The sequence below is a fragment of the Taudactylus pleione genome, unplaced genomic scaffold, assembly GCF_031769625.1.
Source record: "Taudactylus pleione unplaced genomic scaffold, aTauple2 ptg000265l, whole genome shotgun sequence".
Lineage (NCBI taxonomy): Eukaryota > Metazoa > Chordata > Amphibia > Anura > Myobatrachidae > Taudactylus > Taudactylus pleione.
The window spans coordinates 1,366,361-1,438,449 of NW_028284667.1; positions in this window are offsets into that span (position 1 = coordinate 1,366,361).

Genomic DNA, 72,089 nt, shown 5'->3' on the forward strand with positions numbered 1-72,089 from the left:
CAGTCAAATTTCCATTATATTGAGTCAAATGCCTATTTGTTAGTGGGATTAATAGCAGCTGTACTTTTGTTTGTTTGTTTGGGATTAGTAACAGTTTATGTTAACATAATGGTGTAGTCTCATAACATAGTTTCTCTCCTGGTACCACTGTCCCCCCTTCTACCAGAGTGTACCTGTATGGTAGTAGCATGGAGTCTCCAACTTTTAGTGGCTGCCTAGGTTGTATCAATCTGAGCAGAAACTTGGTATTTAAACAAGCAATTGACATGAAAAGGGATGTCCCAGTGTGATGGCCTGACACATTCTTTCTCCAATTTCCTGGTTTATCAGAGGAAGTTACTGCATCAGACTTGGTCATCAGTAGTCCTGGCCGGGACTGAAAGAGGCATCCTTCATTTTTTTTTGTGGACTCAGCAGCACCCTCCAGTAGCCGGAGTCCTTAGGCAGCTGACTAAAGCTGCATAATGGTAATACTGACCCTGAATGATGGAACTACATCTTCTTTCAAACTCACTATGTAATTACATATCTATGTAAAATAATGGGTGCTGTCTTTATTGGTAGAATTGTGCAGCAGTATGTAAATTTCACAAAATATGTTATATTTGTCTTTAAACATTGTTTTAAACATGGTTGTTTTATAGCCAACTCCATAAACTCTTCAGACAATGTGCAAACCCATTGATTGCCCTACACTGAGCTTGCCCAATAGCAAATGCTGATAACCATTGAATGTGAAACATGAATGACATGCTGTATTGCTGGTATTTAATGCAATGTGGGTAATCGGCCTTAAAGGTGTTTTTATTAAAAACTTAAATTATTAAAATATTTTTTTGTTTACTGTAATTCCACTTTTGAGAAATAATTTTTGTTTTAAACAGAGATAAGGTATTATGTACGCCCAAGCACTTGAATATATACACCACTATTCAGTTATTAAGACAAATAGCAAAAATAAAAACTTACTGATTTACAGCTAAACTCACTTTGCATAATATAAAGAATATGTGTCTGCGCCTGGGACCACTAAATAAATACAATTACTGTAAACATTCAGCTATAAGCTGTTTTAATTCAAAATTCAAAGAACAACAATATATAAAAATTTATAAAATACACAGAACTGCAGTTCCTGCAATAAATACCAAATTGGTTACATAGCATGCATAATGTAGCACAAATTAAAAGCAACAATATGGACCTGATGTTAATCTCATAGAGGAAAATGCTGATGAAAAATATATATATCAGTGCAAAAAAGTCCCATAAGAATATTGTAAACGATGATAAAAATTATCCTTATACGATAATGAACACAGCGTCTAAATCCTGAATATAGGATTGCTGTGGTCTCTCAATAGTGAAAGGGTCACTCACTTCTCCAATTGGGACAGCTTGGTGATGGATAACAAGATCCCAAATGATGTATTGAAGCGTGGTGACCTAGCGTCAGTAATCCTGTAATGGTCCCAGGAAAACTGACCGGGCACAGTGAGAGCCTGGGGGGAATGCCACAGCAGCTTTAACCATGTGGAACAACCACAATGTCAGTGTGGAAGTCTGCGGGTGGCATAGGGTCCAGCCGCCATCAGGCTGCTGAAGAGTGGAAACAACAGCCACCAGGACGTGATGAGAGTAAACACAGTAATCCGTGCTCCACACGCCGTGCTCTTGGATGGTCACATCAAACAGAGGCAGCAGGATATTGTGGTAGAAACTGGTTCTTTCAGAAACATAGGCAGTACAACAAAGACCTTGACGCGTTTCTCCCCTTTAGCAGGGTTTTTTTCAAAAGGCAAGATGTATCCCTCCTCCTTTGGATGGGATAATATACCCAAGGCTGCCTATCACAAAGTTCCTTACACAGCAGGATACAATCAGCAATTAGCAGCATTTCTAGCAGCCTGACATATTTAAGAGCAGCTGATGAAGTATAGGTTATCACATAACCTTTGGGGATAAAAAAAAAAATAAATAAAAATAAAAATAACAATTGTTATAATTGTGTGCTCAGAGTAATAATAAAATCAAAACAATATGCAAAAAGAGAAGAATGGAGAAATATTGATACATAGATTGTTTGACATTGATATTAATAATGGTACTTATAATCAAAAATATTGATAAATATCAATGAAAATGATTTAATCTCACAGATAAACCTAAAAAAATCTAAAAAATACTTGTATAAAAAAAATATACATATACCATTAGAGATTCAAGGGTTAGGGGAAAACTTTGCATAAATGACCAGACTACTCCTACACCCCAAATGGGATGGACATGGTTAAACAGATCTTAAAAAACATGAACCAGAGGATCTACTCAAAGACCCGAGAGAGACTAGTGGTGGAGACCGACCCTAGAAATCAATATCCACCGTTTCACTTAATCCCTCTGGGACCAATGTATGTAGTGAATGAATCCAGAATGCCTCCCGGATACATAATCTACTGTACCTGTCCCCCCCTTTCTGTAGGAAAAACATGTTCAATACCTAGTAATGTGTCCCTTGGGGTTCCTAGAATGTTTAAGTGCAAAATGTCTAGAGACACTATGTAAACTGTATCCATTCAGGATATTCCTGCGGTGTTCTAAAAACCTGATTTTGAGCGATCTAGTGGCTCTCCCTATATAATTGAGCTTGCATGGACACTGCAGCAAATAGATCACATAGGTGCTTCTGCAATTAATAAAAAACTTGATGGGGAATTGAGTAGCTGAACATGAAGGCTCAAAGGAGCTAACTTTATGATTTATGAACCCACAGGTGATGCACCATGTATTGGCACATTAAAAACAACCTACATCTTTGGATAGCCAACTAGAAGACTGAGATGTAGATCTCAAGCCAGTTGCCTTGCTCTTAAAAAAACTAGGAGCTAACATGTTTTTTAGATTGTCCGCTCTCTTGAAAACTATGGTTGGTTTCGTATCAAGTTCATTTTTAAGCAAGGGATCTCAACGTAACATACTATAATTCTTGACAAAGATCTTACGTATCTGGTGGGAACAACTGTTATACTTAGAAATAAAGATGCTAGATTTATCAGTAGTAAAATCAGACCTCTGTTTCTTGGAGGGATTCAGGAGAGTAGTATGATCTAATTCCTCAATGGATCTTAAGGAATCTAATAATAGAGGTTCAGGGTAAAGTCTCTCCTTGAAAACCTCCAAAAGACTGGAAGCTTGCTGTACAAATACATCTTTTGAAGAACAGTTGTGACGTATCTGCCTGAACTGACCTGATGGAATATTATCTAGTCAGTTCTTTTTGTGATTACTCGTATAATCTATATAATTACTAGTATCACCCTCCATATGAAAGGTACTAGTTTGAATAGTTCCATCAACAATAGTATGCCTGATATCCAAAAAAGTGATAGTGGAAGAATGAAAGGTGCTCGTAAAAGTAAGATTATAGTCATTCTGATTTAAGTATTTAAAAAAATCTGTGATAGATTCCTCATCCCCATCCCATATAAAAATAAATAATCTATAAACTGCTTGAAAAGGACCAGGTTTGCGCCGACTCACCCCTGCAAATGAGCCGCTCCTCTAAGTGGCCCATATAGAGGTTCACGAAACTCGGCGCGAACCTGGTCTCCATCGCCTTGCCAGTGCATTGAAAATAGTGGGTGTGGTCAAAAACAAAATGATTGTGAGTCAATATAAAGTGAATACTGGACAGAATGAAATCACATTGTGCATTATCCAACTTATCTTAAAGTAAATAAGATTCTACCACTTGAATTCCTTTTTCATGGGGAATATTCATATAGAGTGCACTTATATCACATGTCAAAATTTTTTAGCATTGTAACCAATTAATAGCGGAAATACAATGAAAAAAATCAGTAGTGTCTTTTAGGTGTGATCTAAGAAAAGAAACTCGTGGTTGTAAAAAGTGATCAACATAAAAAGAGAACCAACACCAGAAATTATAGGACGGCCCGGTGGATTGTGTAGAGATAAATGAATCTTTGGTAAGTGTAAGATGTTACAGGGTGTGCAGGAAACAAAAAATCTAATTCTTTTTTGGAAATGATCCCTCCCTCAAAAGCTTCAGCTAGGAGTGATGTCAATTCCTTTTGAAAGGACACAGTAGGATCTGATTTAAGGGTTGTATAAAAAAATGTATCTGTGAGTTGCCGCATAGCTTCCTTCAGATAATCATCAGTGTTTTGTATTACCACTTCTCCCCCTTTGTCTGCCATTTTATTTATGACCTCAAGGTCAGTAGTTAATTCTTTAATAGCCTTTCTTTCATTGTTAGAGAGATTACTTTTATATCTGAAGACTTGTTCTTTTTCACACATCACTCTAAAAACATCAAGTGTCTGTTTATAAAATGTCTCAATACACAAATTTTTGTATTGTATAGGAAAAAATCGGGACTTCTTGGTGAATTTAGAGTAACCACTTAAATGGTTAACATCATAAATTTTTACAGAATCATCACTATGTGTCTCTTCATTCAGTGAAGACTCTAAGATAGATAGAGCAGGTTCATCACTGCTATCCAAAAAGATAGGAGAAGCCACCACCTTCGACTCCTTCAGTTTTTTTCATAGCAAAATACATCTTGCAGCACAGCTATAAACTGTTAAAATTCAAAATTCAAAGAACAACAATATATAAAAATGTATAAAATACACAGAACTGCAGTTCCTGAAATAAATACCAAATTGGTTACATAGCATGCATAATGTAGCACAAATTATAAGCAACAATATGGACCTGATGTTAATCTCATAGAGGAATATGCTGATGAAAAATATATATATCAGCGCAAAAAAGTCCCATAAGAATATCGTTAACGATGATAAAAATTATCCTTATATGATAATGAACACAGAGTCTAAATCCTGAATATGGGATTGCTGTGGTCTCTCAATAGTGAAAGGGTCACTCACTTCTCCAATTGGGACAGCTTGGTGATGGATAACAAGATCCCAAATGATGTATTGAAGCGTGGTGACCTAGCGTCAGTAATCCTGTAATGGATCCAGGAAAACCGACCGGGCACAGTGAGAGCTTGGGGGGAATGCCACAGCAGCTTTAATACTTTTACATAATACTTTTGTATTCTATATTGGTAATTCCATATATAATATAAAGAAAATATACAGCAGAGATGTTGTCAGGATCCCGGTGGTGACCACCCCGACGGTAACAATACCGGTAGCAGAATCCCGATGGGTCAAAATACTGAAAAATCATGATGTTGAGTATTAGGGTTAGGGTTAAGGTTAGGCTGTGGTAGGGGACAGCTAGGGTTAGGCTGCAGTAGGGGACAGTTAGGATTAGACTGTCAAAGGGGACAGTTAGGGATAGTCTGCGGGAGGGGTGGGTTGGGGTTAGAATACTCTCCAAAATTTGTCTGGATTTTGACTGTCGCGATTCTGCTGACAATATTGTGACTGTCGAGATAGTCACCGCCGGTATATTGTACCTAAACTATATATATTTTTTATTGAGGTAACATCCTGAAGATTGATCTACTTGGACTATATTTTATTAAAGTTGAGTCTGATGGAAAGATGGCAAATAAAAGTCAGCTTTATTTAAATAATCAGCATAAAACCTAGCTACTGTACAGTAAATCCCATTTATATAAAAGCAAAAGTTCATAGGAAAGGAAGATATTGTTCAAGTGAAATATCACAAGCTCCATTGTAAGTAACTGTTTCTTGTGAAACTAAGTAAGCATAGTTTTTTAGTTACATTTTTTCAGTGTACTTTTAACAGAAATAATAATTTAACAAAATCATAAATATTTTTGTACATCATGTGCTTTCCCAGTGAAAAAGTGTTAAAAAATGATTTCTTAAATAGTGTAATAGTCCCAATTTTTTAATTAAGGAAATGTATTGAAAATATTACTGGTGAAAAAAAACATTTACAAATTCCCATGCCATAGCTTGATAAGCCTGGCATTGAATCCCAGGGATAATTTTAGCTTCAGTTTTAAAATTACTTTTGATATTTGAATATGAGCATCTTAAAAATTTTAATGTTTATAAATGAAGGGTTCAGAAAAAAGTCACATTATTAAAACTTAGTTTTTTTTCACTTTTAATCAAATAATTTTGTGAATTGTCCTAAATGCCCTGCGTGGTGAAATGTTTCTACTTGTAAAGAAATTACTTGTCTAGCGCAGAAAAAAAGGATTGATGAAAACATAAAATGTTGTCCAATTGGAAAAATGGTATTACAAATAAAAAACAATACACATCACTCCTGATGAATTAATAACTACAATCTATCACTTTCTTGATTAGGTACATGCATAATTGGGAATGTGCAACCATTTATCAATCTGTTTTCTTGTTTTGTTGTCATTTTGATAATATTTTCAAGCTAATTTCTTTATGTATACTAAAGGGGAACAAGCCCTATTACTAGTGTTATAATTTCAAAGAAGTTTAATTTTCAAAAGCCCTGTACAAAACACTGCACAGTACTGTATGAGTTAGGACAAATAAAGCTACCACACAAAAAAACAAAGGATGTGTTATTATTTTAATGGAGCCCTTGTCTGGCACCAATGTGGCATTTTTTTGCTGAAAATACTTGACTCATCTTACTTACACTTTTAAAACACACAGCCGAGCCTTTAATCCATCAAACCAGCCCCCTAATGTGCCACGGTCATTTCAGAAGACTTCTCTTTTGTCACCAGTAAAAATGGTCCTGTTCCATGACAGGTGGACCTAAAGATGTTCCTTCGCTTCGCTTCCTACATGTTATGTAAGGCTTAACTTGTGTTTGCTCATTGTAGGTCCCAACACTGGTTACAGAGAGTATAATGTCTGCAGAACTGAACAAAATAAAAGTCTTAAGGGAGCATTTGTGGAGGTGTCTTTCCATGTGTTCACATTTTAGACTGCATTTTGTTAAGAAGATATAATAATTATAATTGTATTGCCTAAAGTTTTAGCAGCCCTGACCATAAGGTGCACTTAGGGCCTGATTCAGACCCACTCGCGAGCCGCTGTCCGCTCGCAAGTGGGTCGATGGTGCGCATGCGCGAGATGCGACGAGCGAAGGACTTTCCTTCGCTCGTTGTGTCTGATCAAAGGGGGCGTGCTGTCGATGTTGATTGACAGCACGCCCCCTTTGGTGGGCGTGCCGGGGGCGTGCCTCCCAGACGGAGGCGTTCCCAAGGGAACGCCTACCGTCAGAAGCCGGCCCCACTGACATCACTAGTGATATCAGTGGGAGTGATTTTGGCTCTGATAGAGCCAAAATCACTCCGGGCCTTGCGGTTGAGAAACTCAACCGCAGGCTTCGGCTCGCAGTGGCGATGGTCGCGATGGTCAAGACCATCGCGACCATCATTCTGCACGCTCGTATATGCTGTGGGTGGTGACCCACAGCTATACGAGCGTCCAGGAGGATGCTCCATAATTATGGTGGTGGGCCCTGATTCAGAGCGAGCGCTCTGGTCAGAGCGTCCGGCTCTGAATCAGGGCCCTAATCTTTTCTTGTTCTGGAGATTTTTGTAGAGAAAGAGTTAAAAAGTGCACCTAATTGTCTGCCAAGAGCATTGCAGACAATTTGCCCTCTGCCCCTTTATGGGCTTTAAAAAACAACCACTCCCTCTCCATTAAAATCAGTTTCCATCTTATTTTGTTGGTGGATACTCCCGAAAATACGCAAAGGGATACAGTGAAAATACCACAATAAAGTCAACATCACTACCCTTTTTAGTACCATTAATTTGTATTTTTTTCCTTATAATACTGCTCAGGTAGGCCTCATTTATGGCTTAAAACATGTACATTGGGATTGTTTTTGTTACTTGTGTCACTTTTGTGTGTTTTAAACTGTCAGATTGGTTTAAATTTGCCTAGAAATGTAACTAGAAGCATCCAGACATTATGCATAATACATATAAGGACAAATTCTGATCTCTGGGACCTACAGTAAGTGGTTGTAGTATCTATATAGATAGTCTATATGCATTGTCATGTAACAGTGGTAAAGGAAAAATTAATTACATTTGTGAGGGTGAAGACCTCTGTAGATGCACCCATTACTTGTCTTTATCTCTTGCAAAGATTCCAGTCCCAAAAAATTGTGTTTTGTTTTACTATATTAGCCGAAGTTCTTCCACCGACCAGGGCATCCCACTGACACCTGCTTCTAGGGTTCAGCATGGCACCCATAGTATAAAAGCCCTTTATGGGTAGGTTTTCATGTGTTCTGGCTTATACCAGTTAAACTACAGTCGATTTAAAAATCAGTCTTTCTTTTTACATTTTCCTGATCTATCTAAAATTATATTTCCAGCCAAGCAAAATGGCAGCTACCTACAGCGCTGTCTCCAATTTAATAAATAAGTCTCAGAAAAATGCAATTACATGTAAATGTAAGACATACAGCAGGACAAACTATGTTGTTTTGAAAATTCTCTGCTCATCATGCAAGCCACAATAACTAGAATAATGGATTATTTTATAATGTAGGTGCATATATTCTCTGTGCATATACAATGACAAAGGAATCATGTGGAGTGATGTAGCATTTCAGCCACTGCTCACCATGATTAAAATGATTCCATTCCTGTTCACTGTTATCATAAACACAATATTTTTGTATGTGGCATATTTTTATACAATATTACAAGACTATTTCATCTTTACTTTAAATGAATATTGCATGTTACATTATTATTAACACTTATTTTACAGAACAGAGATTTTAAACTTATCTGAAAAGAACACACACTAATAGATAATTAACATTATTTATTTATTAACAGTTTCTTATATAGCGCAGCATATTCCGTTGCTCATTACAATTTGAAACAACATTAATAGAACAAAACTGGGTTGTAAGTGACAGACATAAAGGTAAGAGGGCCCTGCTCGCAAGCTTACAATCTATAAGGAAATAGGTGTTGATACACAAGGATAGGGGCTACATTATTAGTATAATTGCAACAGTACCTGAAAACCTGAGACCTCCCACTAGCTTGCTTACTAAGAAAGCATATATAAATATTAATTGTCTGTAGCAGATTGAACAGCATGTGTTTTATTACTGTACCAATGACAAATTTATTATAAGATAATTTTTTTCTAACCTCATGAAAACCACCCTCTCTGCTATTAAAATACAAGTTAATAAAACAGTGGGGTAAATTTACTAAGCAGTGTATAAAATACTGTAGTATTGCCATTTTAAATTTCCTACTTTAACACTTCCTTGCAAGCCACCACTTAGTAAACTTACCCCAATAATATTTTGGATTCTATTGGAATGTTCCTAAATTAAAGTAAATTAAACTCTCATTTGTTATCCCAGTACTTTTCCTGCATCATAAACCATTAGCAGCAAGGATCCAAAACAATCCAAACATAATGGAAGTGCGAGCTGGCTTCTGAGAGCATACATTTTCCCAATCTGCAGATGATGTTCTGCTGACACTTCATAAATATAGGAAGATCGCCCATTTCAAAATATATATTGGCAAAACTGATGCTTCCACTAAATTTAACACCCAATATGCTCCAATTCCCTATGCAAAGCTACAACTTTTGGTGACAATATCATAGAAATACTTGGGTTTCATCCAAGCCAGATAGTGTGACCAGTGTTTAGTAGAGATGAGCGAGTTCGGATTTCAGAGATCCGAACCCACCCAAATTTAGCAGATCCGAGTCGGATCCAAGCAGGCTCAATTTTTCCCCGCCTGACTCAGATCTCAAACCGAGGCAAAACTATAGAGTCTGAAATCTCATGGTTTGTGAGCTTTCGTTTAAAGGACCACGCGACAGACGCCTTTTCACTCCGGCTGTGGAAACTGAACAGGGAGGGTGGGTAGTGTAGGGCTGGGTGAGGTGCTGGTGCTGTCTGCTGTATCCTGGGCTGGTACTGATCCAATCTGGGTTGGTGCTGTGACTGTGCTGTCTGCTGTGTCCATCTGGGCTGTTGCTAATCCATCTGGGCTGTCTGTGCTGTCTGCTGTGTCCTGGGCTGGTGCCGCTGATCCATTCTGGGCTGGTGCTTTGCTGTCTGCTGTGTCCATCTGGGCTGGTGCAGAACTGCAGATACATATGGGCTGGTGCTGTATCCATCTGACCCAAGTTCTGGACTAAAAAAAAAAAAATATATAGCAAAAAAAAAAAATCAATCAAAGTGTCTTTTATACTTTTCTGTGTGTGTGTGTGTGTGTGTGCATGCATGTTAGGCTTAACCACAGTACCACACAAGATCCAGCCAGCAACACAAGTTGCAACCTAGTGCTGCCAGACTCCAGTCATGCTAAAAAAAAAAAAATCAATAAAAGTGTCTTTTATATTTTTCTGTGTGTGTGTGCGTGCATGTTAGGCTTGACCGCAGTACCACACAAGATCCAGCCAGCAAGGCAAGTTGCAACCTAGTGCTGCCCGACTCCAGTCATGCTAAAAAAAAAAAATCAATAAAAGTGTCTTTTATATTTTTCTGTGTGTGTGTGCATGCATATTAGGCTTAACCGCAGTACCACACAAGATCCAACCAGCAACGCAAGTTGCAACCGAGTGCTGCCCAACTCCAGTTGTGCTACAAAATAAAAATCAATAAAAGTGTCTTTTATATTTTTCTGTGTGAGTGTGCGTGCGTGTTTGGCTTAACCGCAGTACCGCACAAGATCCAGCCAGCAATGCAAGTTGCAACCTAGTGCTGCCCGACTCCAGTCATGATTAATCTATGTTCTGGGCCCAAGTTCTGGAGCTGAAAAAAATAAAAATGTATTGTCTTTTTTTGTCAATTTTTTTGTGCATGTCAGCCACACCTGGCTGTCACTGTCATCGGCGAAGGTGCGCAGGGGTGCTGTGCTGCTGTCTGTCAAGGGCCTGCTGCCCAAAATAATAAATAAACAATTTTTATTGTGTGCATGTCAGCCACACCTGGCTGTCACTGTCATTGGCATAGGTGAGCAGGAGTGCTGTGCTGCTGTCTATCAAGGGGCTGCATGAATATTGCAATTAAAACTTTTTATTTTAAATTATTGGGTTTCAAAAAGTTTTTTTTTTAATTGTAAACATAGCAGAAATGTTATACTAACAGCTTATAAAGTTATATGCTCTAAAAAAACTAAAGCCTATATTTATTTACAAACCTATATAGAGTAGACATACTAAATTCTAAAACTGTTCTATTCAAAAATGTAAACAAAAGTCAGGAGAGGCCTCAGAGAACATGAGAAAAGATGCTCTAGGTGCTGAACTTCAAGGGATTTCTCAATCATGTTCTGCAGTGTGGAAAGGTTTCATTCACATGTTTTCTATAAAGCAGTTCAAAGTTACAGCCTTCAAAGTGTCTGGCTATAACACACACCTTTACCAGGAATGATCAAAGATTATTACAAGCAAAGGATTCATATGTCCGGAATCTGTCTGGGAATTCATGGATCGTATTTGGCCTGAATGCACTAAGACATCCAGTGATTCTGTCACTGTGTTCTGTAGCCAACTTTATTCCTACCTGAATCACAAACTGAAATATGGAATAGTAAGTACAGACAACATGGAGGCCTTTGTTATTCCACTGCCTGCATGCCAACCAATACCTCCCAGACTGCACTGACTGGGGGGACCAGGTCTTGATAATGACCATCCCCATCTGTTGCTAGGTCTTCTTCTTCCAAACCATCCATCCTGGACTTCCTGTCCAAAAAGGGTGAGCAGGGTACAGATATAGGAGCTAGATGTCCCCGATGATATTTTTTTTCTTCTATAATAGATAATATGGAGAGATAATAGCTTCATATGTTGGAACAGGGGCTCCCACCTATTTGACTTCCCTCCAGAGAACAGAGCTCTGTTCCTCAGGAAGTGTCTATGTCTTAGCTGATAGGTAGGTAGTCTCTGTCTGTTGGTAAACACCCTTCAGGAGATGGCAACCCAAAATAACAACTATAATGATGTGTCCCATGATAATCAGCCTGATCCCTTAGATCCTTTATCAGTAACATACCCCATATGGCCAACTCATAACATGACACCCAGTTTGCAGCCTCCTCTTCCTTATGACCATAATCCAGTGGCCATGGTTGGTCGATCAATCAGCCATGTGTGGTCCACCCAATTTTTGGCCTTCTACATTCTAACATATTCACATATCTAAGAAGTGGACAGTGGGAACAATGGCAATTTGAAGGCCACTAACTAACTCTGTTTTTTTAATGTCCCTGTACAGGTTGGAAAATTCTGTTACAGAACAGAAGGTTTGCAAAGGATTACTTAAGTCAATTGTTTATTTATTCTTGGACAGCACACTTCCTGGTCCCCTTCTGGGATAAAAAAAATCCACTCCAAGCAAGCAGGCATGGCGCTCAAGAAAGAATTCCCAAGAAATACACAATGTAAGACTTAAACCTTAAATCTGAAATGTTGCATTTGCTGCCCTGTTCCGCTTGTTCATATATGTTATACTCCTGACTCCTCCCACGTAGCTTATGCCATTGCAAATATAATTAATATTAGAACATACAAGTGTACATAGTGTTCACTCTAGGTCTGGCGACAGTCAGGGAGCAAGGAAAACATCAACTGTGTTGGGTCCTGAGTACCAAGTTTGAGAGCCACTGGTGTAAGTCACACAAACACAAGGGAATGCATTTTCCAAATTGACCAAGCCCCATTTTAGCAGTTGTTGAGGATTAGATGGTTATCACTGTATGAATTGTTTAGAAAGGAATGCTGAACACAGAGGAGGACACATCTGTACACACCAAAGCAGAACCGTAACTCCACATTCTGGTGCTTTGTGTACATAAAGAGCATAGGTGTCCCTATTCACAATTTAAGTAGGGAGAGAAAGCAGCGCATGGAAAGTGCACGCCGTAGGCGCGCGCCAAAAAAAGCTGGTGTGGTCTCATTGCGAAGGGACCTGATCACACAATAGTACCCCCAATTCAAATTATTCCACACAGTAGTGCCCCTTCATCACATTACCCCCATACTTGTCAGCTCTCCTTCATTGTCATGGAGACTCCCTGAAGCAGTAGAAATCTCCCTGATTGCACCTTACCCCAATTATGTAGCGGTTATGTAAAAAAAATAAAATAAATCAGATATATAAATTCAAATGGGATTATCTCTGCCATTTCCCTGCATTGGGTACAAGGCACAATGTTCCCTATGGGATGTAGTTGGCATCCTGGCGTGTGGGATGCCGCCAGTCTAAATACCGGCGCCTTAATCCCAACAGCAGTATCCCCACCGCTAGCATCAAGAAGGTAAGTATTGCAAGTTAGGGGAGGGTTAGGGTGAGGAGTTAGGGTTAGGCTCTAGGCGTAGGGTTAGGCCCCGGGGAGAGTTAGGATTAGGGTGCGAGGAGGGGGAGGTCATGTTTAGGCACTAGAGGGGGGAGGTAGTTAGGTTTAGGCTTCTCTGGGGGGGTTAGGTACTAATGGGGGAGGGTTAGGTTTAGGCAAGAAAGGGGGGAAACTTAGGTTTAGGCACTAACGGGGACTGTTAGGGTGTGGGGTGGAGAGGGTTAGGGTACAAGAAGGGAGGTTTAGGGGGAGAAGGGTAAGTATACTTACCCGACCCCTGTTGGGATACCAACCATCGGGATGCCGCTGTCGGTATTTTGACAGGAGGCATCCCGACAGCTGGCATTACATACACATTCTTTCCTATAGATTGTAAGCTTGTGAGCAGGGCCCTCTTACCCTTATGTATGTATGTATGTATGTATGTCTTTTACAATGCAGTATAATGTTAATGTTGATTCAAATTGTAAAGCGCAATGGAATTTGCTGCGCTATATAAGAAACTGTTAATAAATAAAATAAAATAAATAATCTTGCATTGCCAAGATAATGCATATTTGTATGCCCAGCCAGCAGCAACCAGAAACAACCCCTACCCTCCCAGCTTCTCTCATAGAAGATGAGAACATATTGCACCCCTGCAGAGACCACCCTCTTGGCCAGCAAATCTATATTCATTATAAAAATTGGTTAATTTATATAAATATGAGTTCAGGTATATCTGCTTCAAATGTACATGAGAGAAGAGAGAAATAAGAGCAAGGATCTAAAACAAGTGAATTTAAATAATAACACAATCATGTATAATGAGCAAATATAAATGAACAAGTTCCAGTGTTGTTAAGACATAAGACCAGATTTGGTTAATATTTTCAAATTACTGGTACATTACATGTTCTGTACGGCGTCGGCGTGTGCAGATAGCATCCAACAGGTGTCCATCCATCAGGTGTCTCTGAATTAGGCTTTGCTCAAAATCCACCCCCGCCCGCAGTAGGCTTTTCATCTTCATAATCACATGAGCTGTTAGAATGGCGTCCAGCCAGATTACCCAAGGGACCCCACCCCCGCCGCGCGTCCTTATACCTGGCTGCATCATGACATCATTACGCGGCCGTGTAAAGACGTCACTACGTCATGACGTGGCCGCACATAACACCGGGTGGCCCAGCATTTTCCCAGCTCACAGGAGCTGGCTGAATAGCATGCTGCCGCCCGCTCGCCCGCCCAGATTGCAAAATGCCCCAATGTGATACTCACACACAGCCACCGGCCACGTGATGACGTCATGACGCGGCCGCGTCATGACATCTTTACGGCCACGGCACATAGTAAACACACATGGCACCACCCAGGAGGCGGTGCTGCAGTGCCGGGTAAGCGTGTGCTGGGCCGGACCGACCCATTTGACCATCGGCCCTTCTGGCATTTGCCAGAAGTGCCCGATGGCCAGTCCGGCCCTCATAAAGATGAACGCCCTGACAAGGATTTTAGATTTCTTTTGAGCACTGCCAGTGACCATCCTATCTCAGATAATGAAAACATTGGCCCTGATTCAGAGCCGGACGCTCTGACCAGAGCGCTCGCTCTGAATCAGGGCCCACCTCCATTAATATGGAACGTCCTCCTGGACGCTCGTATAGCCATGGGTCACCACACACAGCATATACGAGCGTGCAAAATGATGGTCGTGATGGTCTTGACCATCGCGACTATCGAAATTGCAAGCAAAAGCCTGCGGTTGGGTTTTTCAACTGCAAGGCCAGGAGTGATTTTGGCTCTATCAGAGCCAAAATCACTCCCACTGACATCACTAGTGATGTCAGTGGGGCCGGCTTCAGACGGTAGGCGTTCCCTTGGGAACGCCTCCGTCTGGCAGGCACGCCCCCGGCACATCCACTAAAGGGGGAGTGCTGTCAGTCACCATCGACAGCACGTCCCCTTTGATGAGACACTCCGAGCAAAGGAAAGTCCTTCGCTCGTCGGGTCTCGCGCATGCGCACGACGGAGCTCCCTCCGTCGTGCGCATGCGCAGTGGGGACCATCGACCCACTTGCGAGCGGACAGCCGCTCGCGAGTGGGTCTGAATGAGGGCCATTGATAGAATAATTTGGATGCATAAGAGAACCAGAAAAAAGCTTGTACTGTAAACTGGGCTTGGGCCTTCCTCTTATATCAATATTTACTGCAGCTTAACTGGCACAATCAGTCTTGTGCCATGCAGGATGATGAATATAAAGGTTCCTAGTATACAGTGTGTGATTTTCGTTTGGGATTGCTCCACTGATGCTGATTGGTGATTTTGTCATCGCATAGGCATATATTATGCTGTTGTGTGTGTTTAAGTACATTTTTATTTAAAATTTATACTTGAGATGGAGTTGTTTTTGTGGTTTTAGAAAAGCTTTAGCAGTATTTATTTTTGCCTACAGTCAAAGGTTTTAATAAATAAATGATTTAAAACTTACCGTAAGTACAACTGGGATGTAAGTGTAGATTTGCCACAAACCAGGTACATATGTTACTGTTGGCGGCTGGCATGCATCTTAAAATAGTTGTCGCTTTGCATTATAGCTTTTCAAAATGATGCCTGCGAATTGAGGTGCAACTGCGAGCGCCATAGTCCCTATGTGATTTTATAGTTCTGTGTAACACACCTGATCATAATTACTCTGACAAAATAAATGAGATGCCCATTTTAAAAGCATTACAGTCAGCAATATAATAAGCAAATGGTGCCTTTGTATGTTTTTAAAATGCTCTTCTTTGATTGCAAATTAAGTATGTAATCTTTGTCAGCACTTTAGATGCATAAACTAATTAAAGCTTCTGGCAGAGCTTAATGAACGCTTCCTATATTTTTACATTTGAAATGTTATTAACATTTATAGGCAATTAAAAATATTAGCTTAATATGTATATGATATTAGACATTTAAACAATAATTAAGAAATTTGTAGCTTCTAAGCAACGCGCTAAATACATGTGTTTTACTTTTAATATAAAGTTTCATACATAGTAATGATGCTTAAAAAAAAATCATAATTATCAATGAATTATTCAATAGACATGGAAAGGTTTAACCATAAAGGTAACAATCTAAAGGTTTCCTTTATTGCTTGGGAGTATTTGTTATATAAATGGTTACTTCGAATTGAAATTATCAGTACCCACAGTATGTTAAGATTCATTGCATTTGCTGTACCATCTTCTGTGTTTCATCAGAGCACTGCTCAGTAGATTTTGAAGCAAAACTTCAGAATTTTCAGCAGAATTATTATTTAATGAGAAAGCCCAGTATCTGATTAATCACAAAAAGGACAAGGGTCTTGCAATGTTTGATTAACAAAACTGTCTAGTATGAAGGCAATTTATTTTATCCAAGGTACGGTGTCATCATTTCATGTGAAATAATGAGCCTGGTAAGACTTTTAGACCATGTAAAAATTATGGAGTGCAGGAGTTTTTATAGCACTAAGTAAAATTGTAAAGATATGCAGCCACCCTCCTATACGCAAGGGGCATTACACTTCATATACTCCACATCAAATGTTCCATGCCTTGAGAACAAAGAGAAATAGAAAAATGGACTAGCATGGGTTCAAATTCATCAGATGTTAGTGTGTGGTATACTAATAATGACATTTCAGAAATATTGAAGCAGATAGCAAGAAAGACATACGTGAAGTAGATTTTACTAAACTCCTTCAGCCAGCTCTGAAATGTCATGGATATATATTTCAAAGATGCCCCTCTCACATTTTGCATCTGTTGTGGATGCTTGTGAGAAATTTGTGTCAGATGACACGTGAGAGTGACACTTTTTAAATATATATATCCACTGAGTGAAATTTTTCAATTTACTCCATCTGCAAGTGAACAGGATCAAAATCATCACATCCAGAGTAGAGATGTGCGCTGATCCCCATGTTTTGGTTTTGGATCTGGATCTCCCCTGGTTTTGGATCCGGATAGTTTTGCCAAAATCTCACCTACGTGTTTTGTTTTTCGGTTTTGGTTTTGGATCTGGATATTTTCTTAAAAAATCATAAAAACAGCTAAAATCTCATAAAATGGGCCTGTTTTTGTTCATACAGTATTATTAACCTCAATAACATTTATTTCCACTCGTTTCCAGTCAATTTTGACCACCTTACAGCTCATTATATTGTTTCCATCCAGTTTAGGCTCAAAATTTGCACCAAGCTAGTTGGCTGACTAAGCTAAGCGGCAGCAGTGGGCGGCATAAACACATGGCAGTTCAACTTCAAACATGGCACATCAGGAAACACTTTTATTATTCAAGAGAGGCCTGAGTGAGTTGGAGTATGTATGTAGTTGAAGGCAGGGCAGGGACAGGATTGGTAGTAAATTTAATTATATTGTTTGATTCCGAAGAAAATTTATGAGGGAGAAGGGGGGGGAAGAGACATTTACAAAACTCTTTTTAGATATTCACATCAGTCCTTGCTACAGAATAATCCTTCATCATGGCTACTGCTGCTGTTGCTGCTGCTGGGAGTGGAATTTCTCATCCCAGAAAGGGACCAGGAAGACTTCTAGTAGTGCTTTACACATGAAAAAGCATTTCTCAACCTGTACAGGGACATTAAAAAAAACATAGTTAGTTAGTGGCCTCAAGCTTAAGATCTGTGATTTGAGGCAGGGTTAGCCAACCCTGGTCCTCGAAAGCCACCAACAGTGCATGTTTTTCAGGTCAACAGCTGTAATAATTAACTCCACCTGTGGATCTTTCCAAATGTATTGGTGAGTAATGAATACACCTGTGTACCAGCTAGGTGGTCTGGAAAACAAGAGCTGTTAGTAGCTAACGAGGTTGGCTACCTCTGATTTAGGCATTACATTGTGTCATTTTGAGAATCCTGCACCTGCTTCTGTGGCTAGGAGTGGATTTTCATCCCAGAAGGGGACCAGGAAGAGTGCTTCCAAAAACAAATGACTTAAATAAACCTTTGCAAACCTTCTGTAAAGGCATTTCCAACCTGTTCAGGGACATTAAAAAAAACAGAGTTAGTTAGTGGCCTTCAAACTGCCGTTGTTTCCACTGTCCACTTAACCATATTCCTATGGTTAGATATGTGAACAAGCGGAACAGATCATTAAATGCAACATTTCAGTTTAAGGTTTAAGTTTTATGTTGTGTCTTTTTTGAGAATTCTTGAGTGCCATGCCTGCTTGCTGGGAGTGGATTTTCATCCCAGATGGGATGAAGACATTGTTTTTTCTTCCCAATGGACACAGATCTGAAGAGAAAGAGATACATGTGATGACATGGCTAGCACACACACACACACACAGAAAAAAACCCAAATTGATTGAGTGAATTAATTTTTGTTGGGCACTTGCGAGGGAGAGCACCCGAACAAGGCAGCAGCCTCTTGATAAACAACACAGGCAGCACCCCTACGCACCTATGTTGCTGATAAGTGTGACTAACAGGCGCGCACACACAGAGAAAAGTTGGTTTTATTTTTTTAACACTGGTGGTGTGGCAGGCTAACACGCACACATCAAAAATTGTTTTCATTTTCACACTGGGGGTGAACCCCTGAAAGAGGCAGGAGCCCCTTGACAGACAGCAACACAGCACTCCTGCGCACCTATGCTGATAACAAGTGTAGCTAACACGCACACAATTTTTTTTTTCACTGGTGGTGTGGCTAACACACACAAAAAATTGTTTATATTTTTTCACTGTTGGTGTGGCTAACACGCACACAAAATATTGTTTCTATTTTTTCACTGGTGGTGTGGCTAACATGCACACAAAAAATTGTTTTTATTTTTTTCACTGGTGGTGTGGCTAACATGCACACAAAAAATTGTTTTTATTTTTTCACTGGTGGTGTACACACAATTTTTTTTTCACTGGTGGTGTGGCAGGCTAATACACACACACCAAAAATTGTTTTTTTTTTTCACTGGTGGTGTGGCAGGCTAACACGCACACAGCAAAAAATTGTTTGTTTTTTCACACTGGGGGTGAGCCCCTGAAAGAGGAAGCAGCCCCTTAAAAGACAGCAGCACAGCACCCTTGTGTACCTACACTGATGACAGGTGTGGTTAACATGCACACAAAAAAAATTGGGGGTGGGTGAAGAGCACCCTTGAAGGACATAGCACCCCCTGGACAACACAGCAGAACAGCCAGCCTCTATGGACAACAGCCAGCCCCTATGGACTACAGCCAGCCAGCCAGGCCCTATGGAAGGGCAACAGCCAGCCCCTATGGACAGAACAACAGCCTGCCAGCCAGCTCCTATGGACAGGACAACAGCCAGCCAGCCCTTATGGACAGGACAACAGCCAGCCAGCCCCTCTATAGACAACAGTCAGCCAGCCTTTATGGACAGGACAACAGCCAGCCCCTAGATGGACATTAAGCAGCCAGCCCCAGAGTGACAACAGTAGCCAGCCCCTATGCACAGCATCAGCAACAGCACAGCACAGGTCCCAGCTCCCTCCCTCTTCACTCTCCACAGCCGGAATGAAAAATGGCAGCGATCGTGGGACATTAATAGAATCCAAAACCCATGAGAATCCAACAGCGGGATGATGATGTTTTGCCTCGTTTTCAGATCCGAGCCAGGCGGGAAAACCTGAGTTGACTTGGATTCTGACTCGGATCCCCTTAGTTCGGGTAGGTTCAGATCCAGAGACTTTCCTGCAACAAGTTCACCTCCGACTATACAGTAGGACTGTATTATGACCCTTATTTGATCCCAAAAATACTAAATTCTACTAAGCAAAATACCACAGAACATCACTATATATATATATATATATATATATATATATAAGTTCAAGATAACCGGCACTCCTAAATAGCCTGCAACCACTCCGGTGCCTTTCCAAAAAAATTATTTACATGCAGATATATACGGGCGGCACTCATGAGGTTAAACAACTTCAAATAAAGACCATGACACTGGTCGTAATGGAAATCGACGTTTCAGGGACAACTCCCTTTTATCAAGTCTTGATAAAAGGGAGTTGTCCCTGAAACGTCAATTTCCATTACAACCAGTGTCATGGTCTTTATTTGAAGTTGTTTAACCTCATGAGCGGCGCCCGTATATATCTGTATGTGTATATATATATATATATATATATATAGCACAAAAGTCCTGCACTCTCAACAATATGAAGACATCTTCGGGGTGCTTCCAAGGACCCATGGGCCCCAAAATAGCAATAGATATCCTGAAGAGGAAGGGTGCACTCGCCGCTTTAAAACAACATTACAATTTATTAATTTTTGGACATCTTGGTAGAATAAATTACATTTAGATCATGGTCGATGTTTCGGTTCCATTCTGAACCTTTCTCAAAACCTCAGTTCAACAGGATCATACATATATCATAGTGGAAAGATGATATAACAATATCTGTGAAAAATAAAAAGACAGAATAAACTGTCAATCAGGCTCTTATATATCATCTGAGAAAAACATGATTGGATGAATACCAATAATCAACAATCACTAAAGACACCAACTATCACAATACCACACCAATGTGTACATAGGTCATCAAAACGTGCAATTCCATCATGCAATGTGAGACCACATGACAATACATGTAAGCAGACAAACCATAAATACCTCAGCTTCAGTTTAATCACGGCTAGAAATAACCAGGAATGATCTATATGTGAATGGATGATAAGGGTTGCATTTAAGTCCCCCCCTCATGATTTCAGGTGCTGTGAGGTGGTCAAAATTTACTGGAAATGAAGGAAATTAATGCTATCGATATAAATAATACTATTGGAACAAAAACAGCTGTTTTTATACATTTTTAAAGGAATCCAAATCAAAGCCGAACCAAAACACTTGAAATCACAACAATGATTTAGAACCAAAACCAAAACATGGTGGTCTGCGCACATCTCTATTTTTATATTGGTCTAACTCTTGAAGGATGATTGCTCCATCCTTATCCACTGGATGGATCACTATGCCTATATCCTTTCTTAAATTTAGCAAAGCCCGATGTACAGCTCTGGAAATATTGGGATATACATGATAAAGAGACTTGTTGTAAACATGTTACTTAATCATTGAACAGATGAGTAAAGGTCCTGATAGATGAATTTTTGGATTGAGGACCAACTGTTGTTCTGGATCGGGAATTAAGAAATGTATCCGATACTGAGGAAGGTATTAAATAATTTTTTAGTTGAAAATACTCTTTTAGCATCCCAGTTTGTGCACATCAAGTTGCCACTCAAATTCATTATACCTATTGGTCAGGACAAATTAAAGTCCTTTGTTAATGACATTTTCTTCTATTTTAATTAATATCCTGTAAGACAGATTAAACATTTTTTTGTCAGGTGCTTTTGAAGAGCCTTTGATTTTGCCCACTGCATCTGGTGTTTTGCTTCCCCATGTCTGTGTATTTTGATCCCAAAAGGGGCTCTTTGTGAGCTGCTGGGTTTCACGCAAAAAAAGTGAGAGTGATCCCGCACAGGTTTAGAAGTGAATCAGTATATTAACCAACTGTTAATCTATTACTCAACAGTCAATACGAAACATACTGTATAATATAGTTGGCGATTCTCCCTGGAAAAAAGTATACAAAGTACTTATAAGCACAGAGAAACTTTTAGCAAGAGCTAAAAAAGAAGAAAATCCTTTTTGGGGCACTTTGTGCCCGAAAAGGAGAATTTCTTCTTTTCTAGCTATTGCTAAAAGCTCAGCTGAGCTGCTGGGTTTATCAGAATCGCCAATAATAAAATGACAGTCCCTGTTTGAGGTGTGAAGTGTTATAATCCATAGTGGTGTTTTGTTTCTTTTGTTGCCAATGTGTCCGATTAGGAAAGAGCGTCTTGCTTTGTGTTTCAGTTCCTGTCAACCAACTGAAAACCCTGTGGTCTTTGTAGTCTATCTGGACCATTTGGAGTCTTGATTTTTTAAATTTCATCAACTCCCCCCTCAGCAACCTCTCTTACATTGCTGAAGTGTGTCCGGCTGCATGCTGCATTCTCTCCCTCTCTCTAGTTCGCTAGTTCTCCCTAAGATGTAATATATCTTAAAATTACATGTCAATAAGCAGCATTGGGGAATCTTGGTAATAATATCCTGTTTCCTCTTGTTCCTCCATTGCACACTACGTTAATGCCAAAGTGAAATGTTGCCCATATGTACTTCAACAATAGGTTAATAATAATACATTCATAAAAAAATCTTTCAGATTAACTCACCTCTGAGTCTGCCAACCACCCAGGAGACAGCGGAGAACTCTGCCATTGCTTATGGGAGGAACTGCTGTGACTGGGAATGTGAAGCTGATCCATTTTGGCCAATTTAGTATACAGAGAGAAAATCCCTCTATCAAGAAAAAGAGCTAAAGAATAAAGATGTGTGCAACCTGATCACCTGGAAATCCCAATAAATGCTGAAAGAAAAATCTACAATGCATCTCTCTATACAGCAGTAGAAAGGAACAAGTTCAAGGCCCCATCATATAGGGCTTCTGAGCACCTGAAGCCCCCCTTAGTGCACCCCTGCTTTCCTTTAGGTTTCAGAAGTTATCTTACATAGTTTAGTTATTTTTCCTGGTTATTCCATGCCAATTACTGTTTCAAATCTATGAACCACTGGTTTATATATCAGAGGAGGGACATATTTCAACAATGCAAGTAATAGCCAAGTATAAGCGTTGACAGGAGTAGGGGAGTATAGAAACTGTTTACAGTATTTTCAATTTAGTTCTATACTAGTTACAAAATAATATTTAGTTTACAAGTGATAGGAATACTTTTCAGAATAAATTCATTTTAATAAAAATAAAATTTCAGGCACAACGTTTCCAGACTGACACTCAGAAAGAACAACATTAATATAGGGTAAAATAGGAACACTTCTAAGCAAGTTTCTTTATGTAGCACATTATCAGTTCACCTGTATAGAACAAGAATAGCTTCAGCCACTTTACAGTAAAGCTGGCTAAAAATTCACTGTTGAAATTGCAATAGAATTATAGTGTTTCACACTATTCTTTACATACAATTGTAATTTCTAACATACATGTGTCAATACAGGTGTCAATACAATGTGTCTACATACAATTATTCATGAAAAGTGCAACAGTACATTGCAAATGCAATTTTGTGGTGTCATGCATGTGCTGTGTTTTTGTACAAATGTGGTTAATGCTTGGATTTGTAGGTAAAGATGGTAGCACAGTAGATTAGACTTTCTTATAAAACGATTTGGCACATCTGGCTAAGGCTGTCTAAGTGTGGATAGGAGGATTAGTTTTGCCCTGGAGTGGAAAATGATCTTTTGCTTTGTGGGATTGGATTATGTGAATTAGCTGGCAGATCTGGAGAGATTACATTTACCAAGCCATTTTCTCTTTTAATTATAGACAAGGTATCATTCTACTCTCCAGAGGTTTTTGCTTTTGCCAGCTGCCCAGAGGTTCAACCAAATTTCAAATTACACATTTCTAGGTGCACTTTGGCCATTGAAGTAAAACACTGTAACATACAAAAATGCATATATTAAAGACAGTCCTAATGTCCCCTCACTTTCATGATTTATTTATGACATAAACTGTTATTCAGGAGAAAACAAACTAAGGGCCTATTCAATTCCAAAAGATGCGAAAACAGCGACACGCAAAGTTAAAACAGGCGAAAAGTGGTGGCAGAATCGGGGAAATCAGCCTGAACCCCCCCAAAAAGATGCAGAAACATTGGGGTTCAATGTAGTAGTGCCCGATTAGCCCCAATAAAACTGTTTGTGGTAGTTAAGTTCACACAATTGCCTCTAATTAGCTACTTTGCACAAGTGGTGAAGAATGGCATAAAGCAGTATTTTTTGGAGAAATTAAGTAATCCTGGCAAATTTGGGGTACCTGAAAATGGGTGCAAGCATCTTTTAATGTCTCTAAAGTGTAGTTTTAAGAAAAGTGAAATTCCTCCATCATAAAAGCACCTGCAACCCCAAAAACACTTGATCCCTTCTTAGAGCACCCCCAGAACCTTATTTCGCTAGTTTGCACACTTGTCCCCCCATTTTGTATTTTTTCACCACCAAATTCAAAGTACTTTTTTGGGGTGTTTTTCAGTTTTTTTTTTTAGGAATGTTTTGGCACAGTTGTCCTTTGGAGGGCTGTCCCAAGGGTCCTGAGTGGTTTCCCCACCTTTGTACCCCAAAATAAAAAAATGCATTTCTTTTCTCCTGCTATTCAGAGGCGAATCTTTTGGCGCAGTTGTCCTTTGGGGGGCTGTCCCAAGGGTCCTGAGTGGTTTCCCCACCTTTGTACCCCAAAATAAAAAAATGCATTTCTTTTCTCCTGCTATTCAGAGGCGAATCTTTTGGCGCAGTTGTCCTTTGGGGAGCTGTCCCAAGGGTTCTGAGTGGGTTCTCCACCTTTGTACCCCAAAATAAAAAAATGCATTTCTTTTCTCCTGCTATTCAGAGACGAATGTTTTTAGCCTATTACATTGCATTGAGTTTCCGCATACACGAAAAGCGGATGGAATTGAATACGGAGATAAGTTTCTGACTGGAGAAAAGTCGCAATCGGCGATACTTTTTCGCAGATCTCGGCTTTTTGCTTCTATTTTAATACGGCCCTAAAAGTTAAAATAAGTACAGTAATGTTTTCAGAGGTGATTTAACAGAGGAGAGGGCCCGTGTTCAGGCTTCGATCGGGCCCCATCCTCCCCGGCGGTGCAGTAGACTCTGGCATTGTGTCAGAGTCTACTGCACATGCGCATGTCTCCGGGAGCATGGCGTCCGAGCCGTGTTCCCAGGGCATCTCTACAGTGCATGCGCAAATCACCAGAAGATGGCCACGGTGGGCTTTTCCTGGTCATGTCTGCAGCTCTGCAGCCAGTGCCAGGCCGACAGAGCGGTATGGTGTGTGGGCCCCCCTAGATCCAGGGGCTGCGTGCACCCATTATAGATATGTCCCTGAATGTTGTGGTGAAAGGACAATAGGTCAATATCTGATGAGATGCATTGCAATTTATCCAATGTTCATTTTTACAGAGGATCTGCATATCTGGAAATATATGTGCATTCTCCAGTATACACCTTAAAATTGGCCATTTACAGTAGCTGTATTTATATCATTAAAGGAGTAGTGTGACATATTTTGTGGTTCATTAATGAGTCATCCAGTAACCGGGACATGGAGTACTGAGCAGACATGAAGTTACTGCACAACATGTGTAACTAACTTACAATGAACTTGAAATAACATTTGTCAGGTTTGATAAATAACGTTTGGGTAATAACCAAGTGCAAGCCTGATTAACCACTAGCCGATTATTTCCAAAAGAAAAAGTTGTTTTTCACCTCTTTTCCTGGAAACATAAAAGAGTCAGGGCTGGTCACAAAATGTCAAGTGCATTTTGAAAATTGCTACTTCATTTTATTTTGTACTTAATGTTGCCCTTTGTAAAGCACTTCTGTGGTCTCCTCTTAATTATATAATTCATTTTTGGGCTTCAATTCACAAAAAGGATGCCTTGGATGTGGAAAGAATGCAGAAAAAGTTAGCCAAGATCTCAGTTATGATGATAAATAAGTTTAAGAAGACATTAGCCGTATGAGTACATTCATGTTTCTTAGGAAAAAGTATCAGATACACATGACTGTGAGGTGAAAAACTCTTCTATGGTATCATTATGATAAGAGTGACAGAAACATAATGCCTCATAACCACTATTGTCACTCTTCTTAATCTCCACTAGCTCTTATTATCAGCAAGAATGTTCTAACATATTAGGCTGAACTTAAAAGAACTAGTACCCTACCCCACAGCAAGTCTATAATTAGGCAATAATTGATTGCAGATCGAAGCACAGTTGTTAGGATCCGCCACTGCGGATCATCTTGGTGACAGGTCCCAGTCATAGGTGCGACTGCGACACTGCATCATGTCTTGTTTTTATTCCGGCTGTTGCAGGCAGCTGGAAATCCTGTCTATCTGTATGCAGACTTCAGCTGCACACTAGTTAATTGCCTTGTCTGTGTGCACAGACCAGGTGCACACTAGTCTGTCATTTGGGAGGCTTGCAGAGTTTTGCTCTGATTGGACCCTGCATCTGTTAAGTTACAGCCAGCCCTTCACTCCATGCCGATTATACTGTCTGACTACCAGTGTATGTTGCTCTGTTCACAGCTCTCAAAGCTGCATCTTGGCCACTAGGCTGCACCCTTGCCAAGTATATCACAGCTCTCAAAGCTGCATCTAAGTCGCATCATGGCCTGTTAGGCTGCATTGAACTCTGTCTATACCAACATGGCTCACTAGCTGCACCCCGGCTTTCTAAGCTGCATCATGGCCCACAAGGCCGTATCAAACTCTGTCCATACTTTGGCAGCTCAGTAGTCGCACCTCAGTTGTTACAGTCGCTCATGGGGCCCGATTCAGACCCGGGCACAACACAGTGTTTTATCTCGCAACTGGCCGATTTTCTCATTGTGCACAAGCGTATAAGACGCAGAGCGCATGCACAATCCAGTCTTAGCAATCGAGCACTAGAAGTGCACAGACTGAGCGCTACTTTTAGTGACAGATAGTGCCGTTTGTGGGTGGTGTCACGGGAAGGTCTATGAAAACTTGGGTGTGGATGTGTGAATGCAGGCATGCCTGTGTGTTAACAGTGCTTCATGGGCGTTCTTAATTAACATGGAGGCGTTATTGTACATGTCACCTTGTTGTATTTCAGTCTGCAGTGATCACAGTGCTTGCGGCAGGGTAGGGTCTACCTCAAGAGCTATGAGCAGTTCCGATGGCTCTCGATGTTACTGATATTACATACACTTCCTGGAGATGAGGTCTGATGTGAAGGAAAAGGGGGCGTCTTTAGACTGGCATCCGTTCACTCTGCTGTCGCTCTCTAAGACATGGAAGGCATCCTTGAGCCTTGTTGTGCGATTGCGGAATTTGCATACCCTGCCCCTGATGGCTGCAAAAGTGCACTGCTTCTCTGCTCAAGTCTCATCTCTGGCTACTTGGCCACATCATAGTCTGCAACCTTCTCAGCTTATTAGCTGCACCACAGCCTGCTAGCCACACCTTGAACTGTATCTGAACTCCTGCCAGTATTATTGCCACATCAATGTGCCTTGTCTGTTTCTTGTTAGTCCAGTCCTGTCTGTACTCTAGTCATGTCTGTCTCATCTTTGTCAGTCCAGTCCTGTCTGTATTGTCTTTGCCAGTCCAGTTTTGTCTGTCTTGTCTTTGCCAGTCCAGTCCAGTCTGAATTGTCCTTATCAGGTTCTTGACTGTCTTGTCTTGTCTGAAATCCTGCATACCACAGTCCTGGTCACTCCTGCCCTGGAGCTCATATCCTGTGTCTAGTCATTCCTTCTCTAGCATCCTAGCTGCACTACTGTCCCTAGACATTCCTCAGACCATAGTGACTTGCCGCTGCTTGTGTTCCCTCTGTGTTGTGCCATCTTTCTGCAGCCTCACTCCAGCTAGCTCTAGTTGTGGAAGGACTGCTACTCCTCTACCCAGTCTTGTCCGTTGTCAGCAGTCCTGTGGTCTCATCATCATGTGAGATCGTAACAACAGTATGAATTATCTATCATGTGCTCTTCTACCTTCAGTAAATGTCTGCCACATGTTGATTAGTAGCCTGAGCTGAGTAGGTACAGCAGAGAGTGGAACTCTCATTCCTGTCCTGGTCCTTCTCCATCTGGCCCAGCACTACAACTTTAGTGATTTAGGTGTACAAACATTGGAGCCGTGGGATATCCTTTTATGTTACCAAGCTTCAGGCAATGCGTGATACGCCCAGAGCATGAACGGGTTGGTGTTGGGTCCTTTCACAAGCCCTGGGCACTAACCAATAAGCTTTTAAGACACTAATTGGAATTTAAACAGCACAAAAGTGTAAAGCAACTGTGCAGATTTTCTGTGAGGGGTTCTAAGGCTACTTGCAACTGAATGTGGTTCTAGGAAAAACCTCATTATGTGGCGCACATCGGCAGGAGTATAAAGTTTTCACAACATGAAATGAAGATTGTGTCGATCTAGGTCATTCCATATTAAACATATATTTGTGTGCCTAACTTTTACAGAGACAATACATTTTGTGGTATTGGCTTACACATAGATGAGGAAGACTCATTTACTGGGGCATAACCTGCATTGCAATAGGATGTACAATCTTTTGCTTTATCTCTGAGTCCCACAGTCTTTGCGTAATTCCGATATTTAAAATGAAACATATTATGTAGCTTCCCATAGCACCTCAATGAAGCAGTACATATCTATATGCACAGCCACAATGTTCCCTCCTTCGAGTGATACATATAAGCTATACAAAAGGCTACACCAACCAGCACATTCACAGAAAAACCGAAAAGTAAAATAATGATTGGATGGTTGCTCCATATTCTTTCCATCTAATGCTGCTATTTTGGCCTCTATTCACCACCACAATGGCTTTGAAATGAAACAAGCAAGATGTGCTTTAACTGCAGACTTTCAGATTTAATTTGAGGGTAATTACATCCAAATCGGGTGAACGGTGTAGGAATTACAACGGTTTCTATATGTGCCCCCCACTTTTTAAGGGGCCAAAAGTAATGGGACAAACTAAACAATCCTAAATCTAACTTTCACTTTTTAATACTTTGTTGCAAATCCTTTGCAGGCAATTACAGCCTGAAGTCTGGAATGCATAGACATCACCAGATGCTGGGTTTCATCCCTGGTGATGCTCTGCCAGGCCTCTACTGCAAATGTCTTCAGTTCCTGCTTGTTCTTGGGGCATTTTCCCTTCAGTTTTGTCTTCATCAAGTGAAATGCATGCTCAATCGGATTCAGGTCAGGGGATTGACTTGGCCATTGCATAACATTCCACTTTTTAGTCTTAAAAAACTCTTTGGTTGCTTTTGCAGTATGCTTCAGGTTATTGTCCATCTGCACTGTGAAGCACTGTCCAATGAGTTCTGAAGCATTTGACTGAATATGACCATATAATATTGCCCGAAACACTTCAGAATTCATTCTGCTGCTTTTGTCAGCAGTCACATCATCAATAAATACAAGGGAACCAGTTCCATTGGCAGCCATACATGCCCACACCATGACACTACCACCACCATGCTTCACTGATGAGGTGGTATGTTTTGGATCATGAGCAGTTCCTTTCCTTCTCTTCTCTTCCCATCACTCTGGTACAAGTTGATCTTTGTCTCATCTGTCAATAGGATGTTGTTCCAGAACTGTAATGGCTTTTTTAGATGTTGTTTGGCAAACTCTAATCTGGTCTTCCTGTTTTTGTGGCTCACCAATGGTTTGCATCTTGTGGTGAACCCTCTATATTCACTCTTGTGAAGTCTTCTCTTGATTGTTGACTTTGACACATATACATCTACCTCCTGGAGAGTGTTCTTGATTTGGCCAACTGTTGTGAAGGGGTTTTTCTTCACCAGGGAAATAATTCTTTTGTCATCCACCACAGTTGTTTTCCATGGTCTTCCGGGTCTTTTGGTGTTGCTGAGCTCTCCGGTGCGTTCTTTCTTTTCAAGAATGTTCCAAACAGTTGATTTGGCCAAACCTAATGTTTTTGCTATCTCTCTGATGGGTTTGTTTTGATTTTTCAGCCTAATGATGGCTTGCTTCACTGATAGTGACAGCTCTTTGGATCTCATATTGAGAGTTGACAGCAACTGATTCCAAAATCAAATGTTACACCTAGAATCAACTCCAAACTTTTTACCTGCTTAATTGATAATAAAATAATGAGAGAATAGCCCACACCTGTCCATGAAATAGCTTTTGAGTTGATAGTCCCATTACTTTTGGCCCCTTAAAAAGTGGGAGGCACTGTTGTAATTCCTACACCGTTCACCCGATTTGGATGTAATTACCCTCAAATTAAATCTGAAAGTCTGCAGTTAAAGCACATCTTGTTTCTTTAATTTCAAAACCATTGTGGTGGTGAATAGAGGCCAAAATCTGAAAATTCTGTCAATGTCCCAATATTTATGGACCTGACTGTAGCTTATCAAACTGCCATCCTGTCTGCCACTGCTGTGCAGCAATCTTTCATTGATGTGCTATATTCTTTTAAACTACCATGTATTTGTGCTGTTGCTCTGTTGCTTAGTTTAGCCAGCCAGACTTTGGCCAATATTGTGAAACATATTGTGAGCTGAGAGATTGTCAAAATTGACTGGAAATGATGGAAATTAATGTTATTGAGGTTAATAATAACATAGGAACAAAAACAGGCCCAAAGTACATGATGTTAAATGTTTTTATCAATTGTTTGTTAAAAAATCCAGCTCTAAAACCAAAACACGTGAGGGTGGTTTTGGCAAAACCAAAACGAGATGAAGAATTAAAACCAAAACAGAAACACTTGGTTCTGCACACATCTCTAATTGCTGTGGCTATAGTTGCCAGGCCGCTAATATCCTGCTTAGTTGTGCAAAATAAATGAGAAGCAAAACATGTACACCTGCCTATATTTCACTGCATGTTACAGTATGTGCAGTAACCTATATTGTCAATGTCAACATTTTGACTGTCTGTATTTAGATTTGGTCAAAATGGCGACATGCAAAATATAGTCATGCTTATATTTTGAATTCAGGGTAAACCACTGTATGTACATTTAACTATATTGTTACTGGCACCTTCTAACTACAATTCTAACTTCAGAAAAATGTGTTTAGTCACATCAACTAGAACAGGGGTAGGGAACCTTTTTTCTGCCGAGCATTTTGATATATATATAACATTTTTTGCGGGCCCTGTGCAGGCTACGCCCCCTCCATGTGACATACCATGGGGGGGCTGGCCACATCCACCAGTGATTACAGCAATGCCCACAGGATGCTCCGGGGAGCTGTAAGGGCAGCGGTGTGACCATCTGAAGCATCCAAAGAATGCTCCAGGTGGCACTGCTGCATAGATTCTGGCTGCAGGGTGCCATTCTAGGCATACCTGCCGCATACCTTAGCGAAAGTAGACAATGCATTTGCTCGCTGTGTATAGACAGCTCAGCAGAGTGAGTGTCAGGGGAAGCCATTTGTAGGTAGTAACAGGGGCTGGCCATTAAAAACGGGGAAGTGGAGGTGCAAACGCAGGCGTGCCTGAGCATCTCAAAGGAATTTTAGAGGTGTGCATAATTAAAAGACAGGATCATAGAACATGTAACCTGGTTTGTTTTTACACTGAAGTGCTCGCAGTGCTGGCGGCAGGGTATGGTCAACCTCAAGCGCTGCAATCACATCCGATGTTACCCGATGTACCGATGTTTGCATACACCTCCTGGACATGATGTGCACAAGTGGGCGTCTTAAGACAGGCTGGTGGGTGTCTGCATACACTATGTGATCAGTCTCTTAAGAAATACTGGGTGTGCTAGTGCATTGCTGTGCGATTGTGCTGCCTACACAATTTGCATACACATCGTGCGAGCGATCGCATCTAGTGAGCAGCTCTGAATCAGCTCCTCATATCTATTAAGTTCTTAAATTCTTCAACATCGGTCCCAACCAATCAAGTTCATCAATTTATCAACATCAGACTTGTATCAATATAGTTCCTCAAATCATCAACATCGGTCCCAACTGATCAAGTTCATCAATTCATCAACATTGGACTCTTATCAATTAAGTTCTTCAATTCTTCAACATCGGCTTCAAACCAATCAAGATCATCAATTATTCAACATCAGATTCAAATCCATCAATTTCTTCAAATCATCAACGTTAGTTTCAAACCGATCCAGGTCTCAATCCAGCAACATCGATCTCAATCCGATTCTGCTCATTCATTCAGTATCATCATCTCCAGTTCTCATTGTAATGTGCTGTTTACGAAAGACATTCCATTCTTGTTCTCACCTTCGAGCCAATTATCCTCTGCAGCTTCTCTACCTGCTCACAGCAATACATGAGGAGGTCCTGGCTCAAGTCACCCAGGTTTAATCACACCTCCCAAGTATCGTCTTCAGCCTACCATGCTTGTTCCAGCCCAAACCAACCCACAGGCATGACAGTTTGTACTGGCACAATGGATCCATCCAATAATCAGGCACAAGCTGCTGGGTTTACACTTGATCTTGTTGCTCACATAGAACAACAAGAGGCAGTGCAGGAATAGGTGGTACAGTTCCTCCAAGCACTAACTAACTGGCTGGATAACATCTAATCCACTCTGAGAGACTCAGGAGCTACCACTTCATCCATTCCGATTTCTCCGGTTCCAGTTTCCTCAGTGGCACCTCGTCTGCACATTCCTACTCATGCAAAATTTGATGGGAACTCCAAAAATTGCATGGGCTTTCTAAATCAATGTGAAATATAGTTTGAGCTCCAGCCCAGCAATTTTCCTACAGACCCTACCCGTGTGGCATATATCATCTCCCTATTATCTAGATCCACCTTAGACTGGGCTTCACTCTTATGGGAAAGATCGGATCCCATCCTAACATATTTCAAGGAATTCATCATGGCATTCAGCTAAATCTTCAACGAGCCTGGGAGAGTGTCATCTGCATCTTTAGACCTTCTATGGCTACGCCAGGTTTCAAATTCTGTAGGCCAGTATCTGGTGCTGTTTCAAATACTAGCATCAGAACTCTCTTAGAATGATGGAGCATTCTATGCAGCCTTCTGTAACAGCTTATCCAAGAAAATTAAAGATGTTCTTGTTACTTGTTATCTCCTGGACAAGTTAGAAGACTTGATCTCCTTGTACAGGTGGACTTATGTTTTAAAGGACATGCTATTAAGAGAGACAGATTCATTTATCCTAAACCTTGAATGACAGTCTTTCCTCAGTCAGTTTATCCTCCCAAAGAGGAACCGATGCAAATCAACCATTCTCACCTGTCATAGAAAGAACACAGAAGGCAACAGTCTGAGAATCTCTGTCTATTCTGTACTGCTCCATCTTATCAGCTCAACAATTGTCCCAAGCGTCTGGGAAACTCCAGATCCTAAGTCAGCAAGGAGAGGCTAAGTTAGAAGCAGTTAATTCCTCTCCAAAGAAAACCAATTGCATTTGCTCAGTTTCTCTACAAGTGGCCAAGCACTTCAAGATAGTCTCTGTGCTGTTAGTCCAGCAATGGGCATCACCAACCGAGAGCCTGCTTCATCCTATCTACTTCACAGCGGATGATGGAAGCCGCATCCTAGGGGGTACAATTACCCTTCAGACTCAATGTCTGTGAGTCAAGATTGGTGCTCTGCATTCTAAACTTTTAAGTTTTCTTGTTATACCCAGGGCATCACATTCCATAGTTCTGGGCTTGTCCTGGCTCCAGCTGCATAATCCTCAAATTGACTGGAGAACCTCACAAATCACCACTTGGGGATATTCCTGCTTTGGTTCTTAATTCCAAACAGTACTTACAGTATGTTCTGCAGTACCGTCTTATCTGGATACTCCTCCTCCTCCTCCTTATCAAGATTTCACTGATGTTTTCAGTAAAGCTGGTGCTGATATTCTTCCTCCTCACTGTGAATGGGATTGTCCAATTGAATTAATCCCTGGGAAATCTCCTCACAGAGGGTGTTTTTATGCGCTATCACTCCTTGAAAAAAAGGCTATGACTGACTATATCCAAGAGAATTTGGAAAATGGGTTCACCCATACTTCCCCTCTCCTGCTGGTGTAAACTTTTTCATAAAAAAATAGGTTGGAAGTCTGTGCCTCTGCATCGACTACAGGGGACTGAATGACATCACCATTAAAACTGCTATACTCTCCTTCTGATCATAGAGCTTTTTGACTGAGTCAGTGGAGCCACCATCTTCACCAAATTAGATTTGCGAGGGGTGTATAATCTCATACGAATTTGGGAAGGAGACAAATGGAAGACTGCATTTAACACTATGAGTACCTCATCATTCCCTTTGGCCTCAGCAATTCTCCCACAGTCTTCCAGCACTATGTCAATGAGATCTTTCGTGATCTGTTGTACAAACATGTTGCTGTCTATCTTGACTATATTCTCATATTCGGCAATGATCTGGAAGAATATCTCCAGCAAGTAAAGGAGGTTTAAACATGTCTCTGTTCCAATCATCTCTACTGCAATTGGAAAGTGTGTCTTCGAGGTCAAGTTTATTCCCTTCCTGGGATATATCATTTCAGGTTCTGGTCTCAAAATGGACCCAGAAAAGCTCCAAGCAATTTAGGAATGGCTGCTTATTAATACTCTCAGGACTGTTCAGCCCTTCCTAGGCTTTGAAAACTACTATTGCAAAGTCATAAAGACTTTTTCCATCATCATTGCACCTATTACTGCTCTCACCTGGAAAGGTGCCAATCCATCCCAATGGTGAAAGGAAGCAAAGGAAGCCTTCCAAAAATTCAAACAGAAGTTCAATTCAGCCCCTCTTCATCATCAACCTGAAGTCACAACCATTCATCTTGGAAGTTGATGCCAGAGCTGTACTCTCTCAAAGCGCGCCTGACAGTCTTCTCCATCCCTTTGGATTTTTCTCCAGAAAATTCACTCTGGCTTAGTGCAACTACTCTATTGGATATCAAGAACTTCTTGCTATTAAGTTAGCCTTAGAGGAGTGGTGCTATCTTTTGAAAGGAGCTCTCATCTCATTTCCATTCTCAAAAACCTAATTTATATTAAGACAGCCCATTGTTTGAATCCGAGGAAAGCCAGATTGGATCTTTTCTTCTCATGATTTAATTTCAAATTGATTTTTTTTGTCCAGGGGGCCAGAACCGAAAGACTGATGCCCTCTCTCGCTCCAAGGAGTAAGAAAATGGGACTACATCCACTGGGCAGCTTTTCACAATTGATCCAGTAGCTTTCTCTGCAGTTGGAGTACAATCCTCACAACCTGTTGAGAAAGCTCTTGTCAACACCGCATTATGCATGAACTGGTTGATTGGGCTCATGCTTTCTACTTTGCAGGTCATGCAGGTACACAACCGACCTCCGAGTTCATTTGCAGGTCTTACTGGTGGCCATTTCTCAGAAAAGATGTCCAAGACTTTATTGCCTCTTGTAAAAAGTGTGCTAAGCATAAAGTACCTTGACAGTCTCCAGCTGGGCAGTTACTTCCTCTTTCTGTTCCACATAAACCATGGTCACATCTGTCAATAGAATTCATTACTGACCTCCCAGTTTCAAATAAGTTCAACACCATTTGAGTGGTAGTTGACAGTTCACCAAGATGGCTCACTTTATTCCCCTCACTGGTCTTCTTTAAGCTCCCAAGTTGGCTCAATTATTCATCTTCAGACTCCATGGAATACCTCTGGAAATCATCTCTGAATGGGAAATGCAGTTTGTCACCAAGTTTTGGTGTTCCTTGTATTCTTTACTTCAAATAAAGCTCAATTTCTCCACTTACAACAAATAATCTGGGCGCCAGGTATGGACAAAACTCTTGCAACACAAATACAAGAAAAAAGAAATATTGAAAAAGCTGCCTGCTGCACTGAAACACGTTGAGGATGACTGACTTTGTGGCAGAGCTCATTTGTGAAACTCAATTGCTTATACTGGCACCCTCATGCTATATGACTTTGTCTGTGGGATATCCATCATTAGGACTCTGGCTTGTGAGTCCCATGGAGAAAGGCATCGGTGCACTGGGAGGAATCTTCACAATATCGGAGGACCTGCTGAAATCTGCCAAACAAGTTTAGCATAGCCCATTACATGTAATGGGACACTGTGAGTACTTGGAGAGCTGAGAATCCGGGCAGTGTGCTGTGGTATAAGCTGCCACATATTGCTACCATTGTTACCAGTGGGGGCTCCAGAGGTGGGGCTTCACCACAGTCCAAAATTTAAATAGGGGAGCCACACCAACTGTCATCCCAAACACTGCCAAACATAACCAGCTAAGGACTCACTGGCAGTTGATGTGGATCCCCTATTTGAATTTTTGACTGCGCTGCAGCCCCACCTCTGGAGCCACCACTGGTTGTTACCATTATCCGGATACTGGAAACAAGTATGATAGTTGATGATTTGAGCAATGTGGATTTTATAAAGGCAAGAATTTGTACATTTACACCATTACCACTACTGATAGCTCTATGGGACAGTGATACTCCATATATTTATTGCTTTAATATTGGATGCTTGCCATTTAATTGCTATTTTGATATATGGTTTTTATGTGCTCTCTATCTTGATGAATATATGCTCCTATTAATGTAATATTATTGATTCCATTTTTGGGAGATTTTTAATGCTGAGCATTTATTATTATTACTGGTAAAGGTAAATATTTTTTTAACATAATTTATCTATCTGTTGTGATTGACAAGCACCACCCACTATTCCTTTTTTCCTATCATTTTCTCCACTGCCTATCAACCAGAGTCTAATGGCCAGACAAAAAGAGTCAACCAAGATCTGGAGTCTAATCTTCGTTTATAGATATCCTCCTTTCAGGACAACTGGGCTGAACTGCTTCCTTGGGCAGAATTTTGTCACAATCAGTACCATTCTTCATCTGGTTCCATGTCCTTTTATGCCACTTATGGCCTCCACCTTTGAGTTCCTGAGTTTTAGCTGCTTCCTGCATCACAGGTTCCAGCTGCTGACCACACCATGCAGCACTTCTCCAAGATTTGGAAAGAGATCTGCTCCTGCCTTGTGAAGGCTTCTAAGTGGTACAAGAAGTTTGCTGACAGGAAGAGGAGTGCAGTTCCCAGTCTCAAGGAAGGTGATCTAGTTTGACTCTCTACATGAAATCCATGGTTACGGATTTGCGTGTAATCAGCCCAGTTTCATTCAAACTCAAGCTACCTCCCTTTCTGAGGATACCAATTTCCTTTCATATTTCTTTATTGAAACCACTCATACTATACCGGTTTCATTCTGCACTTTCAAGGCACTCAAAGTCAAGACTCATCGTGGAGTTGAGTACGAAGTGGCAAAGATTCTGGACTCTCGAATCAGGTGTGAAAGTCTACAAAACTTAATCGACTGGAAGGACTATGGCCCAGAAGAACGTTCCAGGACTTTTGTCTTTGACGTCCATGCTCCTCAGTTGATCTGAGTCTTTAATGCTATGTTTCTATGAAAGCCTAAGAGGTGTCCTGGGGCCACCCGTCAAAGGGAGGGGTGCTGTCACGCTCCAGACTATAAAAAGCACTTTCTTACTACTCTGGTGCCTGTCCAGGATAACACAAAGTTCCACTCACACTGCATATCGCTCCCAACTGGTGCTGAGGTCTGTCTGTACTGCCCAGTCATCTCAATCCAATTCTGCTCATTCATTCAGTATTATCGTCTCCAGTTCTCATTGCAACCTGCTGTTTAATAAAATTCTTATTCTGGCTTTTGGGCCCATAATCCTTTGCAGCTCCTCTACCTGTTCACAGCAATACATGAAGAAGTACTGGCTCAAGTCACCCAGGTTTATTCACAACTCCCAAGTCTCCTCTTCAGCCTCCCATGGCTGTTCCAGCCCAAACCAACCCTCAGGCATGACACTTAGGTTTTGTAATGTATTGATCAAAATCGTTCTCACCACCTCAATAGTATTGCTGTTATCCACTTGGTGTCAGAAGCAATCTTTATTATTGGTCTGTTCCATATATGGGACTGGATTACAGTAACTGCTTGACACATTGGGGAAAGAGCAAACACCTGATTAGATGCTTAACATGTGCTCCAGTCAATACTCACACCCCAGCTGCACTCTGCTTGAAAAGGACATTTCTCTGTGTCCAGGTTTTCCTTTATCAATGCCCCAAATCTGATACTGGATCTCCACTCCAGCACTTTCTATTCAGCGGTGGTCACAATAATAGTTGCCTGTGTAGGATCTCTGTTACCAATATTTACTCCTGCAGTAGCTGGTGCAATAACCAGAGGTAAAAAGGATGGCAGGTGGTAGTCAGGGTCATCAACAGCACACCCTAACTGCTTTCTCTGTCCGTAAGTACAGTGATAGTTTAATTGGAGGCAGGTGGTTTCTCCTTGGATTCATATTTAAACCAGAAGTGTCCAATTAGAACTCCAGAAAATGAATTACTTCATTAGGACACATTTTATGCCCAACTAGTCCATATGGATCACTCATAGTCAGTGGCTGCAGTAAAATTCACCACCTCAGTTAGCCAGTTGCAGACCGTGACTATACTGGCTACACTGTGACTGGCAGTGGCTTCTCATTGGAAGTGCTACCTGCCAGTCACATAAACAACAGGCAGTGTCAGGGGGACTGCCAGTCTGGGCTGCTATTAACAGAGAACAGCTTCCAGTACGAAGCCACTCCTCTGCCTTTTAGCCAGCCCTACTCGGCTTGACGAGATGATGCAGCCCTTTGGAAGTTGGTGATATGCGCATGTGCAGCTCCCCGCCGCTAGTGCACATGCGCAGACTCCGGCGCCTGTCAGATTAATTGCGCAGGTGCTGGGACCCAAACAGGAACTTGGTGGTCAGTGGTTTTTCTATTCTGTACCCTCTCCTTCTCGGCAGTGGCAGCCCCCTCATCTAAGAGGGTTGAAGCTGCCACTGCTCATATTCATTTTAAAATTCTCATAATATACTCTCAAGTATGTACCAATTATAAAAACAAACTAAGCTATCTAATAAACTTATACAGAACATAAAAAAAAATAATATGTGCAATTTTAATGCATATATTTCATCATAAAAGACATCACTCAAGGTTCTTTGGACAGGCAATGTAATAAAATAAATCTACCAAAAAATATACTTTAGCCACAGCTTTCCCTGTGGTCAAGTATGCTAATGTCCTGGTTTAATCCAGCTCACTCCTGAGTTCGAATCTCATCTTGAATTTTACTACATATGAGCATATAAAGATAGAAAACACAATTCGATACCCAAACTAGGTTTCACTTTCTCTTGTGGTCTAGCGGATTAATGTCCTACCACAATCTTTCTTTATATAGGCATATACAACACAAATTTTAACACCCCTATAGTATTAATTTTCACTACAGGTTTTCCTGTGGTGTAATGGGCTAATGCCTTATTCTACACCCCCCTTATGAGGGATGTTGGTGTTCTCTATCTTTAGATGCTCATATGAAGTAAAAATCAAGATGAGATTCAAACTCAGGATTTGAAACTGGTTAGGGTGTGCCGTTGTTGATCCTAACTACCACCTACCATCCTTTTTACCTCTGGTTATCGCACCAACTATTGCAGGAGTAAATATTGGTAACAGAAGTCCTGCACAGGCAACTATTATAACCCTTTCACAATTGCTGCAATAACCCAGATTATTGCACTTGAACGCACTGCAAACCTGGTTATTGTGCAGTGTGAAAGGGCCAGGTTGAAATAAGCCGGGTTGGGCAACCCGGAATTTCCACCCTGGCCATGAGGAGGGTAGAACACAGGTTCAACCTGTCTCGTGATGCATTGTGAATGGGTAACATGGGTCGATGCAACCCCTTTCTCTGTGTAGGAAGAGCAGGCACTTGGAGATGATCAGCACATGATGGCAGTGACATCATCGACCCAGCATTATTGCCAGGTCTGTCCGCCAGTCTGAAAGGGGTATCAGTTGGGTCAAACCCAGGCTAGACCTGTGAACAAAATCCATGGTGCAACCCAGCATTCTGATGTGAAAGGGGTATTACTGTGGCCACTGCTGAATAGCGAGTGCTGGAGTTGAGAACCTGGACTTAGAGAAATGTCCTTTTTAAGCAGACTGCAGCTGGGGATGTGAGTATTGACTGGGGCCCCTGTTAAGCATCTAATCATGTTTGCTCTTTCCTCTGTGAGACAAACAGTTGCTATAACCCAGGGCCTGATTCATTACGAATCGCTATTGCTATCGCAGCTCAGTAATCGCATGCAGACCCACTGTGAAAATATGCTAATATTTGCAATCGCAATGCCACCACAGCCTAACATACGCCCACTTCCCCTCACTCACATCCGTAATACTTAGCAAGTATGGAAAAATATCATTACCAACAAGTAATATCGGAGCCTCAAGCACAATTGCTACAGGTCTGACTTTACTCAGAATTTGCTAACCTCATCTCTTGTAGTGACATCTCAAGCTGCGTAACCCATTGCAGTGGCTTATTTATGCACACCCTGAAATGGCATTAAATGACACGCCTGTGTTTCTCTGACCACCCCCCTATCACCACCCCCAAACGGTCACTTCCTGTCAATCACTCTGTGATGGAGTAGTGAGTAGTCAATGTGATCGCAGTGTAATCGCAGTGGAGCATTCGCACATGAGTACTGCAATGCATACGCATGCTCAGTACACGCATGCTCAGTACAATTGACCGTTTGTGCCCATAATTGCAGTTGCAATCTGTAATGAATCAGCCCCCCAGTCCCATGTATGGAACAGACCACTAATACAGATTGCTTCTGACACCAAGTGGATAACAGCAATACTAATGAGGCGGTGAGATCAATTTTGATCACTACATTACAAAACTTAAGCCAGGTATATGCATATGTGCAGGACTGCAATTAATTCAAATGATTAGGATGGCCCTGGGACACTTATAAGACTGTTTGCAGTGTGGTACTCAAAAGGGACATTAATTATTATATGCTTATATATGGTTACTTTTAATGTGATTGTATTTTAATTAATATTTTTTATGAATAAACTTTATCATGAACTTTTCTGCATATTGTGGTTGATATATATATGCTTTTACAATGAATTTGTGCTCCTAATGGTGAAGTAATATACATACCTTTCCTTTCTAGTTAGTTACATTGTAGGTAATCCAGCAATGAATTATTCATTTCTGTCTTATAACCCCTGCGCATGCGCTCCAGAATGCCGTTCACACGGCAATCTGGGGCACAACTTCGGCAGTGATGACGGCGGTCACGGAGCACTGCTTCACTGCCTGGGGTCCGAGCAGTCAGAGGAGATCCATTCTACACATTTGCCCAACGGCTCTCCTCATTAAATGTCACAGCGCGGCGACGTGGTTGCATTGGATGAGACAATGTTAGTTGAAGCACTGCTGGCTGCAGTCATATCCCATGCGACCACTGTAGTTAAGTGGTTAAATGCTTCCTGTTTTTTTATTTTGCTCCAAATGCACCTGTCTGTCGTAACAGTGATAAAATGTTTATTTTTCATTAGTCACTTCCAAAAAGTCCCATTTTTATCTACATGCTGTTTTGCATACTCAAGTATTAACTTTTTATGATAAAGCCATTGGTAAGGCTTACTTCTGGAAACTTTTTCAATAAAATAATATTTAAGAAATGCTGTACTGTATACTTATTAATCATTGCTATTCCCTTTTATTTTAATACTTAATTATATTTAAGATAGTGGAAATTACAAGCTGGAAGTGCTTTGTAGTTAATTATCTTTATTTTCAAATTCTGTTAGCTGCTTATGCGATCAACATTGTTGAAAGAAGTAATAACATCCTGAGAGGTTAGAAGTGTCAGTTAATTCATTAAAATATGCATTTGTATTTAAGATCCAAAGAATCAATTGTTCCAGACACTCTGCAAGCAAAATACAGGTGCCACTAGGCAGCAATGGTGTCACCCTTCAGCCTTGTGCCAAAGGGAGGATGTCCAAAAGCAGGGGCGTATCCATACAGGGTGTGCAGGGCACATGGGCCCCCGGGTCAAGGGGAGCCCCGACACTGCACACCCTGCACCCATATTATTTAAAACTCACACGTCCGTGGTCCCGCTTCGGGTTTCAGCACTGTACAGAACATCAGAAAATGGCCACCACGGCCATTTTTCTGACCGTTCTGCAAATGCGCAGTAGACTCTGGGCACACTCTAGTGCCCAGAGTCTACTGCTTCTGCGTTGGCCGGCCAGCCACATCAGTCGGCTGCCGGCCGCTGGGGAAAGAGGAGGGGGCTCTGCACACAGAATGCACATGGGCCCCCTCCTCTCTTAAGACGCCCCTGTCCAAAAGTGAATATTTTCACTAAGGAATTATATAATCTATTTGCTGTAGATATCAGAAACTTTTCATATAATTAATTTATAATATAACAATAAAGTGTCATTTAAACAAAGTTTGACAATACAACAAAAGAGAAAAGAATAGTATAAACAATCCATTCCAAGAATGCTTAAAATGTTGTATAATAAAATTGATCGGTGCAGGGAAGAATGGAGAAATTACATCATGAATTAGAAGAGTAAGGACTGCCAAGACATATTTGGTTTATGTCTGAAAGAAGAAATTCTTGTTAATTATGTACATAATTACCAAGAATGAATGTCAGAGAAAATATACATGGTTAGCATACTCAATTTTAACTGAAATATATCATGTACTTAGATACAAAATTTATTGTATTGTACTGTAACTTAATAAGCGTGTTATAAAGATTTTTTAATTATATATATATATATATATATATATATATATATATGTGTGTGTATACACACAGTATATATATATATATATATATATATATATATATAAAATTATATATGATATCACCAGTGCATTATAAAACACTGATTGCAGCATGTTGGTGCACAGCATTTAAACTAGAGATGACCAGTAAAGCTGGCCATACACGCTACAATTATCGGGGAGTGATTCAGTGGGATGTAGATGATAGTCCTGGGTGCACCAGTGTGTGGGGGTAAAAAACCTTTACCCCCACATGCTGGTGCACCCAGGACTATCATCTACATCCCACTGAAACTTCAGCTGACCATGGCTAGCCAGCATGCGGCATGCACTACAGCAGTCTGTGAACTCCACCGCTGCACCACGGTCGGCGTCTCTGGACACATGTCAGGCACTGAGGATTCTTTCACTGGATGCTCTTAGGAGAGGCCTCTCCCAAGATCTACGCTGCAAAGCAGCAATATGGTACCAGATTATTGGTTACACAGAGACTGTGTTAGTCACGATTTAGTGGTTTCAGCAATATATCCCCAGACGTGACTTATATTAATGTTCACTCCCACTACAAATTGATTTTAATTTTGTGTAATAAGCCCATCATTTGGTGGCTGTGCACACTGATTTTATTTTTTATTATTTAAGTCAAATCCAACAGACTTTTTGATTCATTTCCATACAATCCTGAGAGACAAAAAGATAAGAAAAGAAAAAACTCACATATCTATACTAAAATGTATTCATTGGGAAATATCCCCCTTTTTTATGCATGCCGATTTTTTTGTCTGTTTTTCTGTGGCCACAGTGGTTCCTTTCATATTTTTTTATTTAATTTATTTTTATTTATTTTTTATTTCCTTTTGTCATCTATAGATTTGATTTAAGGTCTATTTAATATGTGAATTTTATTATATGTATTTTTGTGATTTCATGACTATATCTGCATACATTAAATTTAGACACTACTAGTTTCATTCAGCGCTCCCAGTTGTTTTTGTTTTTCCATAAGGTTTTCAAAGGGGTAAGTCACTCCTCCCTGGTGAGCTGCTTCTATATTTATCTATTGCCATTTTTGATGCACCTACCCCATCTTTCCTTCCTTTCTGATTTTGGCAACCAAGCTTGATCCTAGGTTTAAGTCATATGTAATGTTTCTTTCCAACTGACAGATCTTAAGAGATGCAGAGAACTCCATGCCAGCAAGTTCTCAGCTCAAATTGCACGACATGACAACATCTCTTGCTTCAGTTTCTCCTGCAAATACTGCTGCTAGGTAAAAACTGATGAGTCAACTCAACGCATCAAAGTGAAACACCAATTTGACAGCTGGTCAGGCTGAACAGAATTGCCCACAATTATTAACACCTTTACCGTGATTTATTATAATATACTAAGTATCAAAAGGATGGTGGAGGATTATTTTAATGACAATGATCAAATTAGAATGTCCTTTTGATTACTGGGAGGAAAAAAGGCAATACAAACTATCTTTGGTGTACTTAAGCTTCCCACCCCCTAGTGTTTACTCTGTAAGAGTGCTTAACACACGGGAACCTTGTGAGTGATCTGCATAGGAGGCTAATAACTAAAAATGTGGGAAAACTCATGTTCATTAAAATGAACTACAAATTCTACAAGGAAGACCTTTGCTGCCAGTTGCAACTGCAAGTACAGAGATTTTAATAGCAGTGGATTCTAGCGGGGATGAGCTAGTATTGTGTGATGATGATGGTAACACTAATGTGGGTGAGGAGGATGAGGATGAAAATGACATCTTCCCAGTGCAGAGATGATTCACAATTTCATTCATTAATTAATAGATATTCTTTTTATCTGCCTTCAGCTTGTTCTTGATTAATAAAAACATTTTTTCTCTGGTGATCGTATAGTTTAGTAAACTGCCATCCTGTTTGCCACTGCTGTGTCGCAATGTTTCATAGATGTGCTATATTTTTTTAAACTGCCATATGTTTGTGCCACTGCTCTGTTGCTTAGTTTAACCAGTCAGCCTTTGGGCAATATTGGTGAATAATATTGTGAACTGTGAGGTAGTCAATATTGACTGGAAATGACTGAGAATTAATGATATTAAGGTTAATATACTGTAGGAACAAAAACAGGCCCAAATTACATAATTTTAGAAGTTTTTATAAAAAAATAAATAAATCTAAATCTAAAGCACATGAGGGTGGTTTTGAGAAAACCAAAACATGATGATGAATTGGAAATCAAACCAAAACATGGGGTCCGGGCACATCTCTAATAAAAACACTTCTAAACAAATATACCACCTGTAATGAAGACAATAGGCATGACTCCTCACTGTCAGTATTACTATAAAACACTTATTTTTAGGAGATAAAGATGCATTTATTTGAATAAAACATTTGGTATAAAGGTATAGAGCTTTGCGCTATGTATGTATTTTCTTTGTGTAGGTGTTTCCTAAGTGCCTAGATGAACTGAAAAACACACTTGAAGATGCACACCTGCTCATCACTCTCAAGAGACACCTCAACAAACTAGAAGTATGGCTAGTCTAAAAGGAGGTAAATAAATCTTAAGAGGAAAACTGTAAAAATGTATAAAAGTCACATGAAAGTCCCAGCTCCTAACACTTTAAAAACCTCTCCTTCATTAAATTAAAATAAATGTAATAATATACTCCTTATTTTAAATTAATTATGAGAGTTAGTGAACACCAGTACTGTCTTTTATTTTTTAGCTCTTGTGCGTTTTTGAATCTTAATATTATGATGGTCAAAATGCAAATTAAGTGCCCCATTTAACAACCATGCATAACTCCTTTAGCACTTGCTAAATAGGTTATATCATAATTTCTGTATTTAACAAACAGTGGTAATCTAAAATTACTGTTTGTCACTGATCACTCTTGCCATCTTTAGATGACAAGAGCAATGTGATTCCCATTGCAGGCAAAGGGGCCCTGGCAGCAGCTCTTCCTGCTTGATCGAAGCCTTCCACTGCTGGGTCCCCGCCAAGTTAATCAGTCAAGCACATGCACAGACTGACCATTGTACATGCACAGGACAGAGTAGCCCATTGCTGGCAGCGACAATGGAGGACCCTAATGATGATGATGATGTTGACGGACCTTGCCAGAGGGGTAAGTAACGATGAATACCAATGGCATATTCATTTGAATCACTGTGGTATTAAATAAAATGTGCTGCTGGTCTTTAGATTTGTTAATAAATGGGGCCTATAGTATGCTTCTCCAACTGGAAAACTATTTGCGCCAGAGGGCCTAATCTTTACTGACAGTGCCACCAAGTATGTTTCTCTGTTTGAACTTCATAAATTGGCTCTTTTGTAATGTCAGTTTTAGATGTTTCTAAGATTAATATTTTCTCATTACCTTTGAAACTGTCCTCTTGAATAATGCCAAACTTGCATTGCTTGTTATTATCATGAACCTGGACTGACTCTCAGATACAACAACCTGGACCAGCTTGTCATGACGATGGTGCACTTTAGTTACTTACCAAAATACACAATCTTTCTGCCACCATGAAAGGGAATAACGGGTCCTTTGCATTTACTGAACATGGACTTTGAAGGTTCACAGGTTCAATAGGAATCACTAGGAATATATTAGAATAAATGTGTTTAATCTGAAAAATATTTCCAAGGCTAATTTACAAAAAAAATATATAATGACATACAAAATAACATGCAAACAATTTCAGAAATAAAAAAGGACTAACACGCAGTTTTTGGACACTTACAACGAGACCAAAAATTTGTTGTGCAGGAGATCACAGGATATTAGCTTGGTACAACTAAGCCTAAGGCTTTTCCCTGGAAATGGGCTTTGAATGCTGTGTGACACTCCTTTTTATGGACACATAGCTCTCTCTTTGTTTCTTCCTCAAACAGATTAAATCTGTCAATTTAGCAGAGCCCATATAATTTACAATATACTAACTGTCATGATGATATGCGACTTGCATTCTCCATCCGTCAGGAAATATTCAGTGGTCTGCTATGTCATATAACCTGGTTAATTTAATTTTCCTCTAGCTTCAAAAGGTTTTGTCATCTTCATAGGGCAGTGACAAAATTTCTTTGTGTTCTCAAAGGAGAAGATAAGGAAGTTTGGAACATAGATCTCCCTTTTCTGGGGTAATTCTGAGTAAAGCAAACACTGTTGTCCTGCCCTTTGATGTCAATACTGACTTACAGATGGGCCAAGCTAGTTTGATGCGCATAGCGCAACATTCAGGCTACTGAGTCGTGCCTTGGAACGTTGCATGATGGATGTACTCTAGCGCACCATGGCATTCTACAACATAAGAGAATCCACGGCATGTAATACACCGCTTAACTGATGGGTGGTGAGTGCTCCACTGATGAAATTTGTACTTCTGAATACCACACTGTAGAAGTGGATGGATATCCCTGACAAGTGGGCCAATCACATTCACGCACTCTATGTGCATGTTGCATGTTCGCACAACCAATCTTTTTAATAATATTACAGAAGCTCGTTGAATGGGATGCTAATCAGTACACATACAGTACTGTATGGTACTGTAATTGCACGTTGTTAAGGTGGTATAACTGATACATTAACGAGACGCACGCACAGCTTTCAATGAGATGGGATGAATTATTATAATGGTGGGGTTATGTGTTTACATGTACTAGTATAATATTTTGAAAGGAAGACACATTTTTATTATGATTATCATTATTATTAATTATACTGTCCCCCACTGTGCCCTCCCTAATGGCAGCGGGTGGGTGGAGTGCACAAGGATTCAGTAGTTTATGAAAGCCTTCTTGGCCTAGTGATAGAGCGGTGGTTTTACATTGCCATTGTCCAGGGTTCAAATCTCACCACAGCCCAATATTATTTCGTAATCATGATTACTTTAGATTCATTCCTCTATATCTTTTTTTATAAAGTACAGTGGTGCATCCATCCACACTAATCAAGTTTCAGACACATCCACAGGTGTTGGGCTTTAGAGACTCAAACATAACCTCAGTTTTAAATAAGACCACATGATTTCCTGTTCAATAATGTTGCAGTAGTGTATTGAAGGCATTGCATTGCTCCACAACTCCCCTGCACCCTGCAATGACACACCCATACAGTTATGGCGTTCCAGGGGTTCAAGTGTTGTGTTTCAGGGGCTCAAAGATGTCTCATATGCACCTAGAGAGTATTGGGATTGAGGGGCTCAGACAGGGGTCAGATGCAGACACAGCTTTCAATTAGATGAATTATCCCTAAACCTAACCCAAACCCTAAAGGAAAATAATCATCCTATGTCGACCATTTTTGTGTCAACTATTTTTCGGTAAACCTTTTGACCAAACCTTAACCATAAAAAAAATTATATCAATCTAAAAAAACAACAACAATTTTTGTGTCGACCATTTTTGTGTCAACATTTTCACCAACCCACTAACCAAATAAAAATATATATTTTTTAAATTAAAGTGGTGATCATTTTAGTGTCGACCGTTTGCCCAAACACTTACCCTAAGTTTTTTTTATAATAATAGTTAAATAAATAAAAATCATGTGTTGGCCAGTTTTGTGTTGACCATGTTTGTGTTGACCTTTTGGCCATGTTGGCCGTTTGTACCCATCGATCCATACTGTAGAAGTGCATGGATACCCCAGACATGCATTCCAATGACGTTCAGGACACTTTTGCAGTGTATTTGCATGTCACATGTTCGTACAACCAATTTTTTATAATATTGAAGAAGCTCATTAAACAGGACGCAAATCAGCACACATACAGTACTGTACAGTAGTGCAAATGCCATTGTGTTATGACGATATAACCGATACATTAGCAGCTAATGAGTTCACATTAGTACGTCACAACACCAAAATGCTGATTCATTTACAGACGTGTACGTACAGTATTCTGTAGTACTGTAACTTGCTGTAAAAGGGATGCAAATAGTTTTCTTTTAATAAACGTAGGTACAGTCAGGTCCATAAATATTGGGACATTGACAGAATTTTCAGATTTTGGCCTCTATTCACCACCACAATGGTTTTGAAATTAAACAAACAAGATGTGCTTTAACTGCAGACTTTCAGAGTTAATTTGAGGGTAATTACATCCAAATCGGGTGAACGGTGTAGGAATTACAACAGTTTCAATATGTGCCTCCCACTTTTTAAGGGGCCAAAAGTAATGGGACTATCAACTCAAAAGCTATTTCATGGACAGGTGTGGGCTATTCCCTCGTTATTTCATTATCAATTAAGGAGGTAAAAGGTCTGGAGTTGATTCTAGGTGTGACACTTGCATTTGGAATCAGTTGCTGTCAACTCTCAATATGAGATCCAAAGAGCCGTCACTATCAGTGAAGCAAGCCATCATTAGGCTGAAAAATCAAAACAAACCCATCAGAGAGATTGCAAAAACATTAGGTGTGGCCAAATCAACTGTTTGGAACATTCTTAAAAAGAAAAAACGCACCGGAGAGCTCAGCAACACCAAAAGACACGGAAGACCATGGAAAACAACTGTGGTGGATGACAAAAGAGTTATTTCCCTGGTGAAAAAAACCCCCTTCACAACAGTTGGCCAAATCAAGAACACTCTCCAGGAGGTAGATGTATAGGTGTCAAAGTCAACAATCATGAGAAGACTTCACAAGAGTGAATATAGAGGGTTCACCACAAGATGCAAACCATTGGTGAGCCACAAAAACAGGAAGACCAGATTAGAGTTTGCCAAACAACATCTAAAAAAGCCATTACAGTTCTGGAACAACATCCTATTGACAGATGAAACAAAGATCAACTTGTACCAGAGTGATGGGAAGAGATGAGAAGGCAAGGAACTGCTCATGATCCAAAACATACCACCTCATCAGTGAAGCATGGTGGTGGTAGTGTCATAGCGTGGGCATGTATGGCTGCCAATTGAACTGGTTCCTTTGTATTTATTAATGATGTGACTGCTGACAAAAGCAGCAGAATGAATTCTGAAGTGTTTTGGGCAATATTATATACTCCTATTCAGTCAAATGCTTTAGAACTCATTGGACAGTGCTTCACAGTGCAGATGGACAATGACCCGAAGCATACTGCAAAAGCAACCAAAGAGTTTGTTAAGGCTAAAAAGTGGAATGTTATTCAATGGCCAAGTCAATCCCCTGACCTGAATCCAATTGAGCATGCATTTCACTTGATGAAGACAAAACTGAAGGGAAAATGCCCCAAGAACAAGCAGGAACTGAAGACATTTGCAGTAGAGGCCTGGCAGAGCATCACCAGGGATGAAACCCAGCATCTGGTGATGTCTATGCTTTCCAGACTTCAGGCTGTAATTGCCTGCAAAGAATTTGCAACAAAGTATTAAAAAGTGAAAGTTAGATTTAGGATTGTTTAGTTTGTCCCATTACTTTTGGCCCCTTAAAAAGTGGGAGGCACATATAGAAACTGTTGTAATTCCTACACCGTTCACCTGATTTGGATGTAATTACCCTCAAATTAAATCTGAAAGTCTGCAGTTAAATCACATCTTGTTTGTTTAATTTCAAAACCATTGTGCTGGTGAATAGAGGCCAAAATCTGAAAATTCTGTCAATGTCCCAATATTTATGGACCTGACTGTACCTACGTTTATTAAAAGAAAACTATTTGCATCCGTTTTACAGCAAGTTACAGTACAACAGAATACTGTACGTACAAGTCTGTAAATGAATCAGCATTTTGGTGTTGTGACGTACTAATGTGAACTCATTAGCTTGTTTGTTTAATTTCAAAGCCATTGTGGTGGTGAATAGAGGACAAAATATGAAAATTCTGTCAATGTCCCAATATTTATGGACCTGACTGTACATTTTTTACCTTCCCCCACCCTCTGCCCAGGCGCTTCTCAGATCCATTTACTGTAGGCTATGTAACTTGTAACTTCAGGGCTGGATATGCACTTCCCCCACCACACTACACAAATAAAATTCATGATTACAGTGTACGTCACTGTGTTTACCTCCCCCCATCCTCTGTAGGTATTTTGGCACTCAGCACTGTCCAATGCTCCCCCTCTGGCCCTTGCCTCACTGCACCCTCCACCTAAGCTTAAAAGAATAACTACAGTGGGTGGGTGAAATGCATACAGATTCAGTAGATGGATGTGAAAGCCTTCTTGGCTGAGTGGTTACAGTGGCCATTTTACAAGGCTGGGTTCAATTCCCACCACAGCCTAATATTATTTCATAATCATGATTACTTTAGATTCATTCCTCTACATATTTTTTTTTGTGAAGTAAAGTGGTGGATCCATCTGCACTAATTGAGTTTCAGATGCGCCCACAAGTGTTGGGGTTCAGGTACTTAAGCGCAACCTTTTCAATGAGAGCCCATGATTCCCTGTTCAATAATGTTGCAGAAGTGTATTATTGGCACTGCATAGCTCCACAACTCCCCCGCACCCTGCAATGACACACCAATACAGTTATGCTGTCCCAGGGGCTCAAAGAGGGCTCAGCCGTCCCTAAAGCGTATTGGGATTCAGGGGCTCAGACAGGGGTCAGAGGCACGCACAGATTTCAGTGAGATAAATTATACCTAACCCAAACCCTAAAGAAAAATAATAATCCTGTGTCGAATATTTTTGTGTCGACATTTTTGACCAAACCTTAACTATAAAAAAATAATATCAATCAAATAAATATCAATGTGCTGACCATTTTTGTGTTGATATTTTGACCAATCCATAACCGAATAATTTTTTAAAAAAATGTACCATGTGTCGACCATTTTTGAGTCGACCATTTTAGTGTTGACATTTTCACCAACCCCCTAAACAAATAGAAATAGATTTTTTTTAAATTAAAGTGGCGACCATTTTAGTGTCGACCGTTTGACCAAACCCTATCCATAAAAAAAAACTAATAATAAAAAAATAAATAAAAATCCTGTGTTGATCATGTTTGTGTCGACCATGTTTGCGTTGACCTTTTGACCATGTCGGCCATTTGTTCCAGTCGATCTCCCACCACACCACACAAATAAAATTCATGATTACAGTGTACATCACTTTACATGTCCTGCATGCCACTGTTTTATGTACCCATTAGCTGAGAGTGCCTCTGAATCCCGACACTTGAGCCCTGACACCTGTGGGTGCATCTGACCCATCTGAGCCCCTGACATTGAGAGTGCATCTGAAACCCGACACTTGAGCCCCTGCACCCCATAACTGTATGGGTGTGTCATTGCAGGGTGTGGGGGTTTTGTGGAGCAATGTAGTGCCTTCAATACACTACTGCAACATTATTGAACAGTAAATCATATGGTCTTATTTAAAATTGAGGTTGCATTTGAGTCCCTGAACCCCAAGACCTGTGGGTGCATCTGAAACTCCCACTCCACCACTGTATTTTATTTAAAAAAAATATAGAATATATAGAGGAATTAATCTGAAGTACTCATGATTACGAAATAATAATGGGCTGTGGTTGGATTTGAACCCTGGACCATGCCAGATAAAACAACCACTCTAACTCCTAGGCCAAGAAGGCTTTCACGTCCATCTATGGAACCCTTGAGCACTCCATCCACCCGCTGCTGTTAGGGAGGGTGCGGTGAGAGAATCATAATAATAATAATGATATTAATAAAAAAAATATGTCTTCCTTTCAAAATATTATACTAGTACATATAAACACATAACCCCACCATTAGTGAGTATTAATTCATCCTTCTCATTAAAAGCTGTCCATGCATCTCGTTAATGTATTGGTTATATCATCATAACAACACAGAAATTACCCTACTGTACAGTACTGTACAGTATGCGTGCTGATTTGCATCCCATTCAACTAGCCTCTGCAATATTATTAAAAAGATTGGTTATGCGAACATGATTGGCCCGCTTGTCAGGGATATCCATCCAATTTTACAGTATGGATTGATGGGTACAAATGGCCAACATGGTCAAAAGGCCAAAACAAACATGGTCGACACAAAAATGGATGACAAATTAGGTTTATTTTTATTTTTTTATTACAATTTTTTTTAGAGCTTGGTTAAATGGTCGCCACTAAAATGGTTGCCACTTTATTAAAAATTTTTTTTAATTTGGTTAGTTTGTCAAAATGTTGACAAAAAATGGTTGTCACATCATACATTTTTTTTAAAAATATTCAGTTAAGGATTGGGCAAAATGTTAACACAAAAATGGTCGACGTTTTTTACTATTATTATTATTATTATTATTATTATTATTATTATGATTATTTTGAGGGTTAGGGGTTTGGTCAAAAAGTCGACACAAAATGATCAACACATAATTATTTTAAATTGGTATTCATTTTTTATGGTTAAGGTTTGGTGAAAAAGCAACATACTAGCTGGGCCCATCTGTATGTTCAAGACTTCATGCATAGTAGCAGCAAACATTCAGTTTGAAAATAACATATTTTCCATATAGAATATACATGGATACAACATACAGTTTGCACTATTCCATGTTTTAGGATAAGATACCGTGAATGATCATGATACTTGTGTTCAATATGCTTTTCAAATAGGCAACAACACCAATTTCTAGAATGTTTTCTTTTCATTCACACATGTAATAATTGGACAAAGCTTTCTATAGCATGTCAGAAGTTTAAACATGTTCCCAAAGTTTCTAATAGCAATATGGTTTTTATTTGGCATACAATGCATATTTTTATGATTGTAATCATTTGGTCATATTTCTGAGTAAATGTGGAATCAAATTATATTTTTGACTAGACTGCAGGTAAAATGTTATTGTTTTCAGTATAACAGTGTATTTGAGCAGTTAGAGCTAATTTGGTAAACTTACAAATATACAATCATAGCCATTATTAGTTACTAAATACAACTTTAACAAATTAGTTTGACAGTAGTGACTCCTTCTCAGTCAAGTTTGAGCAAGGATCCAGGGGCAGATTAAGAGCGGAGGGGTCACGTGTCAGCACCCACTCACTGGCGCTTGTACTGAGAAGACTTAATCAATCAATTGTTTATTGTTACTGCAAAACACATTAAAAATGCAAGTAAAGTGAGATTACAAAACATGCGAACAAGAAACCCAGAGGCAACACTTATTAAAAACAATTCACTTACAATTTTTTTACTATTTAGCTTCCTTATCTTACTATGATTCCATCACATGCTAGGGTCTATAAAGTGGTTGGGATGATAACATGGTACAATATGGAGGTCGTCTCAAGAGGGGCATCCCCGTTTTAAGTTTATCTCCCCTTAAGGTTAGATAAGCTGACCAAATGGTCTTTTCTTTTCCCTTCTATATTATTAGCCCCATGGTTATCAGTCGCCCATCCTGACTGAAGCCTTTTCATGGAATGGTATTCTGTATGGTTTTCATCATCCATTATGTATGATTATTTGTATTATTTTTTGATGGTGTTCTGTTTGTTTTGCCAACCTACTGCTATTTTGGCAAAAGTGTAATGGTGTGCATGTTTGCTGTATCAAATGTATACTATACCATGTCTTCTGTTATTGTCATGTGTAACTTTCACAATAAAAGCAAAAGTAAAAAAAAAAAGACAATTCACTTTAAATTTTAACTAAATCTCACAGATGGGAAAAAATGTTTCTTAAACATGGTTGTACGTGTCCTAATAAAGCTCAAAAAGATTCTGACAATTTCTAGAATGTTATTGTCTGACATAATTTTATTTGCCTTTGCCACACTTTTTTTTATACATATCCACAGATGAGGTAGTGATTGACCAATCACACGCTCTGCTGCTTTAGCTGCTATATCTATAGCATTACATTAACCTGGGAGCTATTTTCATACCTAACCAGGATAGAATATGTTAATGTACTATCAATAGCACATCTCTAAAAATGTGTTAAAATTTTTCTGGGTAAGCTTGATGCACACAGCCTACGTAGAGTAAAGGCATTACTGCACCTTTCCCACTGAAAAATAGATGTGCAAAGTTTAAGGGGTATATTTATTAAACTGCAGGTTTTTAGAACAGGAGCTGTTGCCCATAACAACCAATCAGATTCTACTTAATATTTATCTAGCACCTTCTAAAAGATAATAGCTAGAATCTGATTGGTTGCTATGGGCAACATCTCCATTTCTAAAACCCCTCAATTTAGTAAATATACCGCTAAGAGAGATATTCTGGGATATTTACAACCTAAAACTTACACTCTCTCAACCTTCTTGACTTCTACATTATCTCTGATGTGCCAGAGTCTACTGCACATTCACCATTTTTACGTTGATCTCTGTGATGCTGACAAACAGGTAAGTGTCGTTTATGGGTGCCGGGTGTTGGCCCCCCTGGATCCAAAGGTCCATGTGCACTGCACACCGTGATCCCATTATAAATATGTCCATTATAAAATCAAATGACTTAATATGAGATCCAAGCTTTTGCCTGGAATCTGTATTTAAGGACCTTTGTGATATGCTGGAGATAGTGAAATGAAAGTGAGTTATACAGGGAAGTCCATCCGCAGTGACTGTGTGCTAAGTGTGTGACAGTCCAAAATTCAAATAGGGGAGCCACACCAACTGCCAATGGCCATTTGGCAGCGCTTGAGTGGCAGTTGGTGTGACTCCCTATTTGAATTTTGGACTGCACTGCAGCCACACTTCTGGAGCCGCCACAGTCTGTCATACAATTAGCACACAGTCACTCTGGAAGTACTTTCCGAACTTCCTGTAGTAAACTAAATGAAACTTGCTAACAAAATGAATGCCAAGTTGCAAAGTGTATCTGTGGTTGTTCAAAATTGCTCTCCACTCACATCTTATGGGCATTTCAATTACAGGCAGGTTTTTCAGGGTTTTGCCAGCAATCACAAGGTTCTTCATATTCAATTGACTGCGAGAAAATAAGCCATAGTAATTTGTATAGACATTAACCCTGCGTTTTTCTTGCAGCATTAGACTAGACCAATTTTTTAAAAACATTTTATTGTAAGGAAAATTTTTTGGGACTTGCTTCTGAACCCCTTGGACAACCCCCCAAATGTCTAATTAAGCAATTGGAAGTTTCAAATTAGTTTAATTAGTCCAATAATTACTTACATTACCTTCTGGCAGCTCAGTCTTTCTCCACCACCTCCACGACATGAAATGTATCTTCTCTTCCTCATCTACCAACAGCATCGCAGATAGTAAGGCAGCTGTATCCAGGGTGGAGTTGGTTCCATATGGTTCCTCTGGGGCTCTTATTGCAGCTCTCCTTGCTCTGCTTACTCCAGTGTATTGTGGTCAACAGGAGTGAGGTGAGTGTGTGTGTATGTGTGTGGGGAGGGGAGATCGGCCACCTTGGGGAACCCTTGTGTGTATCAGTACAGTGAATAAATTGCATCTGTGGCAGATTATGTGCATTAGTTGTAGATAATGTGCAACAGTGGTGGAGTGGAGAGTGTGTCAGTGGTGGATTATGTTGCAGGCTGAGCCAGAGATCCCCCTCCCAAACCTGCCCCAGACCTGGCCCTACAGACCCCTCCTGCACTCATCCCTGCTCCCTGCCGTGACTCAGGCAGTACCATGCTCTGTAAGCCTCCAGGGTGCCAGTCAGCATTTTCTCCGACTTCTTTGCTGCATCTAAATTCCCTGTGCTGCAGTGCACTGCCTTTATATACAGTACAACACTGACATGGCTCCCGGGTACGAGCTAAGCACCAGTGTTGCACATCATAAGTAAGTAGCTACTCATTTTATATTTACTTTCCAGTGTGTTTCGGATGGAAAAAAAAGTCACAACCAATTTTTGAATTTTGATTGAATACTATGAGTATTGGGAGCATGCATACCCACAGTAATTGAAAATTGATCACGATATCAGCATATTTTTGTGCGCTGATAGGACTTCTCCCCATGTATTTATGTGTGTTCGGGAAGTAAATGAAAGTGGCCGGGTATGCACCCATGTCATTATCAGTGCTGTTATCTACAAGATAGCGCACCAGTGTGCCGCTCAATGTATGAACAGTCAGTGACACTGACCTCTCTTACAGCTGCAGCTGTTGTTCTCCTACCACCATCGCAGGGACAGCACTTTCCCTGGCTGCAGTGGTTGCCGGCTAAGGGCCACACATGAGATCTTGTGCATGTCCAGTGGAGCCGGCCAGGATGGGGGACATAGAGCATAAGCACTAGGCTGCACCGTGTGCTCTGGCAGGGATTGCCAGAGGTAGCAGTTTTCACTCCCCCACTCTGGAAGACGAGATATTTGTACATCTTGTTGATATGGCTTCCTGCTTCGCTTATTAAAGAGGCAAAGCAGGAAGAGTTATAGCGGCATGATGTATGCTGCCATAATACATCTCCTACCATAGTTTCTAGGGATGTGCGCCGGACCATTTTTACCATTTTTTGGGATTTGTTTCTAATTTGTCGTCCAGCTTTCGATTTGGATTTGGATTTGCCAAACTGTGGTGACTGGATTTGGATTTTCTACAAATATTGATAAAAAAAGTTAAAATCACATAAATTGGGCTTTTTTTTCTTCCTAGAGTATTATTAACCTGAATAACATTAATTTCCAGTCATTTACAGTCAATTTAGATCACCTCACAGCTTACAAAATTGTTTTCACCATTATTGGCCAAAGGTTGCAGTGAGCTGACTGGTTACTAAGCATCAGTGCAGCGGCGCAGCGGCACAGATGCCACAGTTTAAAGCACATCTATGAAACAGTGCCACACAGCAGTGGCAGAAATGAAAGGTATTTTTTATACACACAGGGCTATGGCCCACAAAATCACGGTCCTTGTATTTTTTATACACAGAGGGCTATGGCCCACAAAATCACGGTCCTTGTATTTTTTATACACAGAGGGCTATGGCCCACAAAATCACGGTCCTTGTATTTTTTATACACAGAGGGCTATGGCCCACAAAGTCACAGTGCTTGTATTTGTTATACACAGAGGGCTATGGCCCACAAAGTCACGGTCCTTGTATTTTTTATACACAGAGGGCTATGGCCCACAAAATCACGGTCCTTGTATTTTTTATACACAGAGGGCTATGGCCCACAAAGTCACAGTGCTTGTATTTTTTATACACAGAGAGCTATGGCCCACAAAGTCACGGTGCTTGTATTTTTTATACACAGAGGGCTATGGCCCACAAAGTCACGGTGCTTGTATTTTTTATACACAGAGGGCTATGGCCCACAAAGTCACGATGCTTGCATTTGTTATACACAGAGTGCTATGGCCCACAAAGCCATGGTACTTGTACTTGTTATACGCAGAGGGCTATTTTTACAGACAACTACTTCTTGCAGTCAGTGTGCCCCCTTACACAGTCACAGCCACTTGTGAGTCTCTGGACACAGCACTTAATCAGCATAGTGCAGCATGCATCAGTGTGTAGTGTGCCCCCTTACATACACAGTCACTTTTGCCAGTGCAGCCACTTAGCAGAGTATAGTGCAGCATCATCGTGTGTCCCCCTATACAGCCACTCAGTGATCAGCGCTAGTGATCTAGCCAATCAGTGCCCTGTCAGCCCAGTTGCAGAGCAGTGTGCTGTCGGAGCGTGCAGGACAAATGGGACGCGGGACTTGGCGCTTTATGTAGAGGCGAACTACATAAATCGGCACTCTCGCGAAATCCGATGTCAGGATGATGTCGTCGGACTCACAGTGGGGATCCGAGTCGGCAGGAACCCCACTGTTCTGAGCGGTTCGGATTACACAGAGGACCTCATTCATTGCCGAAAAAGCGCAAGCAAGCACCCTGCCCGGTCGCACAGAACGACGAAATGCTCTGGATTTCCACCCGAGAGCTGCAAAACACCACTGCAAAAAACTAACCAAACTGGTATGTACTTATTGGAACCCCATCCAGGTGCACCAACCACGCTTCCCCACACTCTGGAAGTTGTTGCAAATATTCATGCGCCAAAAACACCAGGCAGATCCTGGTGTCCCGAGACTTTTTCAAAGCTAGTCAGCGACCCCGCCCAATCTGGTCAGATTTAGAGTGACACATCTTGCGCAACAGAGAATCCTCACCGCACAATACATCCCGACGAAGCAGCGCGCAGGAGCCACCAACTCACTAACCCTAAATGTGCAGTGAAACGCCATTGGAAATGCCAATTTGAATAAATGAAATTCAAACTACAGGAAGCACACCTTCGACTGCTATCAATAGAAGTGGCAGTCGATTTCCACCCAGCGAACTTTATACATTTAAGCAATGCAACATCACTCTAGCAAGCAAACATAGAACTGGCAGGGAGGATGATCGCTGATGGCTAACAGCCTGAACCACCCCCAGATTATCGCAGCAGAATATTAAGCTTAAAGTTGCGCAGGCGTTCCCCCCAAATTTTCGCGCCAACTATGATTGGAAAAAGCTCGAGCAGAAGCAAATCCCCGGTCAAGCTTTCCCCATCCCAAGACAGCTTATAACAACAGAGACAGACATGTCGAAACCCACACCGTACGCCAAGTTTACATTAAAGGCAAAACATTGACCCTGCCCCCCACCCTGCCCGAAAAGCAAGTGCTTGCCGGGGGAAGATGTGCTGTTACTGCTTGCGCAGATTCTGAAATCAGTTGAGTAACCTCCAGCCACACCTCAACATCCTTACACCTGAAATCAAGGACGGACAATCCCGATTGTTTCTTTCGGAACTGTACATCATATGTTCGCCACATGGACCCTTTATTGAGGCAGGACATGTCATGAACCATATGCACATACTGAAGCGCATTTGGATGCTCCGCTGGCCTAGTGTCTGACGAGCAGACAAAAAACGTATACATTCCCGCCTGCCAATCAGAACCAGACCAAAAAGCCTCCTCCCTAATGCCCGCTGTTTGCTTTGCGGCTCTAAACTCCTTCTTGGACTTAATGCAGGGTACAGACCATAAGAGGCACACATCCACCAGATGATTTAGTTGAGCGACCGAATGACAACAACATCGCCATTGCTCAAACGCTCACAAATAATTAGCAAATTGCTTGCAAATAGTTTGCAAAATTGTCCAAAAACGACCAGCGATGCGCGCTCCCGCTTGTTGTTTAGAAATCTATCATCATGCAGACATGCCGTACAACCTGACAACATCGTCAGGTACAGCATTTTAGGAGATGATTCATGTGCCCACACTGAACAACTGCTCGTACATCACAGGCACACCACAGACTGACAAATGTCCGCACGACCACAATGTCGCAATTGCGCAGCCGCTTTGAGGTCTGCTAGTGGACGAGTGCCTTTAGGCCTGCATTATGACATCAACATACTTACCTCTATTGCTATGATCATGCATACACCTGTGCAAAATGCACAATATGGCCTTAGTGCAGCAATGCACAAAGCTGCCCCATCAATCTGGTCAGCAGAGGTCATAGCCATAGCAACACCTGCAGAGGATGAAGAAGGGATAACAGGCACAAATTCCATAACCACATTCACAGACATAGACGGAGATAACAAAGGCAAAGCACCAGGTGTTGAAACCCCCCACAAACTAAAAGCATGCAAAAGCTAACCCATCAGGGGCGGGGACAAAGTTTCCTGCAAGTGAGCAAATAACTGAGGCGATGCTGGGGGGGTGACATGGACTGTGCTGACAACAAAGGTGCCAAAGCACCTGCCAAAACCACCAACGCATTAGCGGCCACACAAGGATCCTTGTTTGCTGCAGATTAGGAAGGCTGCAACCTGGGAGGAGCAACCATAGGCGCAGAACCCGTGAGTATGGGGTGGGAGGAAAGTATTGGAACCTGCTGCACTACAGGTGCAGCTTCACCTAGCAAAATCCGCCGGGAAAAAAAACACATGAATTGCATAAGCGTGCCAGCATAATTCCAACATATACAGGACCATCGATCACAGTAACCCATTCTATGTGTCATACACAGAGTACTGTGTGTCATAATTCCAGCATATACAGGACCAGCGATCATAGTAACCCATTATATGTGTCATACACAGTGTACTGTGTGTCATAATTCCAGCATATACAGGATCAGGGATCATAGTAACCCATTATATGTGTCATACACAGTGTACTGTGTGTCATAATTCCAGCATATACAGGACCATCGATCACAGTAACCCATTATATGCGTCATACACAGTGTACTGTGTGTCATAATTCCAGCATATGCAGGACCATCGATCACAGTAACCCATTATATGCGTCATACACAGTGTACTGTGTGTCATAATTCCAGCATATACAGGACCAGCGATCACAGTAACCCATTATATGTGTCATACACAGTGTATTGTGTGTCATAATTCCAGCATATACAGGACCAGCGATCACAGTAACCCATTATATGTGTCATACACAGTGTACTGTGTGTCATAATTCCAGCATATACAGGACCAGCGATCACAGTAACCCATTATATGTGTCATACACAGTGTACTGTGTGTCATAATTCCAGCATATACAGGACCAGCGATCACAGTAACCCAACATATGCATCATACAAAGTGTATTGTGTGTCATAATTCCAGCATATACAGGACCAGTGATCACAGTAACCCATTATATGTGTCATACACAGTGTACTGTGTGTCATAATTCCAGCATATACAGGACCAGTGATCACAGTAACCCATTATATGTGTCATACACAGTGTACTGTGTGTCATAATTCCAGCATATACAGGACCAGTGATCACAGTAACCCATTATATGTGTCATACACGGTGTACTGTGTGTCATAATTCCAGCATATACAGGACCATCGATCACAGTAACCCATTATATGTGTCATACACAGTGTACTGTGTGTCATAATTCCAGCATATACAGGACCAGCGATCACAGTAACCCATTATATGTGTCATACACAGTGTACTGTGTGTCATAATTCCAGCATATACGGGACTAGTGATTACAGTAACCCATTATATGTGTCATACCCCTGCATGCGAACCAAATGCTAACATAAGGGGCAACACTGTATTTCCACTGGATGCGACTATGGGGGCGAGGAAAAATGTTGTGCTACGGGTGCCACATTACCAAGCGAAAGCCATGGAAAAATGTGTGATTGGCACAAACGCGCCCATCTAACACACTGCGCCAAAGGAAGATCAGTAGCGTTCACCAGCAAAATTGGCCTCTGAGCAAAATAAGCTTGCCCAGAAGCTACTACCTTACCATATAAGGGGGCAGTGCAACCGGACTGGCTGCGTGAAGCCCCCAAATGCCCCTGCTGTGCAGCAACAGGCTGCCCCAACACTATGGACCCAGTCTAAACTGTAGGCTGCAGCAAATAATAAAAACAGGGCCCCACTAGAGTCCAGCACTGCCTGGCCATGCCCCCTCGCCATTTCGGTCCCCCGTGAGATAAAGAAAATGGCAGCTTAAGCCCCGCCCCGCCACCCGGACCAATGAGTAATGTGGCCGCTAACAGGGGAGGGTACCACCGCCAGCATACTTAAGAGCCAGAATGGTCAGCGTAAGCACCGCCAACCATGCAGCAGATCACCCGACCCGCTGGCTGAGGAACATGGAGGGACACGCCCACAGCAGCCGCGCGGGCCACGTACCCCAAGAAACAGGCGGCGAGCGGAGCCCGTCAACACCGCCTGTTACTGCCAGGTGCCAGGGCAGTAGTAGATGCCTCCAGACCCGGCAGCATGTCTCGGAGTCGCGGCGGGACACATAAACCTGCACCGTGCTGTCGCCCTCCGACCCTGCTCTGGGATTAGCAACTGAGCAGGAGGGGTGGCCAGCCCGAGACTTAGAGCCACAGTGGGCACAATGAAAACAAATGTGGGGAATGACAGGGAGAACAAAAGAAAGAAAAGGGGAAAAGATAAACAAAGGGAATAAAGAACAGAAAGAACTAAAATAGACTCAGACGATATGTAGAATAAGATAGCAGGGTGAGGAAAAAGAATATGAAAGAGACAGTAAAAGTAAGTTTGAAGCAAATAAAGCATAGAATGTACTCAGTGTAATAAACAAATGCATAGACCACTTCCCTGACTCCTGGGCTGGAAATTTCCAGAAACAAGGAGGCTGAGTCTTTGGATAGCAGACCTAATATACCAGCAAGGTCAAACCCCCAAGGAACCCTATAGGCTAAAACTAATGATTGACACCAACATCAAAGTTCTTAAAGGTATACTGCTACCACAACCATGGGGTATAAGTGGCTCAGTCAGATTGCACCTGCCTTACGCTGTCCTTCATCAAATACGTACTTACCTGTGGATGTGGCCTACATTAAGTGGGCTGCACCACTAGGTCTCTACGAATAAATTTTATGGAACACAAACGGAATATTTAAATTTTTTTTACAAATCAGTGTTCCATGTCATTACAGTCAAGTTCATGATGGGGATCCTGGTTGTCTTTCCATTATAGGGTTCAAAAAAATACCTCATACAGCCAGGGGGGGGGGAAGATATACTGTAACAAACTTTGGCAACAGGCAGTTTTTTGGATACTTCAGTACGACTCGTTATACTCGGGAGGTTTAGATGGGTCCATAGAGCTCAACTCGGTAATATAATTAGTTAGAGTTTGATTAACATACAGGATTTTATCAATACCTATTTAATATCAAATGCAGATTGACAGAATTAGGATCTACTATTTTATTACCTATCCTTCTGATTATGTGATGAGTGGACCTTTGAGCATTGTGGGTTCTTCGATTCGTTGATTGAGACCTATGTCTGAAAAATAGCCACTACATAAAATGACAGTTTATAGTTTATAGATTGTTAGTTTATATTACTAATACCGGTTTTATACCTAAATTCCGGGTCTGACCCGGTGGTTGGAACTGGGTTCCAAACTGGATCAGACCCGGAATTTAGCCAGTGCCAACTCAGAAGATTCCCGAGTCAGCTCTGTTCACATCAGAACTGGGTCTGCAGTGACCCATCAGCATGGAAGTGGATGCTTGGAGATGAAGTTATCTCCAAGCGCCACTGGTGCCGGCCAATCAGCCAACATGCGGTGCACTCCAGGTCATCATGACCCAGATTGAGCCATTTACACTGCAGGGTTTCACAGGTCATTCCTGTGTTAAACCCTGCAAGTTACCTGGGTTGGATTGCCGGGTCACACAATAATAGGGACATGTATATATTATTACAATTTCTATTTTGGAAATTACATAGGACATGCATTGAATGGTTCAACACATTTTATATTTTACATTTTATATTTTACATTAATTTACAGTCCGTGCCTAATTTCCTGTATATGTTTAATGAGTATATTCCTACTATATATCTAAGGAATTGTTATCTAAGATATAATTATGTATCAAAAAGGAAAACTATCATTGCAAGTTTTTTTCTTTCTTCTTTCTTTTTTCAATGGACATATATATATATATATATATATATATATATATATCAGGGCCATAAATAGGGTAGTGCAACCAGTGCCATGGCACAGGGCACCGCAGGGCAGGGGGTGCTGTTTGGGCCTGTCAATTTCCTGTTTATTATGAGTCTCACTTGTAGCTTCCTCTTCTTTTATCCCCAGCATCTCCTGGCCTCCCTAACTCTTCCCTGGCACTTCCCCATGAGGCCATGGCCCTTTTTCAGGTGCACTATCTTCTGTTCCTATTTAAAAATGGAAAAAATGGGGGGGCCAATGCTCTCTCTGGCACTGGGTACCAAAAAGTCTAGTTACGGTTCTGATATATAAGTTCATAATAAAAAGTAGAAATATCAGCTTGTGTAACAACTTATCTATATTACAATTTGTAAATAAAGATGAAAATATAGGAATGTCTGATGTTATATGGTCCCATAATATGTAAATAGCCATTAAGTTAGGTTATGGCAATAATATAACAATGAATGGAGCCGGGTTACAATCCTGCAATTTTTATATAATATACCTATTAAGTTACCTTTGAAGCAATCCTTTTAAACAAACGCAATGAGATGGCCAAAAGGCACCGGATATACACGTCTATATTTTCTTCCAAAAAAGAAATACATAGACAAAATGGTATATAGAAAGGGGGGCCCTAGACTGCACACCCTGAATATATATATATAATGGGAGGTGCTACCTGTGGAGACTATTGTTGCAAACACAAGAAAAGAAAGTACAAGTGCACAACTCCAACATTACTAATTATATATAATAAATTATGCAATAGAATTTTGCAATACAGAGAGGTTTTAGCATAATCATGGACAAAATGGTGTTATACACAATTCCACTACAAAGTTTGTTTGTGGGCTGTCCTTGATGTTTCCTCTCCTGAATAAGGTGAGAAGTGTGCACATAAAGGTATCTTTACTTTTTTGTCCTGTTCTTTTTCTCATGCCCGATGGATCCTCTCCATATATAATTACTTTGTACCATAAATGGCCTTTCCATAAAGGCACGGTATAAGATGTAATGCCAAAAGTAGAGAATGATACCCGGGTAAATCACCTCACTTCTCCCGTCCTCCTCCCTGGAAATGGTCACAGAAATTTCAACAGCACTTCTCCCTCACCAACATGTTTCGGACACACTCTGTTCTTTTTCAAGGTATATAAGGAATGCTGCCACTATTTCCCTTTTAAACCCTCCACCTTAACTTAATTGATCATGTGATTACCAACTTTTAATGCACAAATCTCATAAACACATTAAAAACTTAAAAAATAATAACCCTTTGACTTTATTTAATAAAGGGCATTTTCCTAGGTATCATACTCAAAAAATACAATAAAAAAACTCCAAATTCATCAATAAACACTTAAACATAAAATGTCCATAAAATCGTCTTTTTGTCTTAAAAAAAACCCAGGGTGGAATCCTCCCTGCATACAAATGTCCTTATATGGTTGATGGTTGATATGCTCTGTCTGTTTGTGCCGGTCCTGAGTATGGATAAACAATCCTCTAATCAACCACCTTTTTCTCCATGAGCTCCGGGGAGTGGGTGTGTTATCATCCACCATCCTGTCTACCTTCGCGGCGTTCTTCTGGGGTATGACTCGCAAACCGGAAGTGTCTCCTTGCGATGAACATCCGGTGAACGACCCGCAAACCGGAAGTCTTCAAACATAACTGATGTCTCTGGTCATACTGTCCAACAGTCCTCCCGGAACATGTTACTGGATGTATCAGTTCCATATATACTTGAATATAAATGAAAACATGGTTATAGCAAAAAACAAACAAACGCATATTAGAATTCAACAGGTGGTTCTATGCTAATATGGACCTATTATAGAAACCATTTAGTTTCAAAATCCACATTTAGACCATATGGTGTTAAGGTACGTAATTCATAAATGGTATGCATTTCTAATCTGGCTAGAGCACCCTCCACATCATTATTCCTCCAATTAGGTATTGCTACCTTAATACCACAAAACGAGGTTAAATCAGAAAAACTACATTGGTATTCCTTTTAAAATGTAAAGAGACACTATGTGTTTCTACCCCTTTTTGGATGTTCCTGCGGTGTTCTGCCAGTCTAGTTTTCAACATCCGACTAGACTTGCCCATGTATTGTTTACCGCAGGTACACTCCAATAGATAAACACAGTTTTTTGTCTGGCACATAATAAATTGAGAAATCGGATACTCTTTCCCCGTATTATTCGACTTATATGTGGTAATTTTGGTAGAGGTGGATTTACAGTATTTGCATGGAATACATAAACCACAATGATAGAAACCTTTGGATTTATTAATTATACTTTTTTTTAGGATTTTCTATATATTTTGTCATCTCCACTTCAACGGTTGCTGGGAAACCACTTGGATAATTTAATGTGGAATCAGCATTTGCTGGAATAGACCACATGACTAAGCAATAGGTCACGTGATCAGGATAACACAGAGACATGACACTTCCTTATCAGCTGTTACATATACAGTAACCATATAAACAGAATCCAAGTAAAACTGGGTTTGGTTATTTACAATCATGTGACCAGATTAGCAGTCACATGATCGGAGGTCTATGAGTTTGTAATCAACTGATGGGTAATTAGAGTGATCATGTATGTTTAAATGGTTCCTTTCTGGGTAAAATTAATTAAATAAGATTGCCTTTTTACTATTGAGTGTTATTAATATTCCTAATTGAGAAATGGATGATCTTTTAGCATATACAGTATTTTAATAACCAGCATTAGCAATTGAAACACTGATGATTGAGATTCCCTAATTAAGGGGGTATAAGAAGGGATCTCCATGGCTCTTTGAAACATGAAGAAGCTGGAGGGTTATACTCCAGTGAAATGCATTTAGCAATTTTAAACATACCATCACTGCGTATTTGTGGATGAGACTCCTGCACAATTGTGAATTCTGGTCTTGGCATTATCCAGCGGACTTTGTAAAAAGATTTTCCAACACACAGCTACAAGTGGATTGCCTACCACAGCCCTGCCATCTGCGGAACATCGCTAATAGGACTGTGTCTACCAGCACAGTAATCACTTGGTAAATATTTGCTGTTTGCACAACCAAATGACTGTCCAAAAAATTAAGTCCTAAATGCCATTTAAAAACTACGTTATACATGAGTCCTCCTAGCAGTGGATTTACAATATATGATTATATGTTGAAGATCCCTTTATGCTATTGTGCTTTTATTCATTGTTTTATTATTATATTTAATAAATATGCTTAATGTTTTTACATCAGTTTCTCATACATTCCTTTTTAGTAAAATATTTGGTGTAATGAGTGTTGGTTCTTATGCTTTTTCAGTTTTACTCCCTCACTAAAATAGCCTATGTGTGAACATCCCATTCTCACCCACTTACTCCTGTCTACCGTTATTTTTTTGTCTAATTTTTTAAAAGCATAGAGTGTATCTATCACCACTCTTTTTAAGATAGGGTTTTTATTAAAAGTTAAGTTTTAGATGTCTCTTTTTTCATTATCATAAATGTTTTTGATGGATTTACGAATGAGTGCACCAAAAACCGGCTTTTTTTGTACTTTATTGCCTCTAAGAAAAATTATTTCTATCTGTATGACACAAATTTTCTGGAAGCACCACCAACACAGTATCATCTAGAATTTACCTGCTAATAGACCATCATGTTGGTTTCTGATATTTATATTTCCTATACTACGCTATATACTGTTTAACTAGTGCAGACTCAACATATTTCTGAAGTCCTGACTACAAGTGTATGACTCCCAAACACCCATAGATGTGTGTGCTTGGCTACTGAGCATGCTCAGTGTGAAAACATGGAAGTTCTTTAAACAAAATAGACTTGCATGCAAATCTGCTTTGCTGTCTGTATTTGTAAATTTGATTTCTCATAATTTATAATCTATGAATCCTACTGAGATGTCAATGTTAAATCATTCTACCATGTAGTTTCAGTAGGAAAGTCTTAAGAATAGATTCTGCCATAAAATATTTTATTGCCAAATGTGGTATAAAATGAATACCTATCAGTGGCGGCTCCAGTGGAGGGGCCGCACAGGAAAAAACGATTCAATCAACCTTTTCCCAGCATGGTACATCAGGAGTTAACATGCGCTAACACATTGATTCCATGATTACTTTTTATTCAGATTCTTATTATTCAGAAAACCCTAATGCCTAGTAAATCCAGATAAGATTCCAGATCCATTTTATAGCAGGAAGAAAAATATGCAACTCATTGTATGGTTAAGCCTTCAACTTTATGTACGTACATGTGAGGTTTGGATTTATTAACAACTGTCAGGTTCTAAAACTGGAAAAACAAAAGTTTTTCAGTAAGCAGAAAACATGATAATGAAAAGACATTAAAAAGAAAAACAAAAGTACACAAAAACCTATTCTGCAAATAGTAATTTATTTATATCAATAATGAAAACTCCTTTTAAAGGGTTGCTAGGAAACAGTTTTCACAAATATCTAGCTGGCAACAATGCTGTAAAAGTGAATCAGCATGGTTTTATACACAAAACAAAGACCAATCCAAATAAGCCTGCTTGACTTCCATTAAAGTAATATGATGGAACTCAGTGGAGAAATTTTGGGTGGACAGGGTCTGTTGTGAGCGTTTATTATTCTTACAGCACTTCGCAGTTTGTGAGAATGAAAATATTTGATTATTGTATTTCATTTTTATGGTTTGAGCTGAGGTCATTGGTTATTAACAAACTGCATTTTTTTTCATATAAAAATACTGTATATTACTATCTTGAGAAGGGAATTTCTTTCTCATGAACACATATTTTTACCATATTCATCTTTCTTCTCAAAATGTTTGTTTTGTTAATACAGTGGTTCCCAAACTGTGTGCCGTGGCACCCTGGGACGCCACGGTGCTGTCACCAGGGAAGCTGCTGTCATCTCAGCAGGCCTGGCCAAAATATTGATCGCGATCTACTGGTAGCTCGCAGAGCTCCCACCAGTAGATCGCGATCAACTTTTCTTCAGAAAGTGGATCACTGGCCTCTGAAGCTATCAGAAGCTACAGAAGCCTCTGATCGCTTCAGCGTTCCCAGTGATGCAGTGCGTAGGGGGCATCGGTGATGTCATGACGTCACTTGTGCACCCACGGCCCAGCGCAATGCATCACTGGGAACTTTTGAGCATCTTGTGCGCCTGCTGGATCAAGCTTGATCCAGTCAGCTCAGCGGGAGAGACAGCAGGAGGAGCGGTCCAAAGTGAGAACTTCATGCAGGTAAGTTCTGCACAGGGTTGTGGGGGCTACTAGTGGGGCACTGCCTAAGAGTCACTACTACAAAGGGTACTGCATAATGGGCTCAACTACAGGTGGCATTGCATAATGGGCAGTACTACAGGAGACTTTACATAAGGAGCACTACTACAAGGGGCATTGCATAAAGGGCACTATTACAGGGGGCATTGCATAAGAGGAGCTACTATAGTGGGCATTGCATAATGTACACTAGCACAGGGGGCATTGCATAAAGGGCACTATTATTTGGGGCATTGCATAAGGGGCACTACTATAGTGGGCATTGCATAACATGCACTACTACAGGGGGCATTGCATAAGAGGCACTACTATAGGGGGTACTACATAAAGGGCAGTACTACAGGTAATTTGGCTTATGGGTGCCTTGAAATAATGAAGGAGACTATAAGGGTGCCTTCAACTGAAAAGTTTGGGAACCACTGTGTTAATACATTTATAGTACAAAATCTAAATATTATCATATTACATCATGTTATTAAAATGAACTTTGGAGGCAACTAGGTGCCGATATGCATGTCCGTTAATACAGGAAATAGTATTTTGTTTTGGTATATCCCTGTAATAATTTTAAATGTTAGGAGGTACTTATAGTATAATTGGGATGTAGCCAGGAAGCTGAAAGTTTAAATACTGCCCGCCGGCTTCCCGACTGTCTAATCCCAACAAGGTACTAATGACAGTCATCGAAACCCCGATGCCTGTCATTAGACCTATGCCCCACACCGGCATAGCGATCGAAGGTAAGCCAGGTGCTGGGCGCAGACAGCCGTGGGGGGAGGGTTAGGTTAGGGGCTCCCGGGGGGACAACTTAGGGTTACGCACACCCCCGGGAGGGTTAGGTTTAGGCTAGGGGAAGGGGGGGTTAGGGTTAGGCACACCCACGGGGAGGTTAGTGTTAGGCACAACCCCGGGAGACTTAGGGTTAGGTTGCGGGGAAGGGGAGTTAGGTTTAGGCACTTAGAGAGGGGTTAGGGTTAGGCACCTAAGGGAGGGTTTGGGTTAGGGCATAAAATAGGGTTAGTTATACTTACCTTATTAGCCATCGGGATCTTCACCTCTGTTGGGCTGCTGCTGTCGGGATTTGAACTGCCGGCCACGCGACCGGCAGTAATACTTACTACACCCGTATAATTATAGCATTTCATTTCCTTCTAAGTAAATATTCTTTAATACCTCAATGGTGCCATTGGAACTTCACATCTATGGCAGGAAACATTTGAAGGAATGGGGACATGTGAATGAGGTGGGCCAATCAGAGAAGAGGGGAGGGCTAAATGTTGATAGAGAAAATTGGTAGGATTTGCTGTGCAACATGAAATAAAGAACCATCAGGCCTCTACGATCAATGATAGAGAAACAACAGACCTACTCTTTCAACAGCAAAACCATTGAACATGATGGCAAACCTTAATCGTTGGCTATCTCTAATTCTTTAAAATTTATATATTAAAAATAGCCCCATGTAATATGTAAATAAAAAATATTGATGTTCATTTACAAACCAGAAAAAATCCTATTTATTCACGTTTTATTAGCAAAGGCCCTAAAAATGTCCAACTCTTATTTTGGGACCCACACCTTCAACAATGTGCAAAATCCTGCTTTTTCCAACCTCACTTATATTTTTTAAAGGTTTCATAGAAAGAGACCCTTAAAAAATAAAAGGTGTCCCATGAAAAATGTAGGATGAGACTCATATTCTTCAATTTTGTAAGTGTGTAATAAGCAAAACTTTGGGCCTGATTTAGAGTCACACAAAGTCAATAGTCATGCAAATGCCTGTTGTATTTAGTTTTGCACATGCGATTGAGTTGTATGCATGAGTCCCGATTATGTGCATATCAAATTTTTGTATGAAATAGTGTGTACACTTATGGAGTTGTATAGCACTAATGTCTCTTAAAAATGTGTATTTGATTTTCACTTGCATTTTGTTACAAAGTGGAAAAAGATCTAATAATTTCAATATGAGTGTTTAGATTTTCTACAGCCATGGCCAAAAGATTTGAGAATGACACAAGTATTGGTTTTCACAAAGTTTGCTGCTTCAGTGTTTTTAGACCTTTTTGTCAGATGTTACTATGTTATACTGAAGTAAAATGTCATAAGTGTCAAAGGCTTTTATTGACAATTACATTAAGTTTATGCAAAGAGCCAATATTTGCAGTGTTGACCCTTATTTTTCAAGACCTCTGCAATTCGCCCTGGCATGCTGTCAATCAACTTCTGGGCCACATACTAACTGATGGCCGCCCATTCTTGCCTAGTCAATGCTTGTAGTTTGTCAGAATTTGTGAGTTTTTGTTTGTCCACCCGCCTCTTGAGGATTGACCACGAGTTCTCTTGGGAGTTTCCTGGCCATGTAGCCAAAATTTCAATGTTTTGTTCCCCGAGCCACTTAGTTATCACTTTTGCCCTATGGCAAGGTGCTCCATCACGCTGGAAAATCCATTGTTCCTCACCAAACTATTCTTGGATGGTTGGGAGAAGTTGCCCTTGGAGGATGTTTTGATACCATTCTTTATTCATGGCTGTGTTCTTAGGCAAAATTGTGAGTGAGCCCACTACCTTGACTGAGAAGCAACCCCACTCATGAATGGGCTCAGGATACTTTACTGTTGGAATGACACAGGACTGATGGTAGCGCTCACCTTTCCGTCTCCAGACAAGTATTTTTCCAGATGCCCCAAACAATCTGAAAGGGGATTCATCAGAGAAAAGAACTTTATCCCAGCCTTCAGCAGTCCAATCCCTTTAACTTTTTCAGAATATCAGTCTGTCCCTGATGTTTTTCCAGGAGAGAAGTGGCTTCTTTGCTGCCCTTCTTGACACCAGACCAT